The sequence below is a fragment of the Phoenix dactylifera genome, chromosome 13 (genome assembly GCF_051530095.1).
Source record: "Phoenix dactylifera cultivar Ajwa chromosome 13, Ajwa_hap1_PhDact_Kaust_v1.1, whole genome shotgun sequence".
Taxonomy (NCBI): Eukaryota; Viridiplantae; Streptophyta; class Magnoliopsida; order Arecales; family Arecaceae; genus Phoenix; species Phoenix dactylifera.
Window position 1 is genome coordinate 24364520 of NC_143202.1, and position 53055 is coordinate 24417574.

Genomic DNA, 53055 nt, shown 5'->3' on the forward strand with positions numbered 1-53055 from the left:
CAGAGATATGATCGAGAGATGCTTAGACGAGGCCACTACGCTCCTCGATCGACTCGGTCAGGAGGATGACATACATTCTCCCAACATAACTAGCCAGAGAGGGGCACAAAGGATAGACAGGCAGCGAGTGGCACGAAGGGTAAGAAAGTAGCTACCCAACACACCAAAAGAGAAAAACAAAGGCAATTACAGCTCCAATGAAGAGTGTGGAGGAGGAACCACTTCGCTCAAATTCAGCGACCAGAAGTAGCAGTTCTGGTGGTAATAGATCTACTGGCCAAAGAGAGAGTGGAGGACATGAGACCACCATTTATAAGACACAGCTGCATGGTGGTCTTCGATTCACCGACGAGTCCTAATTTACGCATGCTACACAAGATAGAGACCACGGTACACGATCTAGTAGAGCCCACGAGGATCCGATTATATATAGGAGACATGCTCCTCGAGGTCATTCAGGAGGATACGATGCAGCTGCAGCTGACCTCGCATGTGAAGTAGGATCCGTAGACATATCAAGTTAAGAATCATATATTGGAACCTATTACTCGCAGCCACAAGCAGCCTATGATTCATACAGATATAGATATAGTGCGTCTAAGGTATCTTCCAGAACATCTTAGGGGTTGGATTTTGCTGTTGGTTTATTCGAATAAACTTCTTCATAACTATTTTATCAGTTAGAGGACACCTCTTAGAGCCAAAGCTTCGGCAAGAGATTCGATAATGCTTATAACCCGAACCGCATTCCTTATAGGATAAATATATAAGACTACAACGTCATTTGGTAGAGGGGTGGGTTGGCGTGCCTCCTGACTATGCTAATGATCCGGATTTCTATGAGAGACGTCACCACTCGACAAAATTTTAGATATCGGTATGTTGTTATTCTTTAAATATATGTAATTGATTGTATTATTTTATATTTTTAACCTCACTACTCGATTTGAGGATATTTCATGTTGCTTTTTGTAGCATGCAGCATCTCAATAATCATTTTATATTTTGTATTATTTTAAAACAACAAGATGTTAAATCAAAATCATAGAAACATCAAAATATCAAAAAAAAAATTATAAAGAATTTCAAATTAGACTTAAAATCATTGAAAAGGTTGAAAAATATTGATTACCAATTAATTATACTTGAAAAACTCAAAAATGGGAGGGGGCATGCCGGTACGAAACGGGTATATATGCCCAAACATACTGTGTGTCAGTACGGTACTGAACCGGTACCATATCGATCCGTCCGCCGACCAGTACAGGTCCTGGTACCGGTTCGACATACCATAATTAGGTCAATTAAGGACATGATTACTTGATATTAATTTCAATAATTTGGAAAACACCATGATTATTATTGTAATGTATTCGCAAGTCTCTGAGTTCTTAAAATTCCTGAGGTCACAAGAATGAGGTATATAAGTGTAAGGGCAAGGGGTTTGGGTAATAATATATCAGCAGGGGCTAGGAGAGAGACATTTCTGTTAGGCATGTGGGGCTGGGGTGGGGAAAATTTTTTTGTTAGGCATGGTGAAAGTTTTGGAGTCAAAGTGAAACGTGTGATCGCTTTCTTTTGATGAAGACAACGAGGACCACCTACTTATTTATCTTGTTTTCTTCCTTCTTCTCACCTCACAACCTGCCTAACGAACCTTTTTGCATTTAATGGGCTCAATTCAAGTTGGCTGCAGGGGTCATTCACCTAGCCCAATCTCCTTGCCTTTCTACCACTCATATATCCATCAAACCTCCATCTTCATGGCCAATCCTACTTGGCCCTTTCTTAGGGAAAAAGCTAGACCATGTCTCATTAGAATGCTAGACAAGCACAGGTATCCATTAAGGAATCATGGGAGGTTCCAAATGTAAGAAAATATAAAATATATAAATAAATCTATCTCATCCTATCAGCTTAAGCTTTGGGACAAATGGTGATTTTAACCTGGTATCAGAGCAGAGGTCCTGAGTTCGAATCCTGTCTTCTTACTCTTTAACCTCATTATTAAAAATTTCACATGTTGGGCTCGCCCATTAAAAGAAAGTCCGGCCCACATGTGAGAGGGAGTGCAAGAAAATATAAAATATGTAAATAAAACTACCTCATCCTATCATCTTACAATGGCAACCTCTCTCTCTCTCTCTCTCTCTCTCTAATGTGAACATCCATCTATGAGAGGAAGGAATTGGATGTTGAGATCCTATAATGGGTGTGACTGGCTATGCTTAGAAGTATTTGGAAACAGGTGAGGTTCCACAAGCATCCCTCAACAAGCTCGCTATTGTGTATATTTACAAAATGTTAACTTTTTGGAGAGTGAAAGAAAAGAAGAATCTTAAGATGCATCTTGCAGTTTGTGTCCCTTTAGAAAAAGGGGGGGAAAAAAATCTTGCAGTCTCTGTAACTTGGAATTTGTACATATAAAATCAAACTTGAACATCTAAAATCAAACCAAGCGACGTGGTCTTTTGAAATTATTGGCACCACCTACTCATGCCCATGAATGCAACTAGTATAAGGATGAATCAAATCAACTATATATAACTCAAGCATGTCACGCTCAAGCTCTGAATGATTCCAACATATCCTGTAAACTTGAAGATAATTTGGGAAATGAGGACAACTTCGACCGACCATATATCGGTGTATTGTGTGTCATGTCTCACTTCATTGAATTCAAAGTTCAAGACAATTCTAGCATCAAGGGGTGGCCTTCTATTGGACATAATTGTTGCGGTCACCATGATTTGCATATAAGGTCATTTTACGCCATTAATGACCCAAAAGACTACTTGTGAATCAGATTAGAAGTAATTTTCAAACTCAACTTTCTCTTGTCTCTTTCTGCTGGTTTAAGATGGTTTTGCCTGCCGAATTTCTAAGATTAAAACTAATGGCTATGGCGGAAGTGCATATCCATTTCATCAACACCAACATGACGCAAAGGTTAAATTGGATAGTCAAACTTCCAGCGAGAGAAGAAGCATATTGTGTTCAGGGAGATCAACGGGACGGCCGACTAGGTGGTCTCCTATGTAGCCCACCACTTTGGTGGTTTTGTTTGGGTTGGAAGTGGGTCTGTTCTAGGGCCATTACGTAGTATTTTATTTTCTGATTTGTTAGCCGCATTTACATCTATAGTGTGAGCCGCCGTTACACAAAAAAAAAAAAAAAAAAAAACATATCTTTTGTATGGTACCATTTCTTAGAAGAAAGACCACTCCACTTGTAACAAATTTAATACTGTCTGGAAGACTTAAAACGCATCCTCGGCAAATCTTTCATACTCATGCTTTAAACACTCAAGGGTTCACTTTACATGGAAAATAAATTCTCGACAAAAAGTCTTGCTAGTTTCATTGAGGAATATAATGGAGCAGATATTCAAGAATGGCTCGGCCTCTCTCACTTTCGTGACCCATAGTAAAAAAATATGCGATGCCTCGCGTTGCAATGGAATGTAAAACAATCATTAGAAAAGTTGGCAGTTAATTTAGTAAGAAGACTTCAATTCAAGAGCTGGATATACTAATTTTTATTAGTGCAATTTTAGGAATCACGTAACAACATATATCAGCCCATACTATTTTTCTTTATTAGTATGATACTGTATCGACCTATATTATTTTTTTTTAATTAGTATGATCTTATTAGAGTGATTTTAGGGATTATATAACAATTTGTATCAGCCAGTAATATTTGTCTTTATTAGCATGATCTTATATCAACCTATATTATTTTTTTTATTTAGAGTTTGTACACTAGTATATATAATCCCTGAGATGTACCGAATGTGATGGACCAGAAAAACAAGATTCTATTTTTTTCTCTTTTTCTTTTTTCTTCTTTTGTAAATATTTTATCATGTATCAGAGCCACCGATCACCTAATCTATCTTCATCATCTCTCTCGCTTTTGCTGTAAATGTCATTGCTATATCTATAAGCTTTAAAGACCCCCATTGTTGATCTATCGATCTCTATTTTCTGGTGAATTAGCACCCAAAGACCCTCTATTTTTGGTGAATCCACAGATCCTAGTTTCTCCGCATATTCTCTTCACTATTTTTCTTCTCAGCTTCAGATCTTCGGTTGTCTCTCCTTACCATCACTCAGCTTTTTTTCTCTCTATATCTGATTTTATTTACTACCTCCAGCTCCTTCACCGTCTAGTTTGAGATCTCTTGCTCCTCTTTCATGATATCTCTGTCTGTAAGAATCGTCGACCTTCGGTTACTTTTTATTTGAACTCTAAATAAACAACCGAACTCCAAATATGCTTGAAATCAGGAACAAGAACTCCTCCAACATTCAAGAAGCCATGAAAAGATTTAACTAAAAATGCATCATCTTTACTCCATCTCCATTCAATAGTATCCTTGACATCAGCATGTCTAACTGAAGACAACTGAATCAAATGCCTGAAGTTCCAAATCCACCAGAAGAAGTCATTAATCCAAATTCCCATTTTCTTGATAGCAACAGGAGGAGAGGCAATATCAAATAATGATCCAAAAGCCATCTATTCTTCGAAGATTGATTAAAAAAGCCTGCACCCAAAGAAAGTCTTCTTCGATAGTATGAACAGATTTCCGCATCCTTCCAAAAAGAGTACGTGAACAATAATTTCCACCACCATTTCAAACAATCAACAGATTGACCTTGTCTATTTATATCCCTGGATCGAGATTCTTAAATCATCAATCTATTTGTGACCCAAATATCTACTTGTGCGAGGGGCCTCATCCTTTGGAGGCACAAACACCTGCAAGGTAGCAAGCCCTTTTGTCCTCCCTCGAATAAACTATGTCAAAATTAGTTTGAATTTTAAAAGTGATCAATTGAAGAGTTTGGAACGAAACGAATCGATAAAACTCTTTTTCTTCTAAATTAATCGATAAACAATTTTTAGACTAGTACCAAGAGATTTCTGTTCAGCAATCAAAGATTGTGGATTTGATTCTTGGATGGTGAAACCTCAAAAATCTAAAATTATGCACCATGGGTGGGTGTCCCTCCCTTCCTCACTCTCCGAAAGAATGTTAAGTTTTTTTGGAGGAGTGTAGTTTCCACCGGGCCACCCACGTATACAGGAAGGCGAATGGTGCTGCCAACTGATCGAGTTACCTTCTTTGCGGCTCACCACTTGGGAGGCTTTGTCTGGGTGGACCACGTATCATTGCCAGAGGATTTATACAGTATTTTGTTTTCTGATTTTGTTGTCCGCATACACACTCGTCGGGCGTGAACCGCTATTGTGCCAAAAAAAATGTTAAGTTCATTTTTTTTATCCACTATAATAGACCAATACATGAGATTTATGTTCTCAAAAATATTTTTTAAAATTTTTGATTATTCAGTTTCAATTAAAATTGAAAAATAATTTTTTGTAATATTCTCAATGAAAGGAATCTTGATGGCATGCCCATGTTTTTCTATATATAAAGAAATATAATAGAACCCTCATCATGTTACCTTTCATTTTTCCTAATAAAGTTGGTTTGATTTTGCCCTACTTTTTTTCTTAGAAAACAAATATAAACTATCTGCAAAGCAAACAGAAGTTAAATATAGCTTGATAAAGTGATCTCGCAAGCATAGTCCGCATACTCTAATAATGTGCCGCTGGCACACTATTCCGAGCTCATTTTTGCCTGTGATTACCCTCTCATTGGTAGTTAATTTTGTGGAAGATTTTTTACATTTATTTCCTTCTAAATATATAAAATTATATGAATATTGTTGTAAAATTACTATTTGCATATGCAGTATTATAAAATACTTATTTTGCAAGTATACTCATATCGTCTGAGTTGTTAAAAAATAAATAGTTTAGAATCAAAATAATTGAAATATCCTTACGGATAAACACGCAAAAAAAAAGAATTTATAAGAATATTTGTTACGCCCCCGCCTCTGCGAGGCACGTGAGGCACCTAGTGCCCACATGAGGGGGAAACACGGGGCTCCCCTGCCAGATATTGTCCGATTCTGGAGCTTCACGCAAGCTGCAGGATTAGGAGGCACCCGCCTCATATGCCCAGGCTCTAGAACGAGTCTTTTCAATGTGGGACTATTGGGCCTCACACCCTTCCCACCATCGGACAAGAGCCGTCCTCGGCTCTGATACCAAATGTCACGCCTCCGCTTCTGCGGAGCACGTGAGGCACCTAGTGCCCACGTGGAGGCGGGAAACACGGGGCTCCCCTGCCAGATATTATCCGGTTCCGGGGCTTCACGCAAGCGTCCTTCACCCCTTCCCGGTTTTGTTTTCCACCCAAAACGCGTCTGCAGGATTATGAGATACCCGCCTCATATGCCCAGGCTCTGTAACGAGTCTTTCCGATGTGGGACTATTGGGCCTCACAATATTTATGTACTTTTGCATACACTTAAAAAAATCTATTAAAAAAAATGATCAAATTGTGCCGAGACTCGTCAAATCTATTATGATTCGGTTGGATCAATAAGTCAAAAGAAAGTCCAAATTATATTGTTAATTTGTTTTATTTGAGATCTTAACTCAGTTAAAATGAAATATTAGAAAATTATTTTGATAATACTATTCTCTATTTAATTTTAATATAATTATCATTATTTGACTTTGTTGGCAGCTAATTTTGTTGGTATGTTTCTGAGGTTCTGTGGCCCAATTTGGTTAGGTGACCTGTTGCCATCATGTGGTTCCTGTAGGGGACTCTTTTGGGCGGTGGCACGCAAGCCCTTATATTCTTGTGATATAACTTATAAGAAAGAAATTTAGAGATGGGACGGGAAAGGCCTAAGGGGTGCCACAGTTTTTTGAAAAAAATATATATATATTTCTTTTTCATTCAATTCCTAGTGAAAGCAAAAAAAAAAACATTTGGGTCAATTCAAGATGAGTTGTATCCCGCCGACCATGACGATGTAACTTTCAATTTATCTACGTGCGGGCATAAAAAAAAAAAAAAACAAAAAAGTATGAGCTGCCTTGAAAAAGTAGACATGCATATTTCATATATATCAATAGATAAAATATTATATAAAATATATAAATAAATTTATTTTTTTTTGTAAGTTTAAGTTTTTGAGACAAATGATGATTTTAACATGGTATAAAAGTAGACATCCTGAGTTCGAAGTAAAAAAATATAAAATATATAAATAAATCTATCTCATCCTACAAGCTTAAGCTTTTGGAATAAATGGTGATTTTAAGCTTTTTGGAATGAGGTAACTTTATTTATATATTTTATATCTTTTTACAGTTCTGATATTATCCTGTGAAACTATTTTAGATAAAAAGGAGTTAAGAAAGGAAGCCAATAACGGGTCCGAAAGCTCTTTAATCTTATTGTAGAACTATTTATCATTTTTTCTGAGAATAGCGGAGTCAAGTATCCAACAATGGGACGATATTTTTTGCGATCGTTTTCTTGTCAAAATTATTTAAGTAGAAGAAGATCTCTGAAGCACACTGAGCTTCTTTGTGATCATTTTTCTTGGTTTTTTTTTTTTTAATGCGTCCTATTTGGCATGACTAATTCAAGAGCTACAACCTATTTGATGTATATGGCTACTGTACCGCGATATATGATGCATGTGACTTAGAGTCCTTGGAGTACTGTATGATGGATGATTGTGATTCCATCAATTAATGAAATATTTGATATGTTTGGACGAATTGATACAACACTTGTCACCGTCATTTTCTTTTGGTTTGTTTGAATTGGTCCAACACTCCTTCTAAAACATTAATCAAAGAAGAACACAAGGATTTATAAAGATGTAGATGTTTGTGAGGTTGAAACTCCCATGGTCCATGGGCACAAAAAGACTTATATTCTGAAAATATTGTTACTAAATAAGAACACGTGTACATGTACATGTACACTGTACAGGAAAGGAAGCCACACTTTATAACATTATTCTCCTCTCCTTCCAAGAGTCAAGTAAAAAAAAACTTACCACTCTGAATAGGCCATGGAATTGAATTCCCTCGTATGTTACGGTTTTAACATTTAACGGACTAGGGGCCGTTGGATTCATCCAATTGATATGGGGGGTGGGGGATGATGCTGGCACAGCTCTGGCGTTGACTCTGACGTTAACTGATAGGATTGGGCCCTGACCCGTCGCTCGGTATGTCTCGTTGTGGGGCTGCACCATTTGCTTCTCCGTAGATATGTGTGGCCTGATAGGCGCCACACTCCTGCAATAATCTACGAATATCGAGGAGCAGCGGCCTACCCTCACTTGCATGATCCCGACCTCGGATCCAGTCGATCACCGTAGCCAAGTCGCCCTCGAGAATGAGCCAGTCCGTACCAAGTGTCCGTCAGGCATAGGAGATGCTCTTCCAGGCGGCTCTGAGCTCAACACACACCACCAAAGAGTCGAAGATCCATGAGCCCCTACCGCCACTAGTCTGGAATCATGATCTCTGATAATGAAGCCTGTGCCTCCACCTCTCCCATCATCAGCTACACTGCCATCAAAATTTGCGGGAAAGGATGATCGTGCCATCTCTCTTGGAGGGGAAATCCATGCAAAAAAAAATTGATTACTAGAAGGAGAAAATTTCTTCGCTATATTAAAAAATATGTTGGACTTTGCGGTTTTGCCATTTTTTTCTACGAATAAAACATTATTTGATTTACAATTCAAATTTTATTATACAATAATCATCAAGATGAACATCTTCGAAATCAAAATAGGATACATAACTAATCTCAATCCATTCTCCTGCATCCAATTCTCACATCCCATGAGATTTTTCTATGCTTCCGATCGTTTTCTCTCTAACCTAACCCTATGCTCTACCAAATCATTTTTTTTATCTGTCTCTCTGTTTTAGCAATCTTATTCGCCTTCAATCTCTATATCCTTTTTTTTCATTTCTTATGTATCAATTTAATATTATTTACTATTTATCAATTTTTTGTGAAATACATATTATGTACCTCTATGCTAGTTTAATTTTGAAAAAGGGATATAAGGGATACATATTAAAATCTACCTACTTTGATGCTCAAGATGTACCTGGTTCTCTCAAACTTTCTCGCTATGTGTGTAGACTACATCAACTCGGGGTAATGTGCATCTCAATGAAGTTGAGTGCAAGTTAAGAGCTGTGTGGGAGGGATTGGTTTATGCCCACTAGTTTATGCTATTTAAGTCGACACTTCCATGATACTGTAATGATTGAAGCTTGTAGTTATATATACTTAAGGACTTTGTAAAGCAGCCATTACAAAAAAAAAAAAAAAAAATCATATATCTAATTACTAATATAAATATAATATAGATTACTAATAAGAATAAAATCTAGATACTAATCTAATAATAATAATAACTTAAGGGAGAGAACTGGATTTGGCTACATTCAATGACCACCGCTCAGATTTGCTTAAGTTTATATTGAATAATGAGGGTCCTACATTAATGATCTAGATTATTGGATATGATCTACTACCTCTAAACTACTTATACACCAAAAATTAAATAATTTTTAGACTCCTAGGCTATGATCAATATATATATATAGTTTAATTTTATTTAGATTGTCAAATTTTTTTGACCATTTGATGTATAAGATAGAAGTCTTTAAATCACATAATTTTTAATGAGTAAGTACTTTAAGATGATAGATCACATTCAATGCTCGGATTATTAATATGGGACCTCTATGTCCAATATAGATCTAACCAAATCCAAATGGAGATCCACTCAAGTATAGCCAAATCTCTCTCTCTCTCTCTCTCTCTCTCTCTCTCTCTCTCTCTCTATATATATATATATATATATATATATATATATATATATATATATATATATATATATATATATCAATGTCCGGATGACTCATACTCTAAATGCCCAGATCATTGAATAAAGTAGACTTTCTTATCAAGAGGGCCGGGCTGAGTACAAGTCGGGCTTAGCCCCATGCATAATGAAAATTATGCCAAGCCCGAGCTTGGTAGCTTCAGACGTCGGGTCGAGCCTTAGGACTTTTGGATTGCAACAATGGTAAGATAAGGAGGGGATGATATGGTGGTGGTGAGAGGGTAAGGAGGAGATCATGCGATAGCGGCAAGAGGCGGAGCAAACGATGCAATCGCGGCAAGAGGAAGCGTGGATGATGCAACAAGGAGGCATGGTGAGTTGAGGAGGGCATGGCATTAGGGATTTAAGAGTTGTAGGTTAGGGATATAATTTTGTAAGACTCTAAGGATATTTAAAAAATGTCACATATATTTTCGACTCATTTGGTTTGCGGAAAAAAAAAATTTTTTACTAAAATATTTTTTTTGGAAAGCTGATTTCTGAAAAAATGATGCATAAGAAAATAAGTTTGGTATGTTTAGTTGACCATAAAAAAGTGACACATTCCATAGTGGTTAATGTTTAGTTGAGCATCTTCTTTTCTAAAAAAGTTATGTGAAATAATTATTATATCTTTAATAAAGGAAACGACCTTATTCATGTATTTTGATGACTTAAGAGTGGTTTTAGAAGAAAAAAAAAAATCTAATTCCCAACCAGTGGGAACGTAGCTTTTCCATATCCTTCATGGACTTCTCTTTTCTATAAGTTTTTCTTCATTTTTTTGTTGATCACACTTTTTTCTCTCTTTTTTTCACGAAATATGCAAATCCTTTATATATAGTATCTTTATTAATTTCAATAACATGCCTGAGCTTGGCCCGTTTGAAGAATGAGCTGCCATTTCTGGCCCGATCCGGCCCAATAGGCTGGAAAAGGCAAGTCCAGATCTATCTAAAACGCGTTGGGCTCGGGTAGGGCATCCGGCTTTTGAGCAGGCCCAGAATAAAGAGCCGGCCCGGAATGATAAATCTACGTGGCATTCCATATTATTCCACGTAGGACCATCACACAAGGTCACCCGGAGAACTCGTGGGGTGGCTGACCGGAGCTTTAAAGATGCTTCGCTCTAATGGTCTCGCAATCAGCTGCGAACTCCAACCGCCTTTCATTTCCCCCCAAACGCCCCACAAAATCACCACGGAGCTTAGAGCGAGAATCGACACAATGGCAGGAACGACGGCGGCGGCGGCGGCGGCGACGGAGGAGCGGCGTGTGTGCGTCACCGGCGGCAACGGCTTCATTGGCAGTTGGCTGGTCCGCGCCCTCCTCGAGAAGGGTTACGCCGTCACCGCCACCATCCAGCCTGGCGCCGATGCCGCCCACCTGCGCTCCCTCCCAGGCGGCGGCGGCGACCCCTCGCGTCTCCTCCTCATCCACGAGGCCGACCTCCTCGACGCCCCAGCCCTCGCCGCCGCCGTCGCCGGCTGCCGCGCCGGCGTCTTCCACGTGGCGTCCCCCTGCACCCTCGAGGACCCGGCGGACCCTCAGCGGGAGCTCGTTCTGCCGGCGGTGCAGGGGACGCTCAACGTGCTGGAGGCGGCGCGTGCGGCCGGAGTCCGGCGGGTGGTGATCACCTCCTCGATCTCCGCCATGGTTCCCAATCCCCGCTGGGCCCGGGACCATCCGGGGCGGCCGGTCGACGAGGAGTGCTGGACCGATCTCGATTACTGTAAGGCTCGCAAGGTGAGGTTTTTCTCTGTCCTCTCTTCCCTCCCAAAATTTCCAGGGTTAGGGTTTCTCTCTTGTAGAAGCCGGAGAGGCTTGTTTCTTTAATGCGCTTAATGATGTTAGTCTGGTTCCTTTGCTGGGTGTAAGTGGATAGATCTGGTCACCGCTTAAATGGGAGAAGCATAGGGTTACCAGATTTTTATAATTGATCATCGGTTGTCCACACTGACTATATTATAAACTGGCTGATCGTGCATGATTAGGTTTATTTTTTTCTCGAATTCTTAGTTGTCTAAGAATGACCACAAATGGCTGAAGTAATCGATAACAATTCCATATGTTAGACTGCTGTTTGAACAATTACTGCCATGGTTGCCATAGTTGATTACTTATCATTATGTTTAGATAAAATTGCTTGTGCTTGGTAATGGCTGCCGAAGTTTGATTATAGGAGGCTTGCTTTGAGGGTGGTTCTTAAAATTATATGTGACTAGTTAGATGGTTTAGTTTGCTGGTATATATGATCATGTGTGTTATGGACTATGGTGAATCATGATCTCACCATGTTTGGTAATAATTAACCATCTTTCGCCTATTTGGATGTCCAATAAGACAAGTAAGAATCCAATGCTTTTAACTTCATGATGGTGGCATTAAGTCCTTAACTATAATAAATCACAGATGACCGGATGACCATTTTTTATTTTTTGATGAAAGTTTAGACCAGATTCTGAGTGTACTTATCATGTTCGGTTTTTCAGTGGAAGATGCTTGGAATGGAGTATGCCTGAATGTAAAATTGAGACCTAGAAATTGACATTCTTGGCAAATTATGTTATAACATCCAGAGCATATTACCCAGCGAAATCTTTGCATATAATGTGCAAATAGAACTCCACAGCTTTACAACTGTACTGAAGAAGAACATCAGGGTGCTTCTGTCATGTTGTTCAAAATTTCACCTACATGTGTAAAGTTCCTCGTGTAGGATAACATGGAGATCCTACATGATTCATGAATTGGAAGGGACAGTCATCTAACACAAAGAGACTTGTTCTCATATAAATATTCTTAGCTCTGGCACCTGATTTCGAGTAGAGAGTTTTGTTCTATTCAAGAAAAAGGTAATGTATTAGCTCTATCTGTATAAAAGATTGCATGTTCCCAATCACAGTGTTAATAAACAGTTCTGGTATTAAAAACCCTTAACTAGAGAGATTGATAATTCTTAGTGTTAAAACCAAGATAATAGGTAATTTCTACTTGTAAAAAGTTAAATTATCAAAAATAAAGTACCAAATCCAGCTTAAAAGAAATGAAATTCTTCAAATGGTGTTCTCATAAAAGGAAATCATTTTAACATGTGAATACATGAATGTACTGAAATATGTACATATTACGGGGGTAGGAGGAAGGTAGATATCAAGAAAGTGATAATGAAATAACTATAAGTGGTGCTGGTAAAGAATGTCTCGCTGGTGAATCAGGAAGAAATGAAATGGTAGAGTAATAGGATACTGTTGTTTAGATAGTATGAGCTTACCTCTTCCTTTATAATAGAAAAAAAAGAAATTGATTTGAAACCATGTTTATAAGTAAGAGAGACAAATATACGTTCACCAAGCATGTTAAGAAAAACTAACATGTTCAAGCGCATTTTTATTTAGAAGAATTATATTTTTCTTGAGAGAAATACATGTTTCTTAATAATTCTTCTCAAAACCAAAAACTAGACAAAACAGCAATACATATATCACAATTTTTTTAAGATGATAATGCTTTAATTTGGGAGAACAAAATATTTGCAAGATGGCAACAGCTAGAGACCCTAATCTTATTAATATGATGTCTAGGCTTGATGTCAGCAATAAGGAATGCAGAACCAAGATTTCAATGATGTCTATATCCCCAAATAATGGAACCCCACTGAACCTTTTATTTTCTGTCGTAATGGAAATAATATCCATTATTAAAATGTGAAAAAAGTATTTTCTGCTCAAATCATTGTTCACCAAATAAAAAAAATATTTACATTTCGTGTGCAGGTTTAATTTAAAAATGCATTATTTTGCTGAACAGTGAAAATTGAAATTGATAATTGGTACCACTGCGATGGACTAGGTATGTATGTCCGGTGTTGTGGATCTATCACACGGACTCTCTTTTATCTGGTACAGTACTGCCGGGGAGGACCAGGTCTGTAATCCTTGCTGCCAAAAGATAATCCAACCTTTAGGATAAAAACAAAACTGGAGAGACACTGCATGCTATAAGTTCTAGTTTTCATCAACTTTACATTTGTGTCTTAGGATATTTAGAGGAATTTCGGGATGATTTTAATTTTTACATGCATCTCTATTAAAATTGTGGTGATTTATCTTTAGAACTCTAGTTTCATCATCTATATAGAATTCCAAAAATGTTAGAGGTATGATCTTGCTAAGACATATTTCTAATTCTGTTATTACTAACAGGAAGAAATATATTTAGAGTCTTAGATGTGCCAATCCCGTAAAAGACCAAGAAATCTAATCATGCTCAAAATGATCAATGATCAATTCCTACAATCTTCAAATACGCTTATCTATGATTTTTATTGAATTTATTGTCACTAGTTCTAGCACGTTGTGTTCAAGCAAATATGAAATTTGAAAACTCCATAATCATGATGTTAATGTTCTTCCCTCAAATTTAGGTACTATTTTTATACTGGTTAAATTGATTTTTCCCCTAGAAATGGTACCCAGTGTCCAAGACGATGGCAGAGAAAGCAGCTTGGGAATACGCAGAAAAGCACAAGTTGGATGTAGTGACCATCAACCCATCCACATGCCTTGGTCCCCTCTTGCAGCCTGGTCTCAATGCCAGCTCCGCTGTCCTCCAACAACTCTTACAAGGTTCACATAATTAACATTTAAATTATAACTCTTTGTTTTTGTTACATGCATACGTACATTGTGATCATGTTATTTTGTTAAACAGGATCAAAAGACACTCATGAGTATCACTGGCTGGGCTGTGTGCATGTGTGTGATGTTGCTGCTGCTCAGGTCTTGCTCTTAGAGACGCCTAATGCATCTGGGAGGTACCTATGCACAAATGGAATATATCAGTTCAAGGACTTTGCCGAAACTGTCGCTAAGCTTTGCCCTGGGTACAACGTAGAAAGGTAACTAGCTTTGACTAGCTTGTCTTTCTTAAACCACAGTATCTTCCATTGATGTAGTAGGTATTAGAAAATATGAAAAAGGTCAAATTATAGTATTCTAATGCAGGAGGATTGCAAAACCTCACTTGCTACTCGATTCTAATGGAGTGTAGTTCCTAATTTGTGTTTTAAAATTATTAAATAGATCTGCATCATTATAGTAGTACACAATTTTTATCTGAAAATAGCACATTTGTAGTCATGATTATCGTTATTGCATGGGGCAAATAAATCTTACCCTGCTTTAATTCCTTTCTCTGATTTTTTTTTTTTTTAACAAAAGGCTTATCATGGTCTTGTAGCAGCCAGCCTGGAGCTGCTAATAGTAAGCTACAGTAGTGCAGCAGTAATCCTAGGGGAGTTGTGAAAATGGAGAGATGGTATTCTTTTCCTCTGTCAGAACATTCTGGTCTGACAGGAACTTTCCAGTAAGAAGATTGTAATCTTATGCAAGATTGGGGATCATTTTTAAATTGCAATATGCTTAAAGATTCATGTGAAGACACCTTAGTTAGTTTGGAATGAGGACTTGGATAGCTTTGGCCGGTATAAGTACAAGGTCCAGTTATCCATTTCCACCCGTCAAGACATTGGCTTGAACCCTCCAATGGCAAGGAACGGTAATATTGCTCTATTATGATCTGAGTGCAGCAGAGTTGAAATATGGAAATACCCTCTCCACATGCAAGGGTAAGATTACTTACATCTAACTCTCCTCAGACCTGCAGTAGCAGGGCCTCATGCACTGGGATGCCTCTACAGTGGCATGCAAAAAATTCTGCTTATCATATCTGTTGTCCCCTTGCCCCTTTATGATTGTCCATGTTTTTAGCCAGAATGGTGGGCATCCATTCTGAACTTTGGCTAGTTCTCGGGGTTAAGGAAAGCAAGTGACAGATAAGGGTGACATTCTTCTTTGATGGGGCCACAGTTAGTTATATCTGAGAGAATAAAGACATCTATGTTTTGCTTAGATATTGCTCATGGTCCACAAGCTTCTTTTTATCCATTTATTGTCTATTTTTTGAGGATGACCATATGCTTTGATCGCAGATGTCATTTTGAAGTAAAATTTCTTCTTTGTTGCATAATGAGATCTCACTGTTACACTTCAACATGTTTCCACTTATCTTGCCTAGTCAGTTAAGTACTAGGATTTTCAGCCTTGACCTTAGAGAGTGAAATCCTTCTGATCTTGTCCCAAGTTATTGGTTTTTCCTTCTATTTTTCTGCTTTTATAAATCCAAAATGAGAAGTTGCAGCGATAAGAGCAACAGCAGCTGACATTACTTTAATTAGATCTCACATTGAAATTTTACCCACATTGATGTTGAGGATGATACGCATCATTTATCATCTCTTATATAATTATATGTTATGCATCCTGCACTGGCATGTAATTGCCTCTGTTCCGTCTTTCGTGCTAATACTTTATCAAGATTTCTTGTTGTACTCTTTTTTAATGATCAGTCAAGATCTTAAATTGATCCTGATGTTTGTTTTTGCCCCTACAATTTGCTTTCGAGGCAACTGCATCCACCCTATCTGGCAACTTACGCACTTGAACTTGGCCTCATGTTTTATCTAAGAGCCATCTTGTCCTGTCCACAGTGCAATGTATGCAGCCTCTAAGATATTTTCTGGATTGTTTACCCTTCCATGCTTCAGCTAATTTTATACTTTCCACTCAGGAAGCATTGCTATCAGTTTGCATTATTTAGAAGATCTTTGTGTCAGTTGTTAACACCGATGTTAAACAGTTTTACTGAAGAAACTCAACCGGGACTTGTGGCATGCAAAGATGCAGCAAAGAAGCTGATTGATCTTGGCCTGGTCTTCAGGCCAAGAGAAGAAGCAATCAAGGACGCCGAGGCAAGCCTGAACGCGAAGGGCTTCCTGGGTCAGCATCAGCTACAAATTTAATACGAGTAATCTCTATATTAAGATTGAGATTCGCTATGTTTATCGGCTAATAAATCTTGTAATTATCCAATAAAGTCCTTTTCTTTGTGATATGTTTCCATCATGTCTCTAACCTCTATGTAAGAATCTGATACCTTCTCAATAACTTCTTTTCCACTGAACAGTGCTATCCTTTTTTCTGTGCTATGGAGATATATTCCATGTTTCATGTGCTGTAGAATGCCATAAATGTTTTATAAAGTGGGGTGGTCGCTCTATTATTGTAGATCACCAGTCCCATTAAAGCTCAATGTAATAGCTTTAGAAGTAAAAGCTTCCAAAGAGCATTGAACTTGGCATCCACTTTCTGGCTATCCTTTTACCAATCACTTCCCCACAAGAAACCACATTTTAAAAGAAATGCATGGTAGATCCCACCCATCATCAAAATCCTCCAACATATTTTTAAGTGATGGGGTATTGGATATGGGTGAGTAGTGAAGGAAACACGCACTGACATGGGTGGATGAGCTGTGGGGCCCGATGATTGTGGGTCCCTGCTGACATGGCAGCATCAGAAGCCACTATGTGCTAGGGTCATATGCCTGTTCTGAGGTGGCTTTGTGCCCCTCAAAGCAGGCAAACGTCTAAAAAAAACATGAGCTATGCCCCTTTGGCATGGCTCTCAGTTCATCCTCCTGCTCTCCATCCCATTCTTTTCTTCCGGTTCTCATCAACACCATGTGCTTCAACTCCCCCACCCTTTGCCCTCCTCTTCTTTAAAGAAAAGAATCTTGCTTTACTGTGTGAGTGAGAGAGAGCACATGCAAGTCCAATCATGGAGGTTCTTCTACTGGCATTGCATGTGACTCAATCACTGCAAGCCACTCCCACCCCCTTCTTTGCCTCCACCTCTTCCCTTTCAAATTCCCCATATATCAACCACTCTCTTAACCCTCTTAAACCAATGACACAATGAGCACTTCCTCAGCTACTACGACTGCAACTTCTCGCTCTTGGTAACAATCTAGAACTCTTTCCTTATGAGATGTACTGTTCCTTTCTACTCCATATCTTGCATTTCTCTTCTCCTTTATTGCTACTTGCTTTGTTTGAAGGTCTGTTAGTGAGGATTCATTGAGAAGGTATGTATCGTACGCAAGCGAGAGCTGCATTCAGGAGCTGCTATCTGCATCAGACTCAAGCCGGGCCGAAGGTGGTGATGGATGGAAAGTGTTGGCATTTGAAAATGGTGTTGAGATATCGAAGCGGTGCTCAGGCTCACCGCATGTCTTCCGTAGCAGGTGGCTGCTCCGTTCAGTCTCGCCGCAGCAGTTCATCACCGTCGCCACTGCTATTGACGCTGCTAAGGTGATTCAAACACTTGGTTGTGTTTTCTAATGCTTTTTATGAAGGCTTAATTACTGAAAAAATTCTGTAGTTAAGCATGTTTTTTGATTTTAACATATCGTTCCAATTTTTGCTATTGAGTATGGGTAGATTATAAAGTGTTGCAATGTTGGCATGTCATCAACCAGCATATAATTTTGCCATTAAAGTACTTCCACAGAAATGACATAGAAAATAACAATAATAAGATGAAAATGATGTAGAATAAACCAAGTTAAATTGGAAATGAAAGGCTTTTCTCCACTGTCTTCCTTCTACCCAAACCCTTCCCCTCCTCCTCGTCCATCCCCTCCCAACTCCCTCTACCTCCGCCTTCCCCTTCCTTTAACTCCCTTTCCATCTCCCCCTCCCTATATATATATATATATATATATCTGTATCTTCCATTGCATGTTTCTGACCGTTTCCTCCTTTAATTTTTCTTTACTCTTTTTTTAAGCTGCCTCCACTTTTTTATTGATTCCAAAATTATACTTTGCTAAATGCCAAAACTATCTCCTTGTTTACCATATTACCATTTAGAATCATCACTAGCATACTGCTTCCAGTCATTGAGATATACAGTAGTTTAAAAAAACGGCATAAATATTCATGTTATGTTTAGTTGTTAGACTCAAATGAAGAATGGTTTGATATTTCAAGTCAAACATGCTTGTTATATTCATACCTTTTTCTTTTTGTTACTTTCATAACTGCATTCTAAAATCCTAACTTATCAGTAGAGAAATTCATCTAAAACATATTTATTCATCCAAGGTGGCATTGCTTGGAGCATTTATATTAACATAACGTCTATATTTCTGCACCAGCAATGGGATCCCGATCTAGTGGAAGCCAAATATATAAAGGACCTTAACGATAATCTCAGCATTATTCGCCTAAGGTTTGGTGATGCCTCGAAACCACTCTTCAAGAACAGAGAATTTATAGTTTACGAGCGACGGGAGACAATGGATGATGGAACTCTTGTAAGTACACTCTTAAAACTTCCCAATGCCAAAACCAATGTTCTTTCTTATTGCCTAGCTCCATGTAAGTAAATAAGAAACCAGTTGGTTTTGGTTTAGGTGGTTGCTGTGGCATCTCTACCGAAGGAGATCGCTGCAGGATTGCAGCCTAAGAAGAACAATTCCATTAGAGGGCTATTGCTGCAGTCTGGATGGGTGGTTGAGAAGCTTGAGGATGACTCCTGCATGGTGACTTACGTCGTTCAGGTAACAATATTTTTTATAGCGTTTCTCATGCAATGAAGTGTTTTCTAAGAAACCGATTGAGTTAACAAAACGATGTAAAAGGCTTGAAATAGGAAACATCCAAAAATACAATACAAACTATTGGTAAGCAAGAAATAAGCATATCCATTTTACTCTGCTAGCACCTGTATTATCTGTCAGGGTCTCATACATATGGTAGTAGGGAGAGAGTAACATGGAGGTTACTTCGCATATAATATTCGTATATAATACATGTGCCGATGGTTATTTATTTGTTTTTTTATTTGTTTATAAAGTGTAGTTTCCAATTTTCCTAAAATTAAGCAGTATTTTTTTGTATTTTGCAATCTTTCCTGTTCAAAATGGCTTTCTGCATACACAAGCATGCACATGTGCGCACATGCATAATCCATAGTAATAACTACATTCATTCATGGATTTATGCACAATGCATTTGTATGTGCATGCACACATATATTCGCCGTATACACGGAAACACACACACAAAAACACAAACACAAAGCCCAACCTATCTTGGTCAAATTTGGGAATTAGAATTTTGAATAGAACCCCACAAGTTAAAACAGGTCTATAATTTAGATCTATCAGGTTAAACTTGGGTGCAATCCCACTGGGCCTCTTCTGCATGGATAGAAATATGTTAGTGAGAATTATACTCTCACTTTTAAATGTCATGTAACATGTTTAACCTTGCAAACAACATATATGACATATTATGACAAAATTATGCATTTTGCAGTTAGGATATGTGGGTGGTTTAAAAAATTTGCAGCATTTGATATTCCCCTAGGTCAATCTACTTGGTCAGTTGGATCGCAAAATCTGCATCACAAATAGGGTTAGACTCGTCGTCGAGGTCGGCCCTGTTGAATTTTATTTGGCTGGACTGTATTCCAAAGTAGTGTAAGTTTTAGGTACTTAGATGTCTTTGGATCGGGCCTGGTCTCTGTGAAACCATTCATGGGTCAGGTTCAGGACAGACCTGACTCCAGCTGCAATATCTAGTCATATTTCCCACTTCCATCTCAAGTTTCATTTTGTTCATATTATCACGACTGCCGTGCGATGTTGATGAGGAGCTGCTTCTCCTCCTAGTTTGTGGAGAAAGAAGTCTCATCTTTTTTTTTTTCGGTTGTTGTTATGTTGCAGTTAGATCCGGCTGGATGGTTGCCCAAATGTTTTGTAAACAAACTCAACACGAAGCTGGTTATGATCATCGAAAATCTTAAAAAATTAGCTCAAACATGTCCTATGAATGGTGCGATGTGATTACGTTACTAGAGAAGAAAAAAGGTGCAACGATAATATATGTGTAACTAAATATACATATAAGATGGTAATGAAAACAGCTTATTTCTTCGTCTCATACTCGTATTTTACCCTTTTTTATTATCCAAGAAATGAATCAGTGATATACAGAGGTTATTCTGGAAACGAATTCTCATCCTCAGCTGTTATCTAAAATGTACTTTTCATATAAGATGATAACTGTACAAGCACCCTTGAAGCCATTACAATGGCCTTTTTTTATTAAAAATCCTTTTTCGGACAATGTATGTCAACAGCAAAAGACCAGATCAGTTGCGGTCTAGGGCAACTGACTCTAGGAAAATTATATCACCAACTACTGTAACTCCTAGTTAATGACACTTTAAAACGAACATACTTTAATTCTTTTCTTTTTCAAAATAAAAACTCTCACTTTCAAATAAATGTAAATTCAGTCGATTTTCAGATGAATCAGTGATAAATTTATGGACCTATCTCATCCTCAGCTGATTTGCAGTCTAATTGCATCTCATTATCCTAATACAGTTGATTGTCTCAACAAGTCTCAATGAACTGTCATCAATATATGTAACTCAATCATTGCAGCTAATTTGTCATTCTCCTGAGCGTTCCAGATTCAGAGTTGAATTCACACAACGAGGTTGGCATCGCCATCTGCAACCTCTTCTTCCAAAAAGTGAAAACAGTTTAAAATACCAATAATCACAATGATTTGGTACCCAATACAAGGAATCCTCTTGGTACCTGGACAGCAAAACAGAGGTGATTTATTATTTCTTTATATGATACCGATGTAGGGGGAATAACAATACCGGTATCTTACTAGTACGATCCAAGTGACCAGTATGGACTAGCGGGCACCAATATTTAAATCCTTGAATGAGCATATGATAATGAAGAATACACCATTTCAATCACTTATGTGAATGAAGAGCAGTTTTTTTATGCATTCTAGATCCTGCTGAGATAGGCCTTTAAGATTCATCCTCCTTAATTATCCAATCCACATACCCATCCATATTGCAAGTTTATAAAGGATATGTTTGCATGATTATTGTCAATGATCCGCTGCACGCTTATTGTCCTATGGTATCAAATATCCATAGTCCATGTCTCTCTTTCCCTAAACCAACCAAACCCTAGTTCCTCAGATATCTCAACTAGGTTCTGATATTTCAGGAAACTACCTTGGTTGTTGGTCCTACAATGCCTTCTTGAAGTTGTTGATTTTGGATGCCTGTAATTCCAATATCATTCTGCAGTACCGTGGTGCTCAAATGCAAAGGCTGGAGATGATGGAGGGCAGAGTAAACTTCAACATTCTTATCCCAACTCATACTGTCTGAGAACTTTGTCTTGCTGCAAACCCTACAATCAAAAATTTGCATGTCAGAAAAATCACCTATTACATGAACAATGCAGGAAATAAGACACGGACACCTTGTTACCTTACCATTTCAAAATTATGCTCAACTTTCTTAGAGTGAAGAGTCATGGAAACCTTATTTTGCTTAAAAAGAAAAAAAAAAGAAAAAAAAAAAGGAAAGAGGGGGGGAGGCGTGGGGGTGTTTACATAGGCCCAAAAGATAATACCTTTACAACTAGTCCATTGAAACAATAAACAAAACATGTTCCAGTCCCACACTGCATATTCAAGACAATTTGAATGTTGGCATGCATATTCTGAAAAGGAATTTGGATTCCTTGTTGCACATTCCAGGCTGATTTTCCATTATTCTAAGATAACAGAATTCACTGAATTGGAAAGTGAAAAAGAAATTCCATCAATACAAACCACCCTTGGGCAACCTTTGCCACTGGCTGAATCAGTTTGCGTATTTTGATAAAATACTACAGACGAGTTTCCCAGACCACTACATCAATCAGACTCTACGCCAGAAACTAATAAATCTTTATACAACAAATCTCAGGAAATAAAGCTTTTCAATATAACGGCGGAAGGAATAATACAGAAAATAAAACACCTCACCACTGCTGAAGCCAATGACGGCATCAATAATACAAAAGGGATAAAATGATGTATATCAGTTTGGCTTGACAGCTCCAGACTGCATCAGCTCATCTTATAAGCCCAACCATGCTCATTCAGATACACTTGCACAGCTTGCTTGATGGCCAGATTTGGTACCAACTGGTGTTGATCGAGTGGTTCCCTTGTAACTGGGTCAAACTTGCCCACCTACAGTCGAGGCTTTGATGCATAAATATGCGGAAGGCAATAACATAAAAGTTAGACAATGGCAAATCTACAACAGGAAAAATGAAACACCTGATTAAGATGTTCAAGAAGCACTGCCCTTTCATAGGTAACACCACTTGGAGTGATAACAGGATCCCGGAAGATATCAAGTGTAATCTTACAGCACAGGTAGTCAGGCACCTATAATATCATGTATAGAAAATATTACTGGTCCAACGGATGATACATATGTAGGGATCATAAGAGTGAGTTCTCACTTGTGACAGTGTGTCAGCTTGTGCAGCTTTCCTAAAGATCTCCTGCAGGAATTCAAGTTGTACAGAGTGATCATGTGCAGCATCTTTAGAGGCATGTTCAGCTCGGGAATCATCAAGAAAGTGATACTCTGCCAAAGCTTTCTTACAGGTTTCCCTGATTTGTCAGTGCACGTTTTGGTGAGACTAAGTCTATAATAGGTCTTGATGCCCGTATTGCTTCATAAATTAAAGATAATAAATGGAAATGGAAACAACCAATGATAAGATGTCACCTACTTCAAGTTTTGCAGCCTCCATGCACGCTTGCTGGATGAATGTTCCCATTCCATGTATTTTGCTTTGGCAAGAGACTGCCAAATCTCCTCCACCATACAGCCCACAGGGTTTGTCCCTCTCCCAAGATCAAAAGCCTGTTTTAGGGGGTATAGGGACAAGTTAATTAAGATTCAAGAGTAGCTCAAAGATGACTAAAATATGATGCCACAGAACGCATTAAAGTTAAAACTAGGATGACACAACATCATTTGAACAAAACTAAACCCAATAGGACTTTGTGTATGGATATGCTGTCTTGAGATTGATAATTGGTCAATTTTAATGCAAAAAGATCAGAGTTTTAGTGTGATTTTACATTGGCATGACCCAAAAGGATTACAGTTTTTTTATCCTACAACTACAAATCCCATATCACAAAGCAGTAGTGACTATTAACTTTAATCAGCCCATCTAGCATCTCACCAGCCACTTCTCCAAGTGACAATAGAAAAGGTCTCCACTAAAGTCCAATGGTAAATATGAGGTTGTTTTTTTTATAAAAAAAAAGTAATTATTTAATGCAATGTTCGCTGAACTGGTATCGAGATCCATACCTGTCGGCGTCCGGTACGGGTCAGAACTGGTTCGAACCAGACGGAACCGTCCGATTCCGTCTGATTCTGGCTGGTTCCAGCCAGAGCCAATCAGGTTTCTACTGCCGAACTGACCCGGTCGGAGACCCAGTCGGCTCGGTTCAGCGTTTCTTGATTTAATGTGATCAAGTGTGAAGCATGGTAACAATACAATAATACACTAATACACTAATACAAATACAAATACACAATACAATAAATTGATCAACAAAATACAAATACACTAATATGGCATATCCTGTTTTTTTTTTTAAAGGAATGAAACTAGAGGAAGGACAATGAGTAATATATATAATATATCTAATAACTGGTAATACATTATAAATATAATTTTTTCAGTTTCTTACTACAGTTATAGGTTTCTCCACTTATTTCAGAAAGGTGCTCTTTCTTGTCATATGTGATATCATTTTCAAAAGGAGTAAGAATATGCAGCATGCATTAAATCAGTATTCAATATCTGTAAGATATAGACAAGGCTATTCTAAGGTAGCATCGTTGCTTCAAATGATATCAATTATCACAGGTACGTGAAGGACAAAAAAAAAAAGAAGCTTACAGAACCTTAGACACAAAGCCAACTTGATTGTCTGAGCCATGCAAAAGAAGAAAAAAAAATATTATGAACTTGACTCAAGAAATGTGATATAAATGTAGAATGGAGAGAGGATGGACTACAGTGGTTATTACAAGTACTAACCTTCTCCAATTCTTTGATTCCCCCAACATATTCTTGCCTTTCCAGTAATGCAAGGCCTAGCATATAGTGAGCCTTCAAATGTAACAGAGAAATTATGGTCAGTTATGTACACAAGGTGTAGCAAATCTTTTAAACAAATCAGGACATAAATATGGAAAAGAAATTGCAGCAGCATCCAAGAAACAACATTCTATCATATTCATTAAATTGGAAATAAAAAATATAGGTGACCACGAGTTGTGGTTCAATGGTTGTCAAAAGGACATGGCAGATGCTACATCGCAATATTTGCCACAGATGAGGCACAAAAAAAAGGGAACAAGGAGAAACTATACCTCATCCAGAGATTTGGATCCTACCATAATATGGTATAATAATATTAAAACATAGGAAAGTTACAGAACCGTACTGACTTATGATAGCCAAAGTTACATTATTACTATATTATTTCAATATTTCAAGATTTTAGCAATTTTCTTGTGCATCTTCATTTGATTAAAGTGCAAGTAACAGAATGGTTCTGGACCGGTATGGACCTGTTTGGGACCATTCGGCTTGTATACCAAACCAAATCTTAGTACCATACTAGTACCTTACCTTTGCAGCAAGGTAGGGTCGATACGGGTGGTACAGGTTGGTACAGCAGGCATCCAATTTACATTTGAGCAAAATAGGTAATGACTGAGCACAATTACAGCTAGTAGGGCACCAATCAATTGGGAACACTCAGACCATTGCAAAAATAAATAAATAAATAAATAATCAGGACCTGGAATCCACCTTTAAAATAAAAATTTAGCTTATCAACTAACATGCATATAAATAGTGAGGTTGCACCTACCTTAACAGAATCCTTGTCAAGCTCGAGAGCTTTTCTGCAATCCTCTTCAACTTTTGTCCACTCTCTACCAACGCAACAGGCAACATAATGCAAAACCCATCAAAATAATGAATAGAAATTATCGAAAAAGAAGAACAAGATATATATATTGCTTTTACAGACTTCCGCTTCTGATAGCAGAGTGCCCGGTTTGTCCGATACACCACGATGTTTGGGCACAAAGTAATTGCCTGAAAACCCAAATAATTGAATGAAGAAACAAAGAGATACCAAAGAAATAAAACAGGTTAGTAGGAATAAAGAAAGACAGAACCTTAGAAGGACTTTAGAAGAAGCAACATCAAGAACCCCAAGTGGGGAGAAAAATCGTATGGTAATAATCAAGACCAAGGTATCAGAAAGAAAAATGTGATTTGAGTTATAACCTAACAAGAATTCAAGGATTTGACTCCATTTGAGTTGGAGAGCGAACCAAGACATTTTGAATCAAATCAAAAGACCATAGTCAATTAAGAAACTAATCATTAGAATTTTAGAAGATGAAAGGAAAGAAGTGACCAAGGTTAACAGATTCCTCTGTGTTGGCGAAGATGACGGCTTCAATGCATTCTTTCTTGAAGAAGGCATTACCATCAAGCCTCTGAAGCTTAGCTTTCTCGATGGCACAGCACCAATGCCATCACCCTCCCCACCTTCTCTTTTCTCTCTTCCACTTTCTTTCTATGTATCTTGTTTAAATAACGAATTGATAAGACATTCGTAAGGTTTTTTTTGTTTCATGAGATTGTTAGAATAATTTGAATTATTACGTTAAATTAGCATTATTGTTGCTGTACCACTGCCTGAATTTTTGATATGTTAAATGTATTTAAAAAGGGTAGGTGTTGCATGGGATAAAACCCAAGGAATGTGCGGTTGTCTGCAACCTACCTGGCTCGTGCAATTAGATGGAGACATGACAATGATCATGCATACATGATATTTATAGAAAATCACTAAATTTCTAGATATTTATATATAAGTTATAAAAACAGAGGATGCAGACAACTAAATTTGTACATGCAATACGATGAACTTTCTTGTCTCTAGTCACTTTTCAAATAAATACTTTCATGTTTCAATCATTCATTCATTCAAGCACTATTAATTATCCTTATTGTCATTTACCTTTTCTTTTCAACTGCAGCTTTTCCTTCATTTCCTTATTTAGAAGAAGCCTTGCAGCTTGCCCATGTTTCCGGAGACTCCAAGGGAAGGTTCATGAACTTTTGAGTACTCATAGGGAGATTTGAAGGAAAGATTGCTTATCCAACAAAACATTAATGCTAATTATAACTAGTAAACTAAAGCCAGAAGAAACCAAGTTGGCTGCCCCAATCCCAATCCCTCCAGCAATCTAGACTTGCCTATCCCCATCTAGAATCATAGCATCGACTATTGATTAGTTGGCAGATGAATGGAATTGTCTAGGTAGTGCAACTTCTATTACTACAGGCACAAAACAAGAAACAAGGTTTGAGATCATAAAAACTTTAAAAGGTGAAGTGTTAACTAGCCTGATGGGGAACAGTTACATCTCTGCAACGAAATATCAATGAAATAAAACAGGGAACAAATAAACATCGAAACTTTGAAGGAAAACGAGATCAAGAACTCGATTTGGAAAGAAACATAGAATCTGGATGCTCGAGGCCATGATTTGAATCGTCGCCAGCCATGAAACGAAGGGATTGACTCCCTTTGACTTGACCCAAGGCCATCGAAATCGAATCAAAAGGCCGTTCAAGAGGAACCAAGAACTGGGTCATTGAAAACTGGAAGAGAGAAGTAAAGAAGCGGTTGGGGAATTGATGGACAATCTTGATGCTCGAGACTGTGATTTGAATCGTCACCTGCCAAGAAACAAAGGGATCGACTCCCTTTGACTTGACCCAAGGCCATCGAAATCGAATCAAAAGGCCGTTCGAGAGGAACCAAGAACTGGATCATTGAAAGCTGGAAGAGAGAAGGAAGAAGCGGTTGGGAATTGAGGGACAATCTTGATGCTCGAGACCGTGATTTGAATCGTCACCTGCCAAGAAACAAAGGGGTTGACTCCCTTTGACTTGACCCAAGGCCATCGAAATCGCATCAAAAGGCCGTTCGAGAGGAACCAAAAACTGGATCATTGAAAACTGGAAGAGTGAAGGAAAGAAGCGGTTGGGGAATTGAGGGATACCTCGGTGTAGGCGTCGATGGCGGCGCCGATGCGTTCTTTCTTGAAGAAGGCGTTGCCGTCGAGTCTCCGGAGCTCCGCTTGCTTGGCGACGCTCGCCGGCACCGGTCTCAGTTCCATCTCCCTTCTCCCTCTTCTCCTTATTTTTCTAATTTACTCGCCCTCTCCTCTTCTTCTTGGAGGGATAGTTGTCGAAATTTTTTGGGAAGTATTAACGGAACGAAGAAAAGAGGAGAGATGGAGAGGGAAAAGTATTCCCTCTTCTTACAAACCGAGCGAGGACGGTTTGAGTCATGTCCGGCACATATAAATAGAGAAAGGAGCACGTGCCATGCACGTGCTTGTTCATTAGAGATGACACCTTGATGAATGGCCATGATCCGTCATAGATTTGATAAATATGCTCCGCAATTATTTTTTATTTTGTATTTTCTTTGTTATTTTTGCATAAATAATATGAAGTACATTTAAAAAAGAAATACACATAGATGATCATGAAAAGAGAATCATAGGTTTCGTTCTAAAATTAAAAAAAGGTGCAAGGTCTACCTCGGAGCACATTCTGAATGGTATTATCTATTTTCTACTATATAATATATATATATATATATATATATAAAATAGAGATTAAACTGGTACAAAATGTTCTATTTACCATATAGATGTCGGTATTAATATCTTCAGCTATTATTAAAGTTTAATGTTTAATAATGTAATATTTATTAATAATGCTAATATTAATACCCTCGGTTACCATTAAAGTTCATTACTTAATATTTAATAAAAATTTAGCTATTAAATCTTTCTGATTATTATAATTTGTTACATTATAATATTGCATTTTAAGAGGGAAAAGGCCATTCTCTATGCATCATAGGGGATTGGTATTAATAATGCTGGTATTAATGAGAGGAGTTCTTGAGCAGAAGTTCAACTTGTGCAACATTTTTTGTTCACCATATGAACAGTGGTATTGACGATGAATGTTTCTATTTTGCTGTTATTAACGGTTAAAAAAATTTGGATATCTTATTATTTTATTATAGATATATACATATACTATTAAAATTTTGAATATTGATAGTGTATCATAATATTAATATCAAATTTTATTTTAGAAAATAAGTAGGCCCTTATATGTGTTATATTATTTTTTATTTATTTTATCAGTTCTATTATATTTATTTATTTTATTTTAGAAAATAATTAGGTCGTCATTAAAGTTTGTTGCTTAATATACAACAAATAGTAAGAATATTGTTGTTAATATGCTCCATTATCATTAAAGTTTATTGTTTAATATGGAACAAAAGTTTAGCTATTGAAACCTTCTATTATTGTAATTTATTTTATTATCATATTAAATTTCAAAAATAATTAAAAAAGAGGAAAAAATGTATGCTGCGTAATATGTAAGACCAATATTAATGATGTTGGTATTGATGACGAGAGTTCATGCATGGAGTCTTAGCTTGTATGTAGTTCTTCATTCGCCATATGAATGTTGGTACTAGTGACTAGAGTTTTTACCTGGGATGTTGGAAAATCTTCATATCTACATTACATGCACTCCTTTAAATTTACTTTAAAGATGAAAGCTTTATTTTTTTATAATAAAAAAAGATAAAAGCTTTATGCTTGGTATTACAATATTCTGAGAGCTAGAGCTTGATAAGCACCAAATAATCTTATTGATATAATTTATTTTATTGTTGTTGATTCATTTGTTTCCTACTACTCCTTAGCAGTTTATTCCCAATTAGTGTATTTCAACAATGAAAACAAAACCAGCTGCCTGTCTTCCTGTTTTGTCCCTGTGGTACAAAACTTCCATATGATTATGCTGCCAAATCAGTGTAGAAGCAGTGACCTCAGTAATGTCATTTGCAGCCATTTTTGCAGTACTTTGTGTGCATATCGATCCCTTTTAGGCATGAACATATATTCAGAAGCAAAACTTTATTTTTTTAATTACTGCTAACATATTTTTTTTCCCTTCATAAAATAAACTAGTATCAGGATGCATCTTCCCCTCTAAATTCAACAGTCCATTGCTCTTCTTCCTCCCCTTTAGCTGTATGATGGATAGACCTTTTTTTTTTCTTTCCGCTACAACGAGCATTCCATACATTGCGAACGCTCTAGGCAACTCTTCTTTTCTAATCCACAGAATACTTTCGGAGTGGCAGGCCACATAGGAAGCTACTCATTCTGTTAGCCTCTCTAAATATATGTTTAACTCAAAAGATCATTCCGTCACTCACCATCATCCAAATATTTCGAAATCGATGGTTTCTTTCTCCCCGCAACAACACCTTCTGGTTGCTGCCAAATTGGACCGGGTTGTACCTTTCGCGTGAACTAAAGATTCACTTAATCTTTCTGTAAATCTGCTGTTGGATTGTCCAATAGTTACTTCGAGATATGTGCAGATGGATGAATGGAAATGTTTGGAGTTCCTTGATCTGTGCATGGCGCGATCCGGCGGGCGACGCTACTTGTTTTTTTTTTTACTTAAAACGGGTGCTTCATACAGTGCATGTACGAATACACCCAATAAATTCAACATATAACACCTCGCGGAGTGCCAGTGGCAGCTCCCCCTTCCCTGACCAAAGGGTGTACCCTGAGTGGTGGGCCGCGTAGGCAGCCACCCAATCGATCGCCCTATTAGCTTCTCTAAATACATGCTTGGCCTAGAAGGCCCCCCATCTCTCATCATCATCCTTATGTCGCAGATCAAGAGGTGGTCCGTGCTCTCACCCCTTGACCCCCTCTGAATTCACCCGTTAACCATAGTCGAGTCGTCTTCCAGAATGATCGAACTGGCCTACAGCACCACCCGCGCATGTTGAAGACCCACCTAGGTAGCTCGCAGCTCTGCCCCCAGAACTGACGTGTCAAATAGCTAGCAGCCACCTGTTGCCACCATCCTAGAGTGCGGGCCCCGTATGACAAAGTCTGCACCGCCCCGCATACCGCCATTCAACACCGACCCATCGAAGTTGACCTTGAGGAAGTTCGGGGGTGGGGGCTTCCAGGTAAAAAATACCGTCTGAGGAGCTGTCCGGGCAGAGAGAGAACTACAGGTGTTCCGAGCTGTCAAAGATCTATCTGAGGAGGAGGTGGGCTTAGGCCCTGTTTGGGGGAGCTTTTGGAGGGCCAAAAAGCACTTTCTGGCCCTCCAAAAGTACTTTTAGGGAAAAAAGTGTGTTTGGTAAAATTTCCAAGAAGCTGTTTCAGCTTTTGCGGGAAGCTGAAAACAGCTTTTTGGCAGAAGCTCAATTTTGGAGCTTTCCGAAAACGCTGTTTTCAGCTTTGTCGGGAAGCTGTATTTTTGACCAAAATATCCCTATTTAAAAGTTTCTTTTTCCTCCCAAAAATCTCAATCCCACCGCCTTTTCTCTCTCACCATCCCCCCCTCTCTCTCTCTCCCTCTCTATCTCCTTCTCCTCAATGCCGTCGGCCCTCCTCTTTTTTTTTTTTTTTTGGGAGGCAGCCACCACGCCGGCCACCCGTGGCCGCGCCCCCCAGCCCCCACCCGAGCCCCCCGCCGCTGCGACCCACCACACAGCCAAAAAAAAAAAGGAAGGGGAGGAAGGGGCCGCCATGGCCGCTGCCTCCCCGGCCGGCCCGCCGTCTCGGCCCCCTCCCGAGGCCCTCCCTCCCCCGCGGTCGCCGCGGCACGCCGTCCCGGCCTCCTCCGAGCCCCTCCTCCCCCGCGGTCGCCGCGGCACGCCGTCCCGGCCCTCTCCCGAGCCCCCCTCCCCCCGCGGTCGTCGGGGCCCGCCGTCCCGGCCCCCTCCCGAGCCCCCCCTCCCCCGCGGTCGCCGCGGCACGCCGTCCCGGCCCCCCTCCCCCCGCGATCGTCGGGGCCCGCCGTCCCGGCCCCCTCTCGAGCCCCCCCTCCCCCCGCGGCCGTCGGGGCCCGCTGTCCCGGCCCCGTCCCGAGCCCCCTTCCTCCCGCGGCCGCCGCGGCCCGCCATCCCGGCCCCCCTCCCGCGGCCCGGTCCCCCTTCCGGCGCCGCCGGCTTCGCGGGAGAAGAAGAAAGGAGAAGAAGGAAAGAGAGGAAGGAAGGAGAAGAAGAGAAGAAAAAAGAAAAGAAAAAAAAAAGAAGAAAAGGAAAGAAAAAAAGAGAAGAAAAAAAAGAAAAGGAAAAAAAGAAAAATAAAGAAAAATAAATAAATAAATAAATATGTATATAAATGAACGAATAAATAAATAAATAAAATAATAAATAAATATATTTCAATAAAATAAAATAATAAATAAATAAATAAATAAAAATATTAGTAATTATTTAACCAATTTTTTCACCTAGTTAGAAAATTTGTTAGAGAAATAAATGGTCATCAAAAGAGTACAAAATTAATTTATACTAATAATTATAATATTTTATACATTTATTATTGTATTATACTATAAATATAATATAATATAATATTATGTTATGTTAAATAATTTAATATTATTTTAAATTATTATCCTATAGTATACAATGTTATAGTACTATATTATAATAATATTATGTTACATTACATTAATATTATACTATATCATATATTTATGTAGTAATATATATTATATTTTATTATGTACTATTGTATAATATTAATAATGTCCTTTATGGTCATTTTGTCATACAAAAGTACTTTCTCAGTTTGTTTACCAAACAAATGTTAAAGTGCCACAGCACTTTAGAAATGTAGTTACCAAACAGCAAACAGCTTTTTATAAAAGCTCTACTTCCAACAGCTCTACTTCTAACGGCTCTACTTCCAACAGCTCTACTGCCAACAGCTCTTCCAAACAGGGCCTTAATCTCCATGGCCTGTGCTTGAACAAACTCTGCAACAAATCTTGGTGATACCCTGCGCTCGCCGAAAGTACAAGTATTTCTTGCCAGCAAGATCTGATATGCTGTACAAGCCGATCTGATGGTCATCTAACAAGTCTGCAAACTGGCCAGCTACTGCCGTATGAAACCCTTGTCACTAATCAGGAACGTCTGACGTTGGGCTCATCAATTGGACGGTGAATATCGATAGATCGGGTGGGCCCCTGGTTGCCGGAGCTGGATAGTTAACTCCAGGGGGCGGATCACGTGGTGAGGGAACAGCGGCGGCCTCTGCGAGCGAACAAAGTAGGGTTAGACCTCGCCGCCCAACCGGAGATATTAGATGGAATCTCTTTACCAAAATTATTGGAGAAAAGGTCGAGAAGAACAGACTTAGAGACGGAGACGAAGCAAGATTCGATTTTTAGGGTTTCTCCTCTCTCGATCGATACCATTGTTGCCATATTTTTCTCCTTTTTTTCGGTTGTATTTTGCTTACGATTCTGGTTTGGGAGGTAATGAATCCATTTTTCTGACCTTGGGGAATAGTTTTTCAAAATAAAAGGGTTCTTTCGTAAGATTTGTTGAGGTCCCCAGCTCCGATGCCGTGCTTCTCCCCGTCCCGCCGGAGAGCCCGGTGGGAAGAGAAGGGAGGAATGCCGGGAGTAACATCTTGTCTTATGATCATTGTGGTCTGCTTCAAAGTAACTGTCACAAAGCTTTGACATGGTGTTGCAATGATTTCTGCCGTGATGCCATTATATTTGCAGAAGAGGGGGCTACATGCCTCCATCCATGGTGATATATAAAGTCGCAAAGGGACATTGCAGAAGACCTTTTTAGAAGTTTTGCTGCAAAGAAGGGAACATCATTTAATGGAACAAGGTAAAGTATCAACAGCTTGATCAATTCCAGATCATATTCTGTTCTTTGTTTTTGTTAACATCTGATAAGTTGTCATTGAATTCAACTTATCCTTTATTGCTTTTTGTTGATTTGTGAGGACGCTAATTTATGGGAGATAATGCATGTAGCTGTAAATAGTTATGCATGTTCTGAAGTCGTAAACATATCCTGATGAATAGGCAACCATATTTGTATATGGCTCCAAGTATTGCACATGCAGAATTGTATGCTTCAATTGAAAGAAAGGAAGCAAAACCAATTAAGTTTACAGTTAGAATAGTGCTCGGCTCATATGCAACTTATAGATGGACTCGGATCCTGTTGAGGTGATCATTGAACCATAGGAAGCTTTATATGCACTTTGCTGCAGTGCATATAGCTTTGAAAAACTTGTTATGTACATGGTTGATTTCAAAATATTGTTTGTTCTGAAGGGTGCACTTGAGAAGTTATTAGTGCTAGGTACAGGGAAGCTGGCATTGAACTAATATGTATCACACGATTTGATGACTCCTGTTTAAATCTTGAGGCATTCTGTAAATTATTTAGCTGGTTGTTTGGGTGCTGAGAACAATTGATGGGGACGAATAATCAGATATTGAAAGCCTTTAAGCTGTGACACACTGGACTGATCACCAAAGATATTTTCAAGTCATACTAGATGTGGTGGAGGAAGATTTACAAGAGACAGGACAAGAGGTGCATCAGGATACAGGAAATTGGTAAGATCAAATTCTTTGAAGTATTCTGTGTTTAACAGTTCTTGGTAAAATATAAGTTGCAATTAGTTTGACTGCTGGTATTTTCTTTACTACCTAAAATGTGTTAGAGACATGAAGAAAAAATTGATGTATGATTTTGAAAAGTTGAATTTATGACTACAGGAATCATTATTACACTTCCTAAAGTCGTTGAACAATGAAATACTTACTTTTCAGCTAGAGGGTTACAGCTTTATATTCGATCATTTTGGTACTTATCAACGACAGCAATCAACTCATAACAGCTAGGTTAGAGCTAGAATTGTTTTGATTTATGACCATTTTGAAACATGTCAGTAGTCAATACAATGCTGCATGGGCATAGACAATAGAGCTGGACTTGAATGCTTATCCGAGCATTAGTAATGGCCAGATGTGAAAAAATCAGAGATAAGGGACAAGCAAAAACTTATGTTAACAACTAATGTTTAAATTTTTTTAGTATCGTGGAGTTTGAAAATTTTAATTATATAGTATTTGGTAAGGTGTTTGTATACATATCGTGCAAGTTGCAGAGATGATAAAAAATGATGCTACTCAATCCATAAGGGTCAAAAAGGTTGCTGGTTGGAATCTATTTTTAAAATAAATAGTTTGAATTATTTGTCATTTTTTATGTCAAATCTTCTTATAATAGTTTTTATGTATCTCAGTATCTGTACCCTTAATCTTATAGTCTATGTCCAGTATTTGATAAACATATGCAAGGTATGCTACATGGTATTATCTTTATATATGGTTTCCCAGTAATATATTTTCAATCACAATTTTTGTCTCTATTGTCTTATAGCATGCGTCACGTTTACTTGGTAAGTTAGGAAACCACAATGCATCATCATGGTTGCAACTAAAACTGTTAAAACATGGAAGTATTTCATATAGACTCCGAGATACGTCTCTTCTTTGCATTGGATAACCTTGTACACTTGAAATTTGCATGTATACTCATGCATTACTACTTGATGCAACTATACCCCTACTATTAGTGGCAGCAGAGGCTGTAATGTCTGGAAGATGGTGGTCTTTGTTCAGCAGTAGCTGGGTAGTGAATTAGGACTACTCATTTTTCCTTGACGAAAGCATCTTCATGACTTCATTCCATAGTTTGACATATTAAACAATGATGACTGTACTTATCCCAGTGCATCTTGCATCTGTGTTACAAAGTCAGTCTATCATAATAATGCAAAACCTCTCTTTGAGTTTATATCAATCAGGATGTGTTGGCTAAATTTTCCTTAGTACTACAGCATCTTTTGACTTAATTTGGGAGCATCTGAGGGTTATTCATTGATGTCTCTGCATTTTGCTTAAGGACCTTGGTGCCTATTTTGATATCGCTCCTCGTTTGGGGGCGTAGAAGAATTAGCAAACCTTTCAAACCTCGATATTGATCACATCATACTCCTTCAGCTTCAGGCACTGGCCTAACATTCTTCTATTGAAAGATTAAAGTTTCATGCAACTGCTGAAGGATGCCGGTGAACTGGCAAAATAACTGTCTCATATCAAGAAGCAGTAGCTGTATGTTTTTCGTGTCTAATGGAGATGTTAAAGGGTATAGTATGTGCCCTAATATAACATATAACCAGGGAATAGTGTTTCATTCTATTAATCATTTTGTTTGTTGAATTTCAATTTTGCTGTGAACTTGTACAGGCTTGATAGACTGGTTTTGTGTAAGATTTCTCTTGATTTAAATAATAGATTTGGTCAGATTTTTGTGGTGATGAAGCTCATTGGCAAAGAATATTATTGTGTTTCAATTAAGGAGCCTCCTAGCTCTCTGGATGCAGGGTCTATCTGGTAATGCAAGAATGTAGGATACGCAGGACTTCCGTGTGGATAAGATATCTGGTACTGTTAATTGAAAAGCTTTTCCCAAATTTCTGTTAGTTGCTTCTTGATATTCTATGCTAATGTACCTTCGAACTAGGATGGCGTTACAATTCAATATTTATTTTTCGTTCATGTGTCCTACTGGAAAACGTTTTCCCCCTAAATTTGTTTTATGCTTATGCTGCAAATGGGACAGGCTAAGATTGCAAATTTAGGTCATGTCTCCTGCAAAATCCTGACAATTTTTCCTGGGAAGCCTAATCTGGCAGGTAAGTCTCAATCTTTCCTCCAGAATCTGACAGTGGAGCAAAAATAAAGTTACACATTGTCTATGTAATTTTTTTGTTTGGAGTGTGTGTTATTTGAACAATTCTCTTCTTGTAATTTATTCATTTAGTGTAAAGCTGCTGCTTCATTTTATTATATCCATTTTGGCTTGCTTGTTTGTGGTAACAAGGCAATGCAGGTTGAGACAACACAGATTCAAAGCCTCTCGGCACTGAATCACATTGGCTTGAACAGGCACAAGAACCGAATATTTTGCCGCCACCTATGCTGTAGACCGAGCTGGTGCCACACTTGGTCAAGGAAGTTGGAAGATTTAGTGAGAAATGATACCCTACACAGCATGCACCAATATGGTTGTGCACCACGCCAATCACCCACATCCTTCTTATGGGCTCCATTCATCATGCGCTCCTCTCAGTAATTGGCCCAGAGGAAGAAGATGTGGTGATTGACATGGTGCATGGCCATGTGGTGCATATGGTGTATGATATAATTTCTCGGATTTACTAAAAGAGTCTCATATAAATCTCCTCTCTCTCTCTCTCTCTCTCTCTCTGCGCGCGCACGGAGATTTGGAAATCTACTGGTCAGCTGATGGTATGAAGATGGCATTTCAGTTAGGTATTGTTCTTGGATGAGCTGATGTAGCAAAATATGGTAGCGCCATATTAACTGCCTGCATGGTATTTTGGTTTAGAGCAAGGCCTTCTGCCCAAAAAAAATAAAAAAAAGGCTAATCCTGATTATTGGGCACAGAAGGATTTTGAGCTAACAAATGCTGGGTTAGGGAGTCTATATTCAACTTATCCCATGGTAAGAGAAATTTTCTCTTACAAATTGTATCAAAATTTTCTTATGTCACATGGTAAGAGAAATTTTTATGTGCACAAAACATACCCAGCATTTCCCCAGTTAATTTCATGCACTCCCTCTCAGGATGCCTGGATAACATCCTTATTTGTATGGTATTATGAAGATTGCTAAATAGAAAATAATATTAACCGGTAAGAAGTCATAGACATCTTATAATCTTTATGAGATCATAAGTCATCTCTAAATTTTGATATCCTGTATTCCAATGTTGTGGATATTTAGATAACACAAATCATCTTTAGATAAACTAATTTTGGGCGTATGTGGTTGTGGAAAGACATTGATTTGGTATATGATATCTCAAGAACAGTGTAGCTAGCCATCCCAATAGTCCAGTCTTAATATTTAATTTTTGTAAACAAGAAATAAGTATGTATAATCTTATCTTCACTCGAATTTCATTCAAACTATATTTGTGGCAAGAAATATATTTTTTTTATCAATCTTGGCAAGATGAGGGAAACCTCAAATGCTTCCTCCAGTCCTTCTAAAGAACTCAGAAGCAAGAGTTAACATAATTGTGATGTTTATTTTATCATACTTTCCACATAGTTGTCATTATTTATCCTCAACCTCTCTTATAATTATTACTATTATATTTTTTAACCTTTCACAAGCCCTCAAGTTTTGTTTGACTTCAATCCCAAGAAATAAGTTTTAACCCTTCTGCATCCGGTGAGTGGTCCCCCATCCATGGGGCCCAATATGTGTCATGCTTTTATTGATGTTTCCTTTTGGATTTCAATCTTAGTAGACTTTCATTTGAACTCAAATTCTAATAATAATTTGATAAATTATATAAATTAATAAGGGGTAGAAATTTTTTGTGGCCCTCAAGGTTCATTATCTTTTCCTGTGGCCCCTTCTGCTTTCAAATTTGCAATCAAATCGTTCATCTTAGGTTTTTTGATGTAAAACAACCATTAACTAAGAGTTAAAAAATTGTATCACGTGCCGTTAAGTGATGGTTTAAAAATATATAGATTCCAAAAAGGTGCAAGTTGAGAGGTTTGATGTTAAAAGAAATATTCTTCCATCCAACTTGATATACTTTTTTATCAAGAGTTGACTCAAGAAGAAAGAACACATTATTTACTATAGATGCATTCACTAGTGATGCATTTTTACGAGAAATCTTATCTAAAATATAAAAATTAAAAATTTCAATCACCATAAAAATAAAAAATAATTATAAAATTCTAATAATTTGATTGGAAAAGAAAATATTTTGGTTATATATATATATATATGTTTTTTTATTCTTCATCAATTTTTACTTATATCACCGCTCTTTCTATCAAATTTCTCCTTATCTCCCATGATTAGAAGATATCATTAGAATGAAGGAGAACAAAAACGAGACAACAAAAGAAGTCCAACAAAACCAGACTTTTCATTTTTATTGTATTATCTTCTATAAAAATTTGATAATGTAAAGTTATTTTTAGAAATTAATGAAAAAAATAGTATTATCATTTATGAGAGAAGATTTATAAATACAAATAAATAGTTCTTCTAACAGTTATGATGCTCCGGTATCATTTGCCTCTCTATTGCCGCACCTTTCAATAAATAGACTTGCTCTTCTCCGAAAGGGGAAAAAAAACTCTACTTATAAAAACTGAATTGCATCTTAGAAGCCACATAGATTGAAGAAATTTTAATGATTAAAATTATCCGTATATTAATTTCATTGAAATTATCCGTTATTTCAAACTTTTTGGAGTCCGCGCTGGACCCAAACGTTACACCCGTGGGTCACATAACCTCCCGGTAACTTAAGAAACCATCCACGCCTTGACCCCACCCCACCACTACCGATAAAAAAACCAGAACAGCTCGTAGAAGGAGAGGGAACGAATGCAGGAACCCCCCCCCCCCCCCCCCTAAAAAAAAAGAAAGCAAATCAACACCAAAGCCAACGAAGAAAGCCCTTCAAAACCCTCTCGCCTTTTCTCCTCTCTTCGCTCTCTTCTTCTCCGCTCTTTCCACTTTCCCTCTTTATTGGAGGGATTTGAACCCCCTCTCTCTCCACTAGAAACCCTAACCCTAATTGTTCTGTCTGACTTCTTTATCGCTCTCTTTGCTCCGGTCTACGGGGTTTGTTGGGCGAAATCCCTCATCGTTATCGCCATTAAAGAACTCGCAAGGTCTCTTTGTCTGCTCGAAATGGAAGGGGGCGCGGGGGCGTACAATCCGCGGACGCCGGAGGAGGTCTTCCGGGATTTCCGAGGCCGCCGGGCTGGAATGATTAAAGCTCTCACCACCGGTCCCCCCACCCCTCTCTCACTCTCTCCTTCGATTCTTGGCAGGATTTGGTGTTTTCTTGATTAGCTGATTCTTGTTCTGTATGTTGATTATTGCGAATTTTTGTTTCTTTTTCACGTGTTGCAGACGTTGAGAAGTTCTACCAGCAGTGCGACCCCGGTGAGGTTCCAACTTCTATTTTTGATTCGCTCACGCTAGGGTTTCCGGCTTTTAGGGTTGTGTTGTTCGAGTTGTTCCGTTTTGGCATTTAAAAGGCTTTGCCTGCCTTTTTTTCCCTTTGTATTTGTTTTTGTGGAGATTTGTTGGACCGGAAAAGAAAATTAAAGATTTTTTGAAAGCACCGCCAGCATCCCCCTTGGTTGCTTTTGTTCGACGCTTTTTGTTTTTGGATTTCGTTTCGTTTTTGGTGTTCCTATGAATTTCAGAAGGATATTTTTCTATATATTGATGTCTTATGCCTCTGAGTTCTTTACTAGGTAACAGTTGGACAACTTCCAGTATTGTTGATAACTTAGGAGGCTTGCCCTTAAATGGATTACTTTTTTTTTATATAGTTTTAAGTTAAAGACTTCGTTCTTTTTGCGCATCAAGTTTGTTCAAAGCAAACAAATTGAGCGCTCGTTATTTTTTATTCTTTTTGGCAAGCTATTTTTTGCTGTATAATGAACAATTTCATAACTCTTCCCAATTTTTAAGTAATTTGTGAATTCAGAATCTTTTTTTTTGTTGGGGGGTGGGGGGGTGGGGTGGGTGGGCAGGTGGTTGGTTGGTTATACACTAAAAGAAAAGGGTTGTTATATAAATTGTTGAACAAGGTTCAATCTATTGGGTTTCGTGGATATTTATTTGGGATGAATGTTTCATGCTAATGCCATGATAATATTGTGGGTACAGAAAAGGAAAACTTATGCTTATATGGACTTCCAAATGAAACATGGGAAGTAACCTTGCCTGCCGAGGAAGTTCCTCCTGAACTTCCAGAACCAGCATTAGGAATTAATTTTGCTCGAGATGGAATGGATGAGAAGGATTGGTTGTCACTTGTTGCAGTCCACAGTGATTCATGGTTATTGGCTGTTGCCTTCTATTTTGGTGCGCGTTTTGGGTTTGATAAAGAATCCAGGTAATTATTTTGTTTTCATATCTTTTTCTTGTATCTGTTTTGATTGTTTTAAGTTGTTCACTCTTGGAGATAGTACCTTCCTGGTTCTTGCTACATTTATGCATCAATGATTTATGTAAAGGTGCATGAAGTAGGAGAATTTTCTAGTTCTAGGGTACATTCAATAGAGAATTTTAGTAGCTAAACCTAGTTCTCTTGTTTCCAGTACATTGATATGATGCATAAGATCTAGATATTTCAGAATAATTACTAATATTTATCATTTTCCAATAGTTTTCTTGTTTCTTTGTTGATCTGATCATGTTTTCATGTTTTGGATTATGGAATTTTGTATTTGCATTTCTTCATCCTACTTATTTGGATATAGCTGACTTTTGATTAAATGATCTTCATGTTTCATAGAATTGCTTATATATGCAAGTATTACAATAGAGATTGCACTACATTCACCTTGTGCAGCTAATATATTGACTACTGGTTTTGCTACCTACCAATAAGAGACCTTTTTTGGATGAAGTAATAGATATCGTTCATCTAGCTGAAAAAACTTCAGCAGCCAAAACCATGCTTAATTTGATATAGAGTTTTAATTGATACTTTCGTGAGAAATGAACTGTTATAGAAGACCAAAAAAAAAAGATAAGCATCTTGGCAGCCTAGACACCATGCTTAATGTTTTTTTACTGATTTTAAGTAGAAAATGAAGCATTCCTTCATGTGTTCTCTTTGGGTATTCTTGATTTGTTATGTATTTAGTTTTTGATTACATTGTCTTTCCTCTTTGTGGTATACTACTTTTGAAATTTGATTATTTGTAATTATTTGTCATTTTGGTCTGAACTTGCTAAATTGTCTTAACATTGTGTGAAGTTACATTTTTATTGCCTGTTCGCAGCCTCGTTCTCTTTTTATGTTTAGCATATTCAGATGTAGATATTAAATTTCACAACAATTTCTGACCAATAATATATTTGGTTAATTAATTGGCATATTATGAACCACGTGCCAAAGAGGGCTTCATGGTGGAAGTCTAATAATTTGGGTCCCAAAGCATTCTTCTCAGTTATGATTGGGAGCCTGCAAATTTTGAATCTAAATTCATTATATATTTAGATTTGAGTTCTGTATATGTTTATATGTTCTTGTACTAAAGATTTAGTTAGATGTTTGAGTCAAAGTAGGAGCCATCTACTTTTTTGATTAGCTGGCAACTGTGATTTGTTGAAGGACTATGACTGGCTTTGTAGAAGGTCTCTTGTTGTTGGAATTATTTGGAGCCTCTTTGAATGTGTCTAGTAAGTTTTGCTTTTATGTAGCGTGGCCTCTTGTTTTAGTTACATATTGTGTTTAGAGAGTTCTATAGCCTCATAAATGTTAGGAAGCCTCATTTTAATTTTGGGTTGTTTTTATATATTTTTTGGTAAATTCGGGATAAATATTCTGATAATCCAAGGTCTGGGAATTATATGAAAAGATGGAGTAATTTAGAATCAAGAAATAAGTAACTTTGGTTAAGTGGTTGATGGGAGAAGGTTTTAGAGAAGGAATAATTAAGGAATTAGACAGCTTTTGCATACAGTGGCTGGATACTACGAAAAATCAGATTGGTTTCCAGTTTAATGGCATGCAAAAAAAGGGCTAGTAGGATGGCTGGATTAGCTGTGAAGTTGTAGACTATGCAGTGAAAAAGGCAAGTTTGCTGTCTTTAAAAGAAGGGAAAATGGTAAAGACAGTAATCTCCATGGAATCTGATTGGAAATGTCTATATGACAGAAAATTACAGATTTAAGTTGAAAGGGACTAGGAAAAATTGCAGTTTGAGTGGGATTTGCTTGTCAAGCGATGGGTGAAACTAATACTAATGGTTCTATAATTCTGTGATGCTTAATTGGCATCTGCTGGTGTGTGAGTAGCCATAAGGGAGACAGGGTTCATCCATCAAATCTTTTCTGTAGAGGCTATTTAAGTAATCACTTCTCTTACAATTGTGTCTGTAGAGATGCTTTAGGCATTAACGTTTGCCAATCAGATGGGACTCGACTGTGACGGTAACTGTGTGGAAGAAGACCATTTGAAATTGATATAAGCGATGAAATAACGGAGAAACCCTTGGAATCTTCAGTAGTAGGTGAAGGAAATAAGACAGATCAGTGGCAGATGGAAAAATTGCATTTTTTGGACATAATGTTAAGGAGTCCTTGCTTATTGTTTTGTGAGAATCATATGCCTGTTATCCTGATCTACAGGGATGGCTTCTTACTTTTTGGAATAACTTGAAGGAATTCTTCCTTCTAACTCTTAAAAAAAAATGGACCAGATGAGACCGAGAAAGGTTCTCTTCTGAGCAATAAACAGAAACTGGCATTCATTCACTAGCAAGGGAGTATCTTTGTAGAGAAAAAATGATAGACAGATTTCCTTGCATGCAGTAGTTGCTTTAGTGGAATATGGAGATTGATGGATGTTATGGATATCTTAACACATTGGATGTAAAGCAATGGAGCTGTTAAATATGTTGGCTATGGCTGGGTCTTCTAGCAATGACCTTTGGGTTGGAGTATCTATTAATAATTTGTGGCACGTAATGCCTTTCTGTATCCTGTTGGTTTTCAGTCATATGCTTTATATCTCCTTCATTAGCTTCCTTTTTTTTGTGCATTTTGCTTGTCTAGTAACTTGAAACTTTGCTTAACTTTGATGTGCAAGTGATGGGTGACTTGATCTATGCTGAATAGGGATATCATTTTACTACATCTCTTCAATAATTTATCTTTTATTGACGTCCTGCAAGGTTTTTTCTTCTACTACTTCTAACTTGGAAACTAGTAGGGAAGCATTTTGAACTTACGCATGAAGAAATTGTTTGACATTTTCATTTGTTGTTGGAATTGATTTTATAGGAAAAATAGTAATTTTCTGTGAGGACTTGGTAACTAGAATTGCCAGTAGTTGATAGCACATTGACATTGGTTAGTTTCACTACTGGTGACTAAAGTTCCTACTTCCTATTGAGTCATGACTAAATTACATCTTCTTTCTTTTCTTTTTTCCTTTGCTTATAAGACCTTATGCTTGATGCAATAGCTTTTGGCTAGGAAATCTCAGTATGTAAATCTTTATGCAATCGCATTTTTTGTTGCCCCTTTAGGCTTAGATTCAATGAGTCATGTTGAACTGTTTATTTGTTTATGCATATGTGCTCTTCTTTCACAGCCAATAATTTCTTCACCTATTAAATGCCTCATTTGATTTTTTTTTTTTTTTCTGTTGTTGATGTATTGAGTATTTAGTTTCTACATGTCACTACTCACCTCATTGATGCTAGCTTGTCTTTAAGAGTCCTCTATCAACATGATCACAGGATGTACTTTTATAAATTTCTTGGCAAATGACACATGAAGTTTGCATGCATGACTATCAACATGATGCTAGCTTGTCTTTAAGAGTCCTCTATCAACATGATCACAGGATGTACTTTTATAAATTTCTTGGCAAATGACGCATGAAGTTTGCATGCATGACTATCAAATATTCTAATATTGACAGGTTTGATGCTTTGTATGTATGGTGTTCATTGTGAAAAAATATTCCTTATGTGTGACAATCTCCATGTTCCGTAAGGATATTTCCAATGTTATGATGCCCCTGATCTCTAGAGATATTGGTCAAGTTTAAGATACTGATCAGGTTTGACGTAATGTGTTTTTGGTATAAATTTCATGTGGCCATTGTATTATTACATATTATAGACACATTTCTTTCAAACTTTCAATCCACACACCTGATATAAATGTTGTTTCGAATCATTGTTTCCAAGAGAAGAACATAAGCCAAATCCGTAATATTGATCCCTTACATATATGTCTTAAATAAATGTTAAAATATCAAGTTCATGTTACCTTCTTTAATCGTATTATATAAAATCTCGCCGTGTCATATCTTTTGTGTGGCATATTTTAGATGTATATACTTGTTATGTTATACTATAAGTTAAACATATCATTTATGATTGCATGATTTGGATAGACTTGCTAAGTTTCTCTCCTCTTGCTATTGTGTATAAACTATAAAGTGAAAGTACATATAATATATAATGGATGTGTAGTTACCTTTTCATGTAAGTTAATTTAATGGGTTTAGACCATATAATTTCTGTATGCTTCAGTTATGGCTTCTTTTAGATTTATTAAGATGTTAAAATAGGGAGTTTTCATTCTGTGCTTTTAAAGGTTTCATGCTGATCATGAGAGGTTTTTTGTAACTTTATTGTGTTAATTCTTGATCTTATTGATAAGTTAGTGAATATGGATTTCTAATGATTTGATTCTGGTGAAGTGGATGGATATGGATTTCTGTAGATTTGATTCTGGAGAAGAGGTTTGACGGCTAATGCTTTAAAAAAAAACCATGACAGGAAGGTCATCGATTTGTTGATTTTGGGATATGATATGGGGAAAGGGATGATTATCAGGTGATCATTGGGATAAGTAGGACTTTAAGAAAGAGACTAATATGTCGTTTTTAGGTTTTTTTTAATTTGGATACTTGTAAATTAATAGAGTTTGAACTGTAAAGCACAAGAAGCCCTAGAAGTTCTGGTAGGGTATGATAGGAGGATGATTAAGGTTTTGAGACATATCTTGGATCAGGTTTTCACTGGCTTTAGGGAAGACTCAAAAAAGTATGTAAAACAAAAAGAATAATATGTAAAACAAAAGAATAGGATTGTGGACATCAGAGGGGTTGCTACTTCTGTCATATCTTGAAAGCCATCACTCAAGGGCTCTTATGAGTCATCATTAAGAGAGGAGTAAATCTTCACCTTACTTAGAAAGGTGGAAACCCTTGAGAAATCTGTTTGCAAAATTGATTGTTTCATATGATTCACAATAATGGCCTCATATATGCAGGCCTGCATGGCACCAACCTGTTGGAATCCAATAATAAGTATGTATCCTTTATTTTGAAGAATGAAAAGAAAAAGGTTTGATTGCTTTGGTGACCTCTAGTAAGCTTAGCTGGTGCCTAATCTAGAAAATGTTTTTGGTAGCAGTTTAGATTCCCATGCAACCTTACATGTTGAGGCACTTAAACCACTCTGTAATTGGTCATAATTCTGGGACTTGTAACTGAAATGAACTTTTTGGCATTATACCTAGTCAAAATGGGAGTCATACAATCTAAATAACTTACACGATCATGATCTTATTCCCTATAAGAGTTGCATAATCGCTTGAAAACTCCTGCTGGTTGGCTACTTTATTAACCCTATTAGCCAATGTAAGAAGTACAATAAATAAGAAATTTTACAAAATATGACCTGCTTTTAGATTCTTGAAAACTTGTGCGGGGGTGGAATTATTAGATAGAAATACAGGCATCGATCAAATGATTGAATCATCATGTGATTGATCTTTGTAATTAAATGGATAAGATTCCTCCTTGTAAAATTTTTAGTACTGTGATCTTGGTGAATTACCAATTTCTTTGTTGTATGATCAGGGTAAGGAAAAGGCGCCCTTAAGGTGATAGAACCCATATTGCCTGAGGCACAAGGTGCCCAAAAGGCGCCTGCCTAAAGAAAGTAGCACACCGGTTCATGAAAAGTTAAATAAGTGCACCAGAAGTACCTGCTATTTGTATCCAAAGCAACACAAACATTATTTCAACATCTAAATCATAAGTAACATTGGATATAATGGTCCACATCTTTCAAGACATCACATCAAAAAACCACTTTCCATACCATGCTTTTGAGCGAAAGGTATCAAATATAGATTACCGGAGATCCTAAAATAGCTTAAAAATTCAAATATGACAACAAAATACCACTTCCCAAACCATTTTTGATGTTTTTAAACAAAACATAACCAAAATAAAAAAGTAAACCATAGAGCATCCTAGAGTAACCTTTTATTTATAAGGGCTCTAATAGAAAGAATAGGCAAAAAGGGAAAAGAAGTATAATGCCGGACATTGCATTTGCATCGCCTGGACACCTCTCACTTTGTCCCTTGTGCTCACCTAGGTGTCACCTTACCAAAAATCACCTTGACCAAGGATTGTCGAGGCACTCAAAGGTCTATTTGCCTCCTGCAGCACCTAGGCGATTGCCAAAGTGCCTTTTACGACATTGTTTATGATGTTGCAACTGCTGTACATCTTTTCTAGCAATCTTTGTTTCACTATGATGCACAACGGCTTGGGTTTAGGATAATAGATAATGACATGTGCAATGCACGTGGAGAGCTATGATCAAAATTCTTTTATTTATTTTTGAAAATACATATTTTATGAGAGGGTAAGAGAGGAAGTGGCTGCTGAGATTTGACTTCTAACCCGTATGGGGATTTGGGAGATGCATGCAGTAACTTTTTTTCCCCAAAAATAAAAAATGCCCATTAGGCTTCAGCATGCAGTAACTTTTGTTGCTAACTTGGTCCTCTAAGAAAGAAATTGAAGAGAGAATTTTTCTTCCTCATGCTTATCACTTGAGGAAACCATGGAATGTCCAACGGACGACTGATGGTTGCTTAAGAGTTCCCAGTATACAGTAAGAAATTTTTGTGATGGAAGGTGTGGAGGGCATTATTTGGAATATGATGATGTAGGAGTTACTGATAATCTCAGTATGGAAGCAATTTGCTTCCTCTATTACCTTCAAAAAAAAAAAGACAATTCCAGTATAGCTACTTTGATGGTTGGAGCTATAATTGCTTGAGACAGGCTTTTGAAAATAGATGTTGCAACTGTCTGCGTTGAGCTTTGGCACTAGGGCACTGGATAAGATGCAGCCTACCACAATGTGAGGAAGTTTGGATTGTTGGGATCCTTGTAGCATAATATTTGTGTATGGAAAAGAGTTGATAAGAGAGATGATGAGATCTTACATACCAGCAGAAGTAGAAGTTAGGAGATGAGACTTTTCCAGTGGATATTAGATACAACTTCATAGTATGCTTATGCAAATTTAGGCTTGGATGAACGCTAGAAGGTTCCAGTGAAAGTCTATGGATTATATTAGAAATGTTGAGGCATTTAAAGTGTTGCAGGGCGCAAGACTTTGGATTCTGCAAAGCAAATAAATCTGCTTTCCTGATCAATCTATCAAAGTTATGGATGATGCTGAGTCTATATAGTAAATCATGGTCAATGAATCTGGTGGTAATGTGGTGCTTAATACAGTCTTTGATTTTTAATGTGTTTGTAGATTTTATGGGGCTGCAGAGGATTGGATTTTTTATTTATTTGATTGTGCATACAGTGAAAGGGTTAGGTTTGAATGAATGTGTGATATGAGAACTAAAAGCTTAATCTAATTAGATTTTAAAACACTGGTGGGGTCGTGGGAGGTTGCAGCGCTCATGACAAACTCTTGTGTGACTTGCCATGCTTAACCCTCTGCTTGTATAAAATCTATCTTCATATCTTATGTGCCTTCTTGAATCTTATGAGAAATCTGACATGCAAACTATATGTCTTCCTTCCAAGCTAAAATTTTATTAGAGGGCTCATTTTCTATTTTAAGATCTTTCATACAATCAATGTTTTGGAAATGTAAAACATTTGATTAACATCTATTCCTTAATATTTGACTAAACATTGTCAGATTTTTCAATACAAAAGGTGGTTATGATGTTGAGAACCAAATTGGCTTTATAAGACTAATATATTTTGTATGCATCCCCCATAAACGTACATATGTACGTTATATGTACATATATATTTGCATGTGTTTGTGTATTTCTCTGCCAGATAAGAAGTCTACACGACTTTTAAGACACATGGTCATGAAATTGGCTTCTTATATGACTTTTTATGGAATGAGGCTTTTGTGTCCTACGTTCCACTGTCCTTATGGTACACTACAGAAACCATTTTTCTTCTATGGATGTCAAATTCCCTAATAGAATTTCTCCATATCATCAAGTCTTCCTCTACACCAAACTATTAAAGATCTTTCTGATAAGTTTTCTTACTTTTTACCTCCATGATTCACATTCCGTATACACAGTTTCCTTCTCAAGGAGTAATCTGCCATTCCTTACCTTTTTATTATCTTCTTTTTCTCCGAAATACCGTGCCCTCAGTCAACCTTTGTCTCTGTTTAATATGCTGATCGCTTTCATCATGCATCCTCTCCAATTGAATCTTGATTTCATTATGGTACTACAAGACAGGATATGGTGGGCTTCTCAAAGAGCTCTTTACTAGAGGGAAGGAGGCAGCTACGTAGTGTCATACTTAGGATTGTTGTAATTTGAAAATGAGATCGCAAGATTCTTATAGGAGCAAAACATGAAAGGACTTTTCAGTAATTTGAAGGATTACTAATTACTCTTTTCAAGAGCATACTTGAAGTGGTGGAGGATTTAAGTGCCTTTTTTATCGTTAGTATACCTAAAGGAGAAGGAAGAAGTGATTCCAGATTTGCTGTCTCATTATTTAGGTCATATATTTTTTAGGGCTCAATTCCACCTGTCCGTACGAAAAATGAGGAAAGGAAAAAGGAAAGAGAGAGTTAAGGAAGCAACTGCTTTGTTTTCCTTTCTGTTTCTGTTATTGCTCAAATATTTGGCGCAATAATCCGATGTTTGAGAGTGCTGTCTAAGCACAGGAACCTCGAAGCTTAGCTATGTGATGTAAAATCAAATTTTATATATGTTGCAGAACAGCAAACATTGAAACCTTTCATCTGCCCTTAACCCAAAGTTCTCAATGCCCTAGATGCCCTATAATCCTTCAGTTTCATTTCAAGGGCCACCTAAGTTGCACCACTCTGGACTTCAAGTGCAAGGCCAGGTTAATTGAATTACACATTTCATGGGTTAAAAAATGTTTTAGATGAAATTGTCTATACAGTTCCATCTGCTAATTAGATTGGTAAGTTTCTTGTCTCCTTGACTCCCGCATTTCTGAGATTTATTATAAAGGTGTCTGATCTGACAAATGATGCCCCTTTTTTGTATTTCCCAATTGCTTTTTTGCCCACCTTCATTCTCAATTGCAACATGCTCACAAGATGGGAAAATTAAATCAAAGTTTCTGAGATGTGATATTCATTTTCCTTCCAAAAAAAGATTCTAGGTTGTCTCTAGTTGGAGATTTATAGGTGCAAATTTATGGCATGTTAGGTATCCTTGTACTTTCTACACCCTATCCTCCTTACCATGCTAGTGGACCCACTTCCTATTGTTGCTCCAAGCATAAATCGCCATGTGGATTATACCTTTTAAATCTTGCTATAGTCCTTTTACCTTTTTGTTCATCTTTTATCTTGAAGTAGTCTTCAGCTTCCCACACTGACTTTTATGTTGGCGAACAGCATTTATAATTTCTTGGTCTTCTTATATAATCTAATTCTTTTTTTATACCCTGTTATTTTGCTTGTCATGTCTTGGTGCATTTTATTTGTTTATATCATTAGGGTGGACTGATGAAATTCTGTTTTAACTGTTGCATCTAATAGTATTGCTTCACGGTATATGAACTACTAGAGGAGTTCTCTGTTACGACTTGCATAGGATATAGTTGGTTTCTAATATATATTAGACTGCTGGACAACTAAGCTATATAGACAGGTATATAGAAGTCTCTATGAAGGTGTTGGATTTTCCCTCCACACTGACCTCCAAACAGCCATTTTGCCCATGGCCTCGCATCATTCTAATTTCTAGGTGTTACTTTTCTTAAAGTCTGACTATTCATGAGCTCATGGAATGAGTGCACAAGGGCTCTGCTGATAGGAGATTTAGATCTTGTATAGAAAGTACTATGCTTGCTTCTAGAAGATAGCATTGTCTGCTGAAGGAAATTCTGTTATACCCAGCTTCATGTGATGATTTAAATAAAAAAACGGTGTATCTATTCTAAACACTTCTACTCCAAATTATGATGGAAACTGCTGGTAGTTGACATATTTTTCTTTCGGGGCTGAAATTACAGGAAGCGACTCTTCCAAATGATAAATGGTCTCCCCACTATATATGAGGTTGTGACAGGAACTGCCAAGAAGCAATCAAAAGAAAAGCCCAACAGCAGCAGCAAGAGCAAGTCTGGCTCAAAGGTGAATATGAATGTCTCGCATCATTGTTGTCCATTTCTCAAAACCATCACAATTTATTTTTCCTCCTTTTTGGCATATTGGTTCTTTATTCTACTTTCAGCCATCACGTCAGTCTGAGCCCCATACAAAGGCCCCAAAGATGCCTCCACCAAAAGACGAGGACGAGAGTGAAGGAGAAGATGAGGAGGATGAAGAAGAGCATGGGAACACGTTGTGTGGTGCATGTGGGGACAACTATGCCAATGATGAATTCTGGATTTGCTGTGACATTTGCGAGAGATGGTTTCATGGCAAGTGTGTCAGGATCACTCCTGCTAGGGCTGAACACATCAAGCAGTACAAATGCCCTGCTTGCAGCAATAAGAGGGCCAGAGCATGATGGAACTGGAAAGCTTGTGGTTGTTTTAGAGATAGGGGCGGTAGAAATACAAAGGGGGGGAACCATTTTGGATGCAGCAGTGAACAAACCTGCGTGCTTGAGTCTTGATCTCAGTTTAGACTTGATTTAGTCATATTGGACATGTTCTTGTTGATAATTGGTGTCTATTTAGTGTCAACAGCCGGTAATTGGTGATGTTTCTTTTATGACCGAACACTTTCTTAGCTAATCTAGTAGAGTGCTTCCTTTGGCAGACCTTTTCTACTGCTTCAGGACCTCTGATTTCTTTCTTGGCTATTTGATCAGTAGTCTTTTGCATGCTTTTTTGGAAGGAAAATCATCAGTTATCAGGAGTTCCAAGGAATGCATCTTAGTCAATGTGGTGGGACAGCCTCCGAGTTGGCCAGCTTAAATCTGTAAAGTTTGTATAAATGATCGCTCCTTTACTATGATTCTTTAAACTATTAGAGAGTTTCAAAAGTTGTTTCTTTTCTTCTCATCGTTGAGTACGACTAATCACCTCCAGGTATTGCAAGATTTGTTTCCAATGAAATTCATTGTGGACGAATTTCAAGACTGGTTCTATTGCCTTTTAAGCCAGTTTTTATCAGCATGCACAACTTTATGAGGCTTTTCCTTTCATAAGCTTCATGCAAGCCAATAAAATAGGTGACAAATTATGAAAAGCAAATTTGCTACTTAATTAATTGCAAAATGTTCTAGGATGGCATGCGTATGGCACATGATGGATGAAGGCATCCGGATGCAACTGTGACAGATTGAAATTTTTGAGAATGTAATTTTCGATGTAGGATATAGTATTCGCTTTTGCTTCTCTAGATGTTGACTTCTGTTCGAGTTTTATCAATGCTATGTCGCGGCTGATTAACGATCTATTTAACGTGCATGGAATGTGTTTCTTCAAATTGATTGAAGGTGCTTTTTTCTTTAAAGGTAGAAAGAAGCCACAAGACCACCATCAAAATAATGAGAACCTTGAAAAGTAGGTCTTTAATTCAAAGAGCAATGTATGTATGGTTAGTACTTTTATTGCATATGGCTTTCAAGATTCTCCTCGGATTAGTTACTTTACCCAATTGGTTCCCCTTTCTACATCCCCTCCGCTCACCTGCTCGCTGAGAGTTACTTAGCATGTTTGCAGCATCAGGCCACCCCTCCTTTGCGCAATTATATTGTAATAAATTCTTGCAGTTATAGAATTTCCAATCCGCCATGAATGCTCCAGTGGTTGCCATCTGAGACGCTGCTGCGCAAGCATTTGTTTGACTCTCGAGCTAATTCGGGTTGGACCAGGTATATTAATTTGGCCTCTTTATCCATCTACTAGACTCAATTACCAACAGGAAATTTAACGATGAAGGAACATTTTTTATTAACCTTTTGAGATCGATTGAGTGGAAGGTTGAACAGAAAAATTGATCCATCTAGCAGTTGTTTGCGTATTCTTGCAGAAATATTCTACACAAACCGGATCTGCAAGCCTACTTAGCCTGCAATCTTCCAAAGACCATCCTCAGATCACAATCTAAATCTCAGTTCGGTGGACCAAGTCTGCAGGAGGAATCATTACTCCCACAAGATTCAACATGCGCCACATCCAAATAGGCTTCTCGATGTTTGAATTCAGTAGGAAATCCAGTCTAATTCTGTTAGATTATCCGAATAGACTCCGAGTAGGATTTTCTTTTTCCCTCGTTTCTTGGATAATGTAGAATTGAGTTTTATTTGTACATGTGGAAGAGACCCAACCCTCAGCATGCTATTTATTTAGATTTTAGAGTCCCCTCTTAAAGCATGGAATATGGCCTCGCATGGCCTAGCCCTGCCAAAATGGTTGGACAAAGCTTTACAGTTGGAGTGTTTCTGTCCTGGTTCTTACCTTCATCTAATTCTATCATCTGTCCCTGAGTTACCACCAAGAATAATTCAATTAATTTGATGGATGGTCTGGCCCCTGCTCAAG

General features: G+C 37.6%; 4 protein-coding genes and 1 long non-coding RNA gene across 10 annotated transcripts; 4 read left to right on the plus strand and 1 right to left on the minus strand.

Annotated features, from left to right (window-relative positions):
• The first annotated feature begins 10878 nt into the window (after positions 1-10878).
• LOC103701606 (NAD(P)-binding Rossmann-fold superfamily protein) lies at positions 10879-16837 on the plus strand. Of its 2 annotated transcripts, XM_026802432.4 has the most exons (5): positions 10879-11558; positions 13665-13739; positions 14278-14440; positions 14526-14712; positions 16512-16837. In XM_026802432.4, the coding sequence occupies exons 1-5, from the start codon at positions 10932-10934 to the stop codon at positions 16672-16674; spliced, it is 1215 nt and encodes a 404-aa protein (XP_026658233.3). In that variant the 5' UTR covers positions 10879-10931; the 3' UTR covers positions 16675-16837. The 2 variants fall into 2 exon arrangements, with proteins under 2 accessions (XP_026658233.3, XP_008781962.4); XM_008783740.6 differs by lacking the exon at positions 13665-13739 and having other exon boundaries at positions 10884-11558.
• A 153-nt stretch (positions 16838-16990) lies between these two features.
• Positions 16991-27739, plus strand: LOC103701607 (uncharacterized). Of its 4 annotated transcripts, none has more exons than XM_026802433.3 (5): positions 16991-17672; positions 17772-18024; positions 18873-19031; positions 19131-19277; positions 26702-27739. In XM_026802433.3, the coding sequence occupies exons 1-5, from the start codon at positions 17629-17631 to the stop codon at positions 26723-26725; spliced, it is 627 nt and encodes a 208-aa protein (XP_026658234.2). In that variant the 5' UTR covers positions 16991-17628; the 3' UTR covers positions 26726-27739. The 4 variants fall into 4 exon arrangements, with proteins under 4 accessions (XP_026658234.2, XP_038986751.2, XP_088565692.1 ...); XM_039130823.3 differs by lacking the exon at positions 26702-27739 and adding an exon at positions 21203-21335; XM_088709566.1 differs by lacking the exon at positions 26702-27739 and adding an exon at positions 20038-20664.
• LOC103701608 (E3 ubiquitin-protein ligase CHIP-like) lies at positions 21616-27867 on the minus strand. 2 transcript variants are annotated; one of them, XR_003384592.3, is made up of 9 exons: positions 27734-27867; positions 25678-25745; positions 25516-25579; positions 24675-24746; positions 23343-23476; positions 23067-23220; positions 22879-22989; positions 22579-22788; positions 21616-21956 (listed from the first exon to the last, which is right to left on the minus strand). XR_003384592.3 is itself a non-coding variant. In XM_008783744.6 (8 exons), the coding sequence occupies exons 1-8, from the start codon at positions 27848-27850 to the stop codon at positions 22663-22665; spliced, it is 846 nt and encodes a 281-aa protein (XP_008781966.2). In that variant the 5' UTR covers positions 27851-27867; the 3' UTR covers positions 22243-22662. The 2 variants fall into 2 exon arrangements, 1 of the variants encoding a protein (XP_008781966.2); XM_008783744.6 differs by lacking the exon at positions 21616-21956 and having other exon boundaries at positions 22243-22788.
• A 5066-nt stretch (positions 27868-32933) lies between these two features.
• Positions 32934-36497, plus strand: LOC120112151 (uncharacterized). Its single transcript, XR_005513651.2, has 3 exons — positions 32934-33453; positions 36032-36092; positions 36271-36497. It is a non-coding gene; the product is annotated as an uncharacterized LOC120112151 (long non-coding RNA).
• Positions 36498-39040: 2543 nt separating this feature from the next.
• LOC103701610 (PHD finger protein ALFIN-LIKE 8-like) lies at positions 39041-51368 on the plus strand. The gene is made up of 5 exons (XM_008783745.4): positions 39041-39504; positions 39630-39662; positions 40398-40626; positions 50572-50692; positions 50793-51368. Exons 1-5 carry the CDS (start codon positions 39405-39407, stop codon positions 51069-51071), a joined length of 762 nt encoding a protein of 253 aa, XP_008781967.1. The 5' UTR covers positions 39041-39404; the 3' UTR covers positions 51072-51368.
• Positions 51369-53055: the final 1687 nt, after the last annotated feature.

Bases quoted from the DNA above. Each gene is read 5' to 3' on its own strand.
- LOC103701606 (XM_026802432.4), top strand. From the start codon at position 10,932: ATGCTTCGCTCTAATGGTCTCGCAATCAGCTGCGAACTCCAACCGCCT. The intron at 14,441-14,525 runs GTTCACATAATT...TTTGTTAAACAG, and splicing joins CCTCCAACAACTCTTACAAG to GATCAAAAGACACTCATGAG. The intron at 14,713-16,511 runs GTAACTAGCTTT...GATGTTAAACAG, and splicing joins CCTGGGTACAACGTAGAAAG to TTTTACTGAAGAAACTCAAC.
- LOC103701607 (XM_008783741.4), top strand. From the start codon at position 17,629: ATGAGCACTTCCTCAGCTACTACGACTGCAACTTCTCGCTCTTG. The intron at 18,025-18,872 runs GTGATTCAAACA...TTTCTGCACCAG, and splicing joins CTGCTATTGACGCTGCTAAG to CAATGGGATCCCGATCTAGT. The intron at 19,032-19,130 runs GTAAGTACACTC...GTTTTGGTTTAG, and splicing joins CAATGGATGATGGAACTCTT to GTGGTTGCTGTGGCATCTCT.
- LOC103701608 (XM_008783744.6), bottom strand. From the start codon at position 27,850: ATGGAACTGAGACCGGTGCCGGCGAGCGTCGCCAAGCAAGCGGAGCTC. The intron at 25,746-27,733 runs GTATCCCTCAAT...TTGGGTTTTCAG, and splicing joins CCATCGACGCCTACACCGAG to GCAATTACTTTGTGCCCAAA. The intron at 24,747-25,515 runs GTAGGTGCAACC...TTACATTTGAAG, and splicing joins TTGACAAGGATTCTGTTAAG to GCTCACTATATGCTAGGCCT.
- LOC103701610 (XM_008783745.4), top strand. From the start codon at position 39,405: ATGGAAGGGGGCGCGGGGGCGTACAATCCGCGGACGCCGGAGGAGGTC. The intron at 39,505-39,629 runs GTCCCCCCACCC...CACGTGTTGCAG, and splicing joins GATTAAAGCTCTCACCACCG to ACGTTGAGAAGTTCTACCAG. The intron at 39,663-40,397 runs GTGAGGTTCCAA...TTGTGGGTACAG, and splicing joins CTACCAGCAGTGCGACCCCG to AAAAGGAAAACTTATGCTTA.